This window comes from Mytilus edulis, unplaced genomic scaffold, assembly GCF_963676685.1.
Source record: "Mytilus edulis unplaced genomic scaffold, xbMytEdul2.2 SCAFFOLD_109, whole genome shotgun sequence".
Classification (NCBI taxonomy): Eukaryota; Metazoa; Mollusca; class Bivalvia; order Mytilida; family Mytilidae; genus Mytilus; species Mytilus edulis.
In genome coordinates, this window is record NW_027267952.1 from 4,261 (window position 1) to 76,349 (window position 72,089).

At 33.1% G+C, this 72,089-nt stretch overlaps 6 protein-coding genes across 7 annotated transcripts in view; 3 read left to right on the top strand and 3 right to left on the bottom strand.

Moving 5' to 3' along the window:
- Nucleotides 1-3,433: 3,433 nt before the first annotated feature.
- Nucleotides 3,434-15,553, bottom strand: LOC139506297 (uncharacterized). The gene is made up of 6 exons (XM_071295439.1): nt 15,424-15,553; nt 12,735-13,106; nt 11,472-11,855; nt 9,676-10,629; nt 4,473-4,566; nt 3,434-3,741 (listed from the first exon to the last, which is right to left on the bottom strand). The coding sequence occupies exons 1-6, from the start codon at nt 15,470-15,472 to the stop codon at nt 3,645-3,647; spliced, it is 1,950 nt and encodes a 649-aa protein (XP_071151540.1). The 5' UTR covers nt 15,473-15,553; the 3' UTR covers nt 3,434-3,644.
- Nucleotides 15,554-19,243: 3,690 nt separating this feature from the next.
- LOC139506293 (uncharacterized) lies at nt 19,244-38,040 on the top strand. The gene is made up of 12 exons (XM_071295434.1): nt 19,244-19,324; nt 20,853-20,993; nt 22,381-22,460; nt 22,862-22,933; nt 23,759-23,900; nt 25,334-25,480; nt 26,765-26,838; nt 28,119-28,190; nt 28,958-29,099; nt 32,472-32,575; nt 36,088-36,193; nt 37,786-38,040. The coding sequence occupies exons 1-12, from the start codon at nt 19,294-19,296 to the stop codon at nt 38,010-38,012; spliced, it is 1,338 nt and encodes a 445-aa protein (XP_071151535.1). The 5' UTR covers nt 19,244-19,293; the 3' UTR covers nt 38,013-38,040.
- A 16,632-nt stretch (nt 38,041-54,672) lies between these two features.
- Nucleotides 54,673-55,857, bottom strand: LOC139506298 (uncharacterized). The gene has a single exon (XM_071295440.1). The coding sequence runs from the start codon at nt 55,855-55,857 to the stop codon at nt 54,673-54,675; it is 1,185 nt and encodes a 394-aa protein (XP_071151541.1).
- A 225-nt stretch (nt 55,858-56,082) lies between these two features.
- On the bottom strand, nt 56,083-62,544 carry LOC139506299 (uncharacterized). Its single transcript, XM_071295441.1, has 2 exons — nt 62,498-62,544; nt 56,083-58,910 (listed from the first exon to the last, which is right to left on the bottom strand). Exon 2 carries the CDS (start codon nt 58,873-58,875, stop codon nt 56,083-56,085), a length of 2,793 nt encoding a protein of 930 aa, XP_071151542.1. The 5' UTR covers nt 58,876-58,910; nt 62,498-62,544.
- Nucleotides 59,378-60,703, top strand: LOC139506300 (uncharacterized). The gene has a single exon (XM_071295442.1). The coding sequence runs from the start codon at nt 59,378-59,380 to the stop codon at nt 60,701-60,703; it is 1,326 nt and encodes a 441-aa protein (XP_071151543.1).
- Nucleotides 62,545-70,277: 7,733 nt separating the features above from the next.
- Nucleotides 70,278-72,089, top strand: part of LOC139506296 (organic anion transporter 3-like) — a 6,101-nt gene continuing 4,289 nt past the window's right edge. Inside the window, exons 1-2 of one of the 2 annotated variants that reach the window (XM_071295436.1) lie at nt 70,278-70,533; nt 71,126-71,257. In XM_071295436.1, coding sequence (XP_071151537.1) covers nt 70,523-70,533; nt 71,126-71,257 — 143 coding nt within the window. In that variant the 5' untranslated portion in view covers nt 70,278-70,522. Of the gene's footprint in view, nt 70,534-71,125; nt 71,258-72,089 lie in introns of those variants that run through there. The other variant, XM_071295437.1, reaches the window with a different exon arrangement.

The window sequence follows — 72,089 nt, forward strand, 5'->3', positions numbered from 1 at the left end:
CAATACTTATAATTACATTTTTTAGCTATGATTATGAAAACACGAATTTTATATATTTTATTCTTTAATTCACCTGTGCACTTTATTGTTGGAGCACGTGTTATCATGAATGAAAAGTTGTGTTGTACGGAATAACACGTGATGTACTGTTAGCCAATCAGAATAAAATATTATAATGAAACATACATCTAATGTAGTTATATGTGTCACAAATTTAACCATGTCCATTTCAGCATGCATGTTAAGTGAATGTCAAGTTCAGCTCAAAATTCTGAAGCGTAGGAAAACTCGTACACTTCTGATTCAAATTGGATAATGTTTTGTTATTTGTTTTAACTGTTGAAATTAGCTGCCATGTTAAAATAGATAATTATTCACCATGAGCGATGTATTGTTGTTGACCATTAGAAATTCTTTTTTTTGCGAACCCGTCTTCAGCTGAATGTGTGATTTTAATATTAATACGTGGGCTCAAGGGATTTAAAAATGCGAGTTTTTCAAAGCACTAACAATCTACAGAACTATATGCAGGATAAAGACAATAACCGTTTAGTGTCTTTAAATATCAGTTGTATTTGTACTCGACTCGAAACAGGAGTCATAGCTTGCTAAAGCTTGCATTTCACCTGTTTCTTAGCCTCGTACAAGTACAGTAGATATTTAAAGACACTAAACAGTAACTGTTATTGTCTATTTCTTAGTCTAAAGACACTAAACTCTTATTGTCTATTTATACTGCAACTAGTTGTGTTTATTTCCTAATATAGTAACACAGCTATATTTTGTGCGATGTCAATTTCATCATGCATCACTTTTTCAACAATCAGAGGTTCATTAAGGGATGATTATAAGTTTGAAATTAAAGTTACAATTTAAAATAACGATCAAGTATTATTTTTTAATGTGAGTTGCAGTATAAAAACAATATAAGGTCAATGTCAGAAATTTTTTTTTTTTTTGTATCTCGGTAAAACCTAGCACTTCCCTAGTTTCTCAGCTAGCCTCATACAAAACAGTTTATATTTTTCTGGCATTAACCTAATATTGTATATTTATGTCAAATTGCTTTGAATCTACTGAAAATTGTTGCACTTGTTTAAACACGAGTAGATTTCCCTCTTGAAGAAGTGTTTTTATATTGTATGGTAACGGAACTGTTTCTATCGTACGTATTCGGACAAGGGATATATTGTTACAATCGAAAAGAAAATGCTTACTACTCTCGATTCTTCCGCAAGTACAGTTTTTACTTTCTACAAGATTTCGTTTAGATTTCTACAGTCCATCCGAAGTCTGGCATGAAGTATTTGTCCTTTCCTGTCCCCATAAAAAAAATTTAGTATTTTACTTACACTTTGATTAAAGGTGACGTTTAAGTGTAAACTTTGATGGACTTAATCTGATATCGCCCGGAATAGCATTCCAGGATCGAATAACTGAAGGAAGAAACATTTCTGATAAAATGCTGTTCTACACTTTATATGTTGTGTGTCAGTAGTTCGTCTTGTGTCATAGTTATGAATATTTAACAGTTGTTTTCGGATAAAACAGCTTTTAAAAATAAATGGACTGGGTTGCACAAACGTTGTACAAAGGTTTATTAAAGGTAAGTAACACTTAAAGGTTACTTTAATTTAAAAGTGGCAAAGGGGTAATTTTAAATATTTAAATATCAATTAAATATGGAAGATATGCTGCTTTTCGGCAACCTTGCTGGTAATATAAGGCCACCATTGGCACCAAGAAAGTATAGAGAATGGCTACCCACCCTAAATAATTTGACAGACGAGCAGCTTCGTTCCAGATATAGATTTGGGAGACAATCTATCCAAAGGATAACTGATAATGTTCGTGATGATATTACACACCCGATCCAGAGAAGTCACGCACTTAGCGTAGAAATGCAGGTACTATAAATGTAGATTTGAAAGTTCTTGTAAAAATGGTTTTGCAAAACAAAAACATTCCCTAATGTTTGTTTTTATTTTTGTGTGTTTTACGAATATAGGCACCATATGCATGGGATTTTGTGTTTTTTACGTCCTTTTGATAGTAACTCCTATACTGTTTCGTCGTATAATTTATTTTTGGATGATAACTAAGTACCACCATGAGTTCATGACTATCCTAGCCGCTTCTAATTGCATATTTTCTAGTTTATTACTTAAATAGTCTGGAATATTGTCCCAAATAATATCTGTATATTCAAATTAAGGTCGGTTAAAACTTAAATATATAGTTTGTAAATACTTTCTTTTCAATTTGAATTTTAAAGCACGAAATAAATTTAATCTGGGTGTTATCGTTTCAATTATTTATTAACATGAGAATGCCACGAGCCATCCTCATGAAAAATTAAACCAAGCTGTTTTTGACTTTCTACTTCTGAAATTATATTATCATTCACATAAAGAGGTGGCTGATTAGGTTTTACTGATTTCTTTTTGCATTAAAGTTAACTAGCCATTGGACTGACAGATTGTTGATAGTCTCTATATCAGAATTAAGCTTGTTTTTTTGCATATTCATCTTCAACTACTATGAAAAGGGAAGTATCGTCAGCATATAGCTTTATATTACAGTCTATGTCGCTTATCATGTCATTTATATATTATACTAAAAAAAAGAGGTTTGATAAAAAAAAACACTTTTTGTTACCGATTTGGTAAATAGCTCATAAACCTCTTTAATAGGTTTCCTCTTATACCAATATTTCTAAGCTTATGAATTAGACCTTCATGATTCTATCGAAAGCACGACAGTCGACTTATATATATAATAAAAATAAGAAAAAAAAATAATATAAAAACAATTCGTGTATTATTATTTAACTTGGACAAGTTGGTCAGAAGCTGATCTCCAAAATGAAGAAATACTATCTGAAAAAAATATTTTTCTTTCTGACGATGTATGTTGATGATAAATGGATTTCGTTCCGTGTTATAGTTTACAATTTTTGAAGTCTTCTTTGATTTCCTTATACTTTAATCTTCTTTCTTCCATCTATCCTCTCATTTCTCCTTTTACCCACTTGCACATAGCCTCCCCCTGTTAGGTGTTAATGGTGACGAGAATGAGGTGGAAATTATTGGGGTGGTGGTGGTGATGGTTGACGCGAAAGCAGTGGTGTAGGCATAGGCACCGGTGGTTTCGGAGGCGGTAGGATGGTGATGGTTGACGCGAAAGCAGTGGTGTAGGCGCATGCAATGGTGGTTTCGGAGGCGGTAGAATGGTGATGGTGGACGCGAAAGCAGTGGTGGAGGCATAGGCAGTGGTGGTTTCGGAGGCGGTAGGACGTGATAGCAGAGGTAGTTGAGATTAGGGATGAAGATTTAAGAATATATATTTTAAGAAATGTAAAAGCAGATATCGTTTTGTAAAACAAATACAGGTTGTATTTTGAAATGACACATCAAAAGATGTTTTATATGAATTAAACAATAAACATGCTTTAATTTTAATAATTCAAACAAGCAAAACTTATTAATAAAAAAGTGGAATAGCAAATATTTTCTCATATTAGTCATGGCAAAAATAAACTTTAGTTTATCTCATTTATCTCATTTCTTTCGCTGTTGGGATTGTCCTATTCTTTGTTATCATCGTTCTGACATCTATTAGTACCATTTTAGTATTTGAAAGTGTTATTTGGAAGGCTGTTGGATACAGCAGTGTGTGTAGGTAGAACTAATGTAATTCTTTTCTTCATCCATTGATGTTTCATTGTGACTAGCGTTATTCCTGCAATAAACATATAGTTGGTTTAAATACAAATAAATGAAAAGTAAAACACTGTAAATGCACTTTTATTATTATGCATGAACGAAAAAAGATTATTCTTTTCAAATAATTTTTGTTTTAGAATTCAACGTCGCCGTCTAAAACTGAAATGTTAAATACTATCAGCATGTAACTTATACACAAATATAATTTTCCTCATAAACAAAGGATCAACGATTTTATATCTATTCATCTTCTAAATAAACTCATCATAGATACCAGGACTAAATTTTGTACATACGCCAGACGCGCGTTTCGTGTACAAAAAACTCATCAGTGACGCTCGAATCCAAAAAAGTTAAAAAGGCCAAATAAAGTACGAAGTTGAAGAGCATTGAGGACCAAAATTCCTAAAAGTTTTGCCAAATCCAGCTAAGGTAATTTATTGCTGAGGTAGAAAAGCCTTAGTATTTCAAAAAATTAAAAATTTGTAAACAGTTAATTTATAAATATAACCATATCAATGATAATTCATGTCAGCACAAAAGTGCTGACTACTGGGCTGGTGATACCCTCGAGGAAATAAATATCCACCAGCAGTGGCATCGACCCAGTGGTTGTAAATAAACTCATCATACTAAATTTTGTACATACGCCAGACGCGCGTTTCGTCTACAAAAGTGGTTTAACTTTAGATTTCATACACGGCTTGGTTGAATGTAAGGGTTTTTAAATATTAACCTAACTCTTACCGTCGTTTGCAGTAAATGAAACCTATCAAGCAAGCTAAAGCTACTGCGACAAACCCAACAACAGCGACTATATACACCAATAACCTCTCTGAATCTACAAAATAAAAATAAATTATGTTCTAAATATTAAAAGTGTTAGGCTATTTGCCGTTCGAAGTCACATTTTTATGTGTGTTCATAAATCTGTATCAAAACTTTCAATTATTGTAAATCTTGTTGATATCATGGTCATAATTTTGGTACTGAATCCTTTTATGTCAAAGATGAGGAAATAAGGTAAGTAGTTGGAATAGTAGCAGCTGCACTTTACTTGAATAAAATGTGACTGCATGGCATACAATAATTTCAAAACGATTATCATAGGAAACATTAATAGAAAATATATTCCCTATTAGAATAACATATACAGAAGTGGCAAGAATTTAATTTATGTATTTAAAATACAGACCAGATTATCTATAAGACTGGCTAAGCTTCTGAAAATTGTTAAAGCAGAGTAAAGCAAATACTAACATTGATATCAGTGTATTGTGTTTATACAAACAGTCTAAATTGTAATTAGCGCAAAGTTACCTATGCAGAAACGGAGTAGTCTAGTAAAGGCTAAAAATTGCAAATTCATACATTCATAATTTTTTTGATTGAGTTAAGCCTTCCAATTGATATTTTATAGTGTGTTTTTCTATGTTGTGATGTTATACTATTGTTTCAGAAAAGGGAGAAGGTTTGGTACCATTAAAACGTTTAATCCCGCTGGAAATGTTTGCATCTGTCCTAAGTCAATAATCTGATGTACAGTAGTTGTCGTTTGTTTATGTAGTTCATACGTGTTTCTCGTTTCTCGTTTTTATATAGATAAGACCGTTGTTTTTTTTCGTTTGAATGGTTTTACATTGCTATTTTTTGGGGCCCTTTATAGCTTGCTGTTCGGTGTGAGCCAAGGCTCCGTGTTGAAGGCCGTACTTTGACCTATTATGGTTTACTTTTATAAATTGTTTTTTGGATGGAGAGTTGTCTCACTGGCACTCATACCACATCTTCCTATATTTATGTGCATTAAATGCCATGACATTAACAGTTTGTTTTCGACTAATGAGTTTGAATATTGTTTGGTTTCTTTAGCCCTCCATTTACTCGTTATTCATGTTTGTGCATTATCACGGTGGGTATGGTTGTCCTGCGAGAGAACGTACTGTGCTGGTGATTCGGTCCTGACGGGTGCTGGTGATCAATGAAAAAATGTAAACAAAGACGAAAATGATGATTTTTGACATTTTCACTCATAAAAAATGGAAGAAAACAGTTGAGATTTTTCAATTTCGTTTCTTATGGGTTCATATATAAACCATTAAAAAATTGACCCTCTAAACTGTTTCAGTAAGCGTAACACAAAAATGCTCATTTTCAGAAAATCTCGAACTGAAAAAATAAAACAAAAATGCTCATAGAGTCTGCTTTTTATACCGCAATCCACACGACAAAACAATTTTGTGAAAAAACATTGCAATTTCTTAAAATTTAGCATTTTCTCAATTTATGCATGTCCTGATACTGTGTTGGTGGGTCCTGTCATTGTGCTGGTGGGTCCTGATACGGTGCTGGTGATTTTGGATAAGAAGTTGGTCATATTTGAAACAAATGTTACAAAATCAATAAAATTGGGCAGATAATTGTTGCCAACAGGATCTATGACTCCTATTTTAGCTCTTGTGCATCCATTTGGCTGTTTAATATGTGTTTTCAAATGATCTTAACTTGTATTACATAATAACATAAAAGGGCAACAACTTTCGTCCAATATCAGATAACAATATATAGTATCTAAAATAAGTTAAAAATTCCACAATACTATATAATTCATTTTATGTGTCAATTTGTTCGAAAAAAGTCGAAAAGAAGAGAGTTTAAGTTAATGTCATGATTATCTGTCGCTTTCTAGATCTATGCTTAGCATTTATTTCAGATGACATGGACTCCTCACCCTGATGACCCTGCTGCCTTTCATAACTTCATCCGTATACATATATTAATAGATAAACGAAAGGCTGCAACTGGTATTTTTGTATTTAAAATGATTCGTTGTAACGAGAATATTTGTGGTGAATGGAAACTGTGAGGGTCAAAATCTTAAATTGCTTATAAATGTTGCTGGACCTAGTTTCGTTATCTGATCCGAATTTTCTGAAATGTGCAAGGTAGATAGACATTTTGATTTGTTTACTCGGTAATGAACCCTTGTGTTGATCCCATGGTAAACATAACAAAAATCTCACTACAAAGGTCTGTGAATTTTCTACAAAAATAGTGATTTTATTTTCACTAAATTCTCTTTTTTCTACTAAATACAATAATGAACTATAATAAATAATAATGCTTTGCAAGAAGTTTCCCCTTGATATATGCACATTTCGTAATTGACAATGTCATAAACCGTACACGAAAAGATAAAATATTGATATAAGTACTTAATTTGCATCTTTGAACCCCCACCCCGGCTTGTTTTTTAGGAGCCTGGGGTGTCTAAAAATGGTCGATTACAGACAGCCGAGTACGCATTTTACTTTCCAGGCGTGTTTATGTTTTTTAAATATAAATTAAGGCTACATTTTAATATAATAATTCTATGAATTCACAATATAAAAAAATGCAGAAAAAAAAATGAATGAAGTGAAATATCTTAGTAAGGAGCCATAACTACAGAGATGGTGTGTTTGACACACAAAACTTAAGAGCTTAGTGATATTACCAATATTAAAATAAAAGTGTATTTTAGTTGGGTATTTTTTCCATTTACTCATTTTCAATTATAATCAAGACACATTTGATTTTTATTCATGAAAAATATTTAAATATAGAAAAGTAGGACACATTGTTCACTTCCTCCCCCGTAATTCTTTATCAAAAATATTTATTTTGAAATGAAAAAGCTAAGAAATCTTAGGTTTTTTAGTGTTTTCTAGGTTATCTCGTCTTCATTCTCTGACATATTCTAGCTTGCCCTTTCATAAAATAGTGATTTTTTAGTGTTTTATCGAATTTTCGAAAAACAAATACCTGATAACCGCTTAGAAAAAAAAAATATGTTGGAAAAATCTTACAGCAAGTGATTCTTAATAGCTATAGCCTCGGTCACACCTTACCGGATAGCTCGAACGGACGCCTAACGGATAAAAAAAAAGTTATCCGTTGACAAAATTTGTATCTGTTGGGAGTCCGTTGGTGTACTAACGAACATGTAACGAATGCCAAACGGACACACAACGGACACTGAACGTACGTGAAACGGATACGTACCGGACAGAATGGACGTCGAACGTACATCCAACGGATGAGTACCGGATAAAACAGACACCGCTATGGAAGCGTAACGGATAAAACGGATGAACAAAATAATCTGAAAATTAAAGGCAATAAACCATCTAAAAATTAAAGGCAATAAACCATGAGAAATTTCAATTGGCATTTGTCCATTTTACATCCGGTAGTCATCCGTTTTATCCGTTATCCTTCCGTTAATATCCGTTTTACATCCGTTTTATCCGTTAGGCGTCCGGTAGACATCCGTTGGTGAATTGGTCAACCGGATCTTCAACGGATGCATAACGGATACGTAACGGATACAAAACGGACGAGTACCGTACAAAACGGATGCCTAACGGACGTTCAACGGACATTTTATCCGTTGGACGTCCGTTCAAAGTTTGAACATGCTCAAAATTTTCCACCGGACAGAACGGACGTCAACGGATAAAACGGACGCTTAACGGACATGCAACGGATATGGACGGACGCCTAACGGATAAGAACGGACGTCCAACGGACATGAACGGATTGAGAAGAAGTTATCCGTTAGGCGTCCGTTCGAGCTATCCGGTAAGGTGTGACCAAGGCTAATATAAGATACATTTTTCTTTTACAATCCACCTTTAAAATTTTACGGGAAACTATTCCAAGCTTTCACTGTAACCTCGCTCTAACTTATCCCCCTCCCTCCCCCACCCTCCCCCCCAAAAAACACCAAACAAACAAACCCGCAATACTATTGTCATTCTTATAGTCAACACTCAATGGTTCACAAACAAATGTGTTTTAAGCTGCTAAAGACATGATTCAAACGCTCAGAAAGTCCTTTGTTCTATATTTATGCAAAACCTTTCACATTTTTATTTTATGGGTTATTGTTGAAGGTCGTACGATGACGGATGGTTGTTTACACATACTTCCTTTGGTTTCTTATGGAAATTTGTCCATTGACAACAAACATACCACATCATCTACATTATATTAAGTATTGTATAAATTACAACGTATTTTGGTGATCTTGCAAAATGATCGTAATCCCGAAAATCGTAAACATATTTTCTTATCTTAAAAGGGGGCAAGAAGGGTTCCATTAACAGGCCAATAAATAAGATTACAGTTAATTTCATTTTTTTTTTAAATAGGGGTATTTTTTCTCTCATAATAACAGTAAACAGATTCACAACAATGTCAATTTCAAGAAAGCAGACAACAGCTAATTAGTCAACAACAGTACAGCATCAATGCTCTTGAATATATGCCACTTTTAACTAAAATATAAAAGCACAGAACCAGGACATAGGAGCACAGAACCAGGACCGTTTTTCTTATCACCAGCACAGCGTCAGGACAATTCCGTTTAACGAACTTGCACGACTTTTGCAATATAATATTGTTGTAATATACTTTGCATGGTACTTATGACACATCAGAGAAAAATTAAGCAACAAAACAGTCGTTTTATTGCCGTTCTGATACAATGTAAACAAACCCACCAGCACAGAATCAGGACCCACCAGCACCCGTCAGGACCAAATCACCAGCACAGTACGTTCTCTCGCAGGACAACCATACCCACCGTGATTATACATATTCATTGAAAAAATATAATGTTTATGAATAAACGCCGACAGCAAATATCCCTTAAATGTACGCATTGTGATATTTCCCCCTCAAAACAACAGCAAATTAGGGATTACTATGTAATTATTTTACGAAAAAAGCTAGGAAAAAATGGCCGATTGAAATTGTCAATCATGAAACTGTAGTCCTCTTTGCATTTTTTCGTCAAAATATTTTACGAATACGTAGGTTTTCTATTCACACTGGATAAGGAGTGATAATGGCAAAGATTCTGTAAAAAAGTTAAGAGAAGAAAATTATGAAATTAATTATTGCATACCTTGTAGTAAGATAGTATCACCAAGTTCATTGTCTTTTTTGAATTGTCTTTGTCCTGTTTGAGGAAGAGTCCTTGGGTTTTGCATGATTAATTCTGATTTATTTTTTTTGCCTTGTGATATAAAGGACTCTTTTGTTTTAGTGGTCATTGGTAAGGTATCGTCATCTTCAAGCAACTTTTGTGTTCTTCCTGTTTGTAGGGAGCTGTCTTTGCTATTATTTACATTTATAAGCTTTCTCACGGTCTCAGCTACAATATTCTCATTTGAAGATGATGAAAGCGTTAGTTTCTTGAGAAAAACAAGTTTCCCACTCGGATTCATCTTCTTGGTTGTATTAGAACTAAGGCGGTTGCTGTTTAATACCCTTGGGTCAACACCTAAAAGTCGCAAGGGAGGCGCAGTTTTATTGGATTGAAATAAATCACTAGGTGAAGTAGAAACTAAGATATGCTGTGGATTTGTCAATGAGAATTTTCTTGGATCCCTGGGGAACGGAATAAATGATTGGTTAACGGTTTTGTCAAAATCTACTGGTTGATTAGAACCGCTAGATGTAGATTGTATCCTTTCGTTCCGTTGGAAACCCGATTCATTTGAGATAGATGAGGGATTCAATTGAGTTCTTTGATCACCTGTTCTGACTGGTTGACTGTTGGTAAATCTGTCCTGATTATTATAGATTGTAGAGGTTAATGGTTGACTGATGGGAAATCCGCCCTGATAATTATAGCCTGTAAATGGGTAATTGAAAGGATGATACATATCCTCCGACGGATACCAGAACGGCCGATTATATGGAAAGAAGTTTGGATATGTTGTCGGAAGGGCATCTCTCCATACTGATGATCGATGGATGTTTCCATTCGGGGAATTGTTACGGGGAATACCCCGTCCTGCTGATGTAACAGGACCACATTGCATTTTTATTTCAGGTCCACCCATTGACTGAGTCACTGGAAATATATATTTGAATACATCTTAAAACTAAAAATATTTTAAATACTATATTTCATTACCTAGCTCATACGAGGGATTAAGAGAAGAAGAGAATTATATTGGTCATATACATCGATGGTTTGTTGTTATGTTTTTCTTTACAAATAAAGCGTAATGGATTTTAATTTAGAGTCCAATGTGAACCCAAGAAAACAATAATGAAATGCAAAAAAAAAAAAATAAAAAAAAAAAAGATAAATCATATATCATCCAAATAAAAAATTCTATATTTCCAATTCGTTTTTACTGTTTTCATGTGTTATCCATATTTGAACTAGAAGAGGGTCATACATGTAAATTGAATGTCCTCTTGCAGATCTTTGGATAAAAAACACATCAAGTATCCCTTTGTTCTTTGATAAACATAAATATATAGTGCTAAACAGTAACTAAACTTTGGTTGTGTTTCATTTAAAACAAATTATTTCAATACGTCTTTACTTTAAAAATATTAAGAAAACCTATGGATTTTTTACCATAACTATTTCAAGACAAGTAGTAGTAAACACCAACTTGTGTGCATTTTATAATATGGCATATGTGTGTGTTAACGTGTTTAGTATACGTTAGATGTTGAGTATACGTTAGACATTAATACCTGCAAGAAAAATCCATTCTTTATTGATAAATTTAGTTTTCCTTGATTAGCGATTTTTAACGGATTAATTTGTTTACTAGTTTATTTTTTTTATAATTCAGATGGTTAATGTCAAAAACAAGTGTTTACTACTGTCCTATGTTTCGTTTGATGTGCCTAAATGAAGCAAGGAAACACACGCAATTTAACAAAATCACTTACCTCTAAATTTGGTCAGAAAGCCATCATCTGTTTGAAAATTTTTGTTGTAATATGTAAGTCGAACAGACCCTTGGAACAAATGGTTGGTGATTGACCGACGTCCACACAATTCAACCATCTTATCAACAGATGCTTGACTTGGAGATTTTTTGCTCTCTATTAATATGTAACTTTCTGAACAATTATATCCACTTACGTGAATATCCGAATGAATGTAGTCAGCCATGATGTCATAGTTATTTCTGGAAAGTATAATACATTCGCATATTTTCCATGGATTGGATTCAGATGAATGGCCTCGGAAAACATTTGGAGATACGACAAAAAATGACGTATCAGAGACAGTCGTCGTTATTTCCCGACAAACATCAAAGACTGAATTATCTGAAGAAAAAAAAGAAATATTTAAGCACAAGTTTTATTGATAAACGGTTAACGACTGCAAACAAAATTTGCAAGAAAACAAATAAAAAAAGTATAAATAGAAACAAAAGAGGTTGACCATTAGAACATTTTGTTTAAATCGTTTTTGAAAACAGGTTTAATATGTTGAGGTACTCAGTACTTTCCAACTGACACATATTGTCTAGCAATGGAGATTGAATACGTCCATTAATCGGTTTAGAACCCATACATTTATGAACGGACAAACAATCACTTTACATCTTGATCTTTTAAGGGCATACGATACATCTATGATCCCGTATTTACATTATGATAAAAATTTCCATACAGCCTATTTTTTACCTGATTAAATCAAATATGTAACAAAAAATATACCTTCATGTGCTACTTTTTGAGTAAAATGAGGTAGAAATTTGGTTATTTGCTCAAAATTCGGATTTGTGGCCGTATTTTTTCTTTCGACAGAAAGACAGAATTTTTTTGTTTTAAAAGATAAACACAAATTGTTATTTGTTAAATAATTTATAAGTTCTGTATTTTATAAGTATCCTTAAGATTTATACTTTTTTTTTATTCAGAAATAACTCATATTTAGCAAATGTCATTTTAAAAAAGAGGGGTTCATGAACTCGTTTTCAAATTAAATCAGTTTTAATGATAAAAATATGTCAAACAATGCATCTTTTCCCCATAAGTCATAGTTTGACGTCGCGAAAATAACACTTGACCTTGACCTCGACCAACACGACAAAACAAACAACAATCCACAAATCTTTTACACAGGTATTAATTAAAGATCAAGCAATATAAATATACCTAAACAATGAGAATGGACAACTGTGTCATTGATTATCTTACCAGCAACACATTCATATTCCACATGCACAAAATCACTCGTGAAGCTGCACTTTTCCAATCTTTTTGGAAGTACATCTAAAGTACAAGTGATTCTCCCATCGCAGAAAGAAGCTATAGCAGGATCGCTGAAAAGTTCCATATCACAAGACTCATCCGGATTAGCACAGGATCTAGAATTTCCGTACCCATGGACAATCCGTGCAACTAAAATTTTAGAATTCGGTTTAGACAAACATGACAACGATCCTGTCATTGAACTACCACCTCCGAATGCCATTGCTGCCCCGATAACTTCCTCGGAAGAACCAAGACCACCGAGAGGTAACGGACCGTCATCAAATAACATCAAGCAAGCATACCGTGTTTGTGACTCTGAAAAAGAATAAACAGAAAACAGAATTCATTAATATCATAAACAATTGAGTATCAAAGTTCCCTTTTCCTTTGTATATGTTATGGTGAATTTGTATAATCAGGGATTATGTAGAATCCCTGATTGATTTTTCAAGGAATATGTAGAATCACTAAAATCATTAGTAAATATACATAATCCCCGAAAATGACCAGTGTTTTTACATAATCACTGAACATTTTAATAATTATTCTACAAATTCCCTAATATAATTTCAGGGATAATAAATATTTTAAGGATCCTTTGTTTGATATTTTTTTAAAAATAAATATAGACATATTATCATTTTTTGCTTTTATATTCCTTGCCAGATGAAATACTTTTGCTTTTAAACACAGATGATGATCTTAAAGATAAAACTGACACAGTGTTTCGAGATAAAGTTTGGGATTTCAAAATTAATAATATCCAGATTCCCTTTATAGCGATAACTTTTTAAAATGTATCGTTTATTTATCAAATACCAGCATCAAATGTATGTTCATGTTCTATTTGTAAATCCACAGAGCATGTTATTTGTGTTACATGTAAAACAAATGGTGAAGAATTTTTTTTTTTGTTTTGTTTTTGTTCAAATGAACAAGAAATTCAAACAGCGAGAACTTACACATCTAAATGTATAGAAAAACTAAGGATTGACAATTAGAACAAAATTTTAGAGGAAGCTGGCATTTGGTGTAATGTTCTCATAGCAATTCCACAAGGTAAAAAAGGAAAGAGAATCCCAAAAAAACATAATGGTAATTGTTCACCAAAAGTTTGTAAAAGGATATCGCCTGGCCAAAAACACTGTATCTTGCTCGAACCAGTTCGAGGTTGCTAATTCCCTTTTTTCAGATGTTTTTACTGAACAATTTATTTGTCTTAGGCGGCTCATAAAATCTGATTCGATATGTGAAGGAAAATGTTTTCTAAAACATTTACTGAATATATGATGTTTTATATAAAATGATATCTGATTCTTATAAATATAGAATACTTTTAGAAAGAAAAACTATATGAAAGCTTAGTTTGGACAATTTAATAGCAATTCAAAATAAACAGTTCCCCTTCAGCATGGAAATGAATATAATATAACTATACAAACTGATAAACTAATTTTGTCACAACATCATTAAAGTGGAGTTAAAGTCTTATAGGATTGTAAGTATGTTTTATTTTATCACCTTGCACTTTCATGACTTGGCTGTGGTTTTCTACAGCAGTTGGTTCAAATATCTGACCAGTTGAACAATTTGATTTTATAAAACAAATTGCAATTTGGTCAAAATTTGGAATGAGTTGCAATTGGTGGAGAGCAACACTGACAGTCAAGTCACTGTAACTGGATTTCTAACTTACATTAACTGTTAACACAGGTTTCCTTTTACTAGTATTTGATACTGACTTTAGATTAAAAACAACAATACAAGCGTTAGTCCTTAGCTTTTTATGTTAAATGCTAGGCATGATTTTGTGTCATGGATGAATATCCCGTATCCTATTTTGCTGAAACGGCGTATATATGCTTTCATAAAATATAAAAGATTTGTTTGCGCATAAAGACGCAAAGCTGTATCGTGCTTCTTTATTTGTACCACCTTGGATAAAAGGATTCATAACGTCGTGGACAAATATTATATCAACGTCAGGAATAAAGACACTAATTGATAGCCTATTGCTTACTATGTTAAAATTTAGAATTTCAAGCATCAATGTCCACATTTTCTACAGTTAAAATAAAGTAGCAGTAATTTCTTAAAAAGTCATTTCAAAACTATGCCTTATCTGGACTTTTTAAATATATTTTTAAAAATTTTAATATACCTTTATTTCATATAAGAGCGTACTGGTTCCCGGAAGTTTGGTTGTTACTACTAGTCTGAACAGCAGTTAATAAATGAATAATATATTTCTAGACAGCTTTCGGATATAGAATTAAACTACTAGTTTGCGATTTCTAATTTTCCCTCATAATACCTATCTGTAGTGTTTTGTATACTTGTTTGTTTTCTCATACGAGTTTTTTTTTAAAATTTTTGGTATCATCTTTGTCTTTTATATGTATATATTTATAACATATAATAACTTCCAATATCCGATTATCTACAGAGATTAGTTTCATTACAAATACTTGTATTTCGAAATCGATGTTGTTCGGTAATGATATCAAAATAAGTAATAAAGAACGAAATGTAAAAGATACTTATTATGAATAATTACTATTTACAGATTATTCCTTTCCTTTTTATATTTTTTTTATCTATATCCTTACGTAAAAGTTTTAAAATACCTTACCCACCAAAGCCAGATAGGTCCATACTAAAACTGTCACTAGTGTTAACATTATGTGTAAAGACAATACTTCTTTAAATTATAAACAACATAAACGAATCTTATGTCCTAACAAGATAAAACGTTAAACGCCTCATTAGTTGTTATTTTGACGAATCTATAACATGTGTGTCTGTTCTAACTTTCTATCACGTATTTTATTTTTTTGATAGATCAAACACATATTTTAATGTATTTCTAATCAAATGGTGGTCAAATCTGTTTACATGATAGAAAATAAAAAAAATATCTTTTAAATTTTACAGACTTAATTTGTCTGAAAACACTATTGAAACAGTAGAACGTAACGGAGAGTCTTAATAAGGAGTCCCTTATTTCTGTGATTATTTGTCGGCCGTTTTTCTCTGTTTGGCCCTTATTCTTTTCTTTTTTATATATATACATGTATGTGGTCTATTATTCATCCCTACTTTTTATATTATATATAATGTATTTGGTCTATTAATGTTTTCAATTCTTTCTGTTGTTGTACTTTATGCTGCACTTTAACAATGCCCATTATTCTGTACTCTGTAAACCCTATTCCTTTCAACAATATTTATTTGGCAGAGAAGAGATAAAAAAAGTTTATCTTTCTTTAATTTTTCCCGACTTTAAACAACATTGTGCATTTTGTGGGTATCCAAAGTCGACATGTTTGCCAAGAAAGGGATAGAACATTGTATCATATTAAAATAATTGAATCTAGTGGACAATTCTTATAGCGCGAACTACTACAAAACGTACATTATAGTCGAAGAAAAATAAACAGAACCATGTTTAAGAAACAAACGACAAGAAGACACAGATGAGTCACCAAAACCGCTACACAGACAAAAGAAGATGGAGCAACACGAAGCACAATATATAATTTGGTAAAAACGAAAATGATTGTTTTACTAGATACACATGTATATTTTACACACACATAATCGCCCATGAAATTGCATTTCCCAGTCTTTTTGTAAATACATACATTCAAATTGATATTCCCTCATTGCAGTTAAAAAAGTACGAAAAAGATTAAAATGTCAAAGGCAATGATGCCCGAGTCGAAAGCAATTTTCGGTACATATACTAACAATCGGGACTTTCAATCTATCTGTCAGGCTGTTATTTGGACAGCATATAGCCGACCCTATTACGTTGCGTTTTCATGTACATGTACTTCAATGGTTCTATCTGAAGGACTGAATGACGTATAGATCTTATGTACACACAAGAAAATTATTATTGATAACATATATAAAGAAAAAATTGAGTGCAATTAGAAAATTAATGATCCTTTGTTGGGAAAAACAACATTAAAGGGCTCATCAACTAAGTTTGACGAATCCATTACATGTGTGTCTAACATACATTATTTCTACATGTATCATGTATGTTTTGATTGATGAAACTCATTTGCGGTTTTTAATCAGATGGTATCAAAACATGTGAGCAGAATGTTCAGAATGATACAAAAACTGAAACACTTTTGATTTGGCATAATAATAGATAACAAAAAAACTTTGATCCATAGTCTATTATTTGACAACCAGCTTCAGCAAATAATGATACGATGAAAACATTTTTCTCGTGTGACTGTCATCATTCTATTGGTGGTCGATTGATTGATTGGTATTTAACGCAACTTTCAGCACCGTTGGGATATTTCGTGGCAGTCAGTTTTGGTGCAGAAAACCGGAGTACCTGGATAGAAAAGTCTAGGGTTTCTGTAGAAAAACTAACAATCCAAGTCTAATTAGATTCGACCACACTGGATACGTGCGGCATTCGAACTTACCACCTCGGTGTTGACAGGCGAGTGATACAGTACTTCTGTCACTGTATTGAATATTCCTTTGTTTGGTCGTATTATTTTGTTTAAGGTATGAGGTTGCTAAAACTCAATTTGATGATTTGATGGACTACTTGTCACTGATTTATAAAGTTTAAGAAACGGAGACCAAGAAGTCCAAAGGAAGTTCAGAATTTTATTGTAGATTATAGTACATTTTGTTGTAAATACATGCAATGCTGTTTAGTCACTGTTCTTTTGAGAAGAGGATGTATTAGCCACAAACATGTGAATTCAATCTTTATGACCCAATTCCAAGCAAGGAGCTTGATGTTGTCGTCGTCGGATGTTGTCTATCATAGGATGAAAAGCTATTAAACTAGAAAAATAATCTGGCCGTTATTTATTCCTTTCAAGTTGTAACCACAGAGCCTTTTGTCTTCTTTTATGTGTACCAGACTTCACCAGAACATGACACCACCGAATAAGAGTTATCTCAAAACTTGTACTTAGATGACCAACACGACGGTGTCACATTTGGAGCAAGCCCTCTTTACCTTCCGAGAGCACTTGGTCTGAAATCAACTCCGGTATTAAGTGGTCTGCGATCAACTCCGGTATTAAGTGGTGTGCGATCATTATATTTTATAAACATCGTTTTGTCACACATGATTGTTTTCGACGATTACGGTTTTAAAAGATAATTGAAGCAATAAAAAAATTCAAGCGTTTTAGTCAATACCAACATCGTCTCAGTTGATATATGCATATTCAATAAGCTTTTAAATATTCAACTATCAATAGGTCCTGACATACTTATAAAAAAATGCATTCGATATAAATCATCGAAATATTAAGAGCTATTCATAGAGAAACCATTGTTTTATAAACGGTTCATTGATGATGGTTTTGGAAATTGGACTCATGGTGAACAAAAACTTAAAAAAAACAATTTTTTATTTTCTTTGATAAAGAGTTGTTTGGATCAAAGTCAATTGTGTCTTCAAGAGCTTTATTGTTTGTTTCTGGTAACAAAATCACAAGGAACACCGATAAGAACATGAGACCGGCAATTATTAGATAAAGCAATCAGGAATCTTCTGGCTCTGAAAAATAACAAAAATGCCATAATTATTTGATGAGGTGATAATTGCTCGTTTAATTTAAAAAACCCATTGCTATACTATATAAACTAAATGTTGAAATGAAATGCATCTAATTTTATAAACAACCAAATATTCGTCGCATGTTTATGGTAAATATTATTCTAAATAGAACTGTTTAAGGCTGACGATGTACTACTTAATGGCTTTGTTTTTAAAGGAATTTTCCTTTTTGTTTTTAGAAAAAAGTGTGTTTTACACTTTACTATATAATGTTGATGTTGTTAGTCTTGTTGTGGTTTGCCCTCTGACTTCACAAATCTATTTTAGTTTTTAGTCAGAAGTTATCGTTACGACATTTTGATGTGGTTAAAATGAAAACGGTCTCTATTACAGATGTATTTCCACAGCAATATTGTCAGATTGCACGGTGTCATATTATAATATTTAGAGAGGCACTACCTAGATATATTAATAAGATGATACATGTGAAGTAACTACATAATATATTTCAATTAAAATTATGTATGCTTATTTTGAATAAGATAGAAATTATCAGACATAGACGAAAAAACGGTCGAGGATGGGATTGGACAAACCAGACGAATAGATTCTGAACGTGTTTTTTCTACTTAAGCCAAAATTTAACTTTTTGAGAAATGTTGACTGAATGTACATAAATATACATAGATGAGTTGGAAAAAAAAACCGCAAACTTTCCGAATGGCATCCATCTATTTTGATCAGAAATGACCTATGTTCATACTTTGACCATGTAAACAAACTGACTTATATGATATTTTCGCTTTAAATTTAGTTGATATAGATATGAACAAGTATACACGATACAATAGTAAATCATTAAGATAAAGACATATTAACCCAATTCTAACAGAGAAATAATGTAGATAAGAATCTACAAGCTTATAATTCCCTATCAAAGGCCATAAAATGTTTGAAGCAAATCAAGTTTTAATTTTTGGTAAGCATAAATTCAACTGTATGTTAATATGGATTCATATGTAAAATCGTTTAGTTTTGCAGATTAATAATTTGAACATGTAATTGCCTTATCATTTAGTGCACATATTGTACAATAATTTTATGAACTGCATTTATAGAGGGTTGCTTCTATCAAGCATTTCTGGTTCATGTTAGCACCATTTCTATAAAGTGCTTAATTATTTGCTTAAAAGGTGTGATAATAATGTCACAGATACAGAATCTGTGTCAATTAAGGGCATACGATACAGTTTTTAACCTGTATTTACAAGTTGATGAAAATTTGCATATAGGCTATTTTTTACCTGATTAAATCAAATATGTAATAAAAAATATACCTTCATGTGCTACTTTTTGAGTAAAATAAGGTCGAAATTTTGTATATTTGCTTAAAATTCAGATTTGTGTCCGTATTTTCTTTTTCGAAAGAAAGACATAACTTTTTTGTTTTAAAAGATAAACACAAAATGGTTTTTGTTAAATAATCGGTAATTTCTGCATTTTATAAGTATCATTAAAAATTATGCAATTTTTATTCCGAAATAACTCTATATTTGTCAAAATTTAATGTTCATGAATAGAGGAAAAAACGTCATTTTTTGCTGCATGTTTATCAAAATTAAAAAAATTGCGCTATTTACAGTTTTATAAAATTTGGGTCACATAACCTCCTTGCAAAATGAAACAAATTGCTGTTTTAAAAAATAGGGGTCCATGCACTCGTTTTCAAATTAAATCAGTTTGAATGATAAAAATCAGTCGAAAAATGCATCTTTTCCCGATATGTCAGAGTTTGACGTCGCGAAAAAAACATTTTACGTTAGCAACGTCATTACCTTCACTGTAACTGTATCGTATGCCCTTAAGGTTAAGATTAATCTTTGTTTGCTAAAGATGTTGTTTCATTTATCGATTGTATCTGCCGCTAGTGAAACAGTATCTGCTTACTCTCCGGAGCTTTTGACATCACCCTCATTTTTCGTTTGGGTTTGTGTTGATCAGTCTATAGTTTTCTTTGTTGTATTTTGTGTAATCTTTAGAGTTTTGATTCTCTTGAATGTCAACTCGACATCTTCCTTCTCTTTTTTATTCCATTGATCTTATGTTGATGATTGATACGAAAGAGAGGTTTATTTACTCAATAACAGCTAAACGTATGCTAGTGTGCATGGCCAAGTCAGGGATTGTCGTTTTATATATCACAGTGATGTTTGTTCACTTAAATCTATAATTTAATCATAGCTTGCTAATTATTAAAATTTGATGTTTAAAAAATTCCGAAATTATTTAGAAGACTTATGAACGTATCCACATCATGCAAAGCTCTGATGACTTCTCCGAGTTTGGCTTAACTGTTGATTCTTTTTGGTTTTATTATCTTTTCAACGTTTGTATTTTTGTATTTTGAATATTTTTGATGTGAACATTACCGAGGAGACACTATCGAAATATATTTGAAGTTTGAGGACTGAGTGGTTATAAAAAAATATACACTTATCGCATTGTAGCCAGTTTCGTTCTTGGATCCTTGGCAGCTGTTTGTGAAGATGTAGATACGAAAGCATGCGAACTATTAGCCATTAAACGACCTGATTTATGTAGTGACTCAGATCTGTCTGCCGTTTGTACAAGGTTCTGCGGAAGATGCCGTAAGTAGTTACAGAATCTTATGTTTGTAGATCTTCTCTGAAAATAACGACTACCATGCGGTCACTTTATGATAAGTATGAATATTGTGTAATCACTTCTGTACTGTACGCAAACTTCTGTACTCAAATATATATTTCTGTGTCTCTACTATAATTATATATAATGTACCCACTTTTCTGCTATATTGTATGATATGTATAGTGTACGTTATGTGGTAACGTCTCCACTTACACGTGTATGACCCCTAGTTATTTTGGGAGTTCATGTTGTTTATTCTTTAGTTTTCTATGTTGTGTCATGTGTGCTGTTTTTGTTTGTCTTTTTCATTTTTAGCCATGGCGTTGTCAGTTTGTTTCAGATTTATGAGTTTGACTGTCCCTTTGGTATCTTTCGATCCTCTCTTGTATACTACGTATGTATGTGGGCATTTTTCTGCTTATATGTTTATTATGAGGTCACTTCGTAGTTTCTGTGATAAAATGAATGAATTTAGATCAACGAGATACCATGAACATAGCCATAGTCCTCTGTGACACAGATAATCCATTAACTTCTAACAATTCAAAACGGTGTTCATAACTCTTCTAAATGACAAAGAAATGATTTAAAGTTCACCACAAATCACATTTGATTCAGTACGTTCATCTTTACTGTATAGTATCAACAAGTGAACATTAAATTGAATGTCCTCGTGCATGTACCTTACTTTATGTTTATTTGTTTAAAACACGTAATATGTTTTCCTCTAAATGCTATTTGGTTTGTCGTTCATTGTATTGTTAGATTGCTGTCACATTGATACTTTCCATTCTTTCCACATTCGTTCTTGTTTGTCTAGACAATTGTTTCATATGTTGATGTTCTTTTCTTAATTATTATATTGAGTAGGCTCATGTCTCGATCACTATGTATGCTCTATTCTGTTTTCAACTCTTGTATAATAAATAGTACTGTGACACTGCTTGTTTTTCGTAATAGTATATGATAATTTCCATTCTGTGATGTATTGGATGTGATCTTTTCATTGTTCATGGTGTCACATTGATATTGTTAATTGTTCCGCGCATGCTTTGAATAATTGAAATACAAAACATAATACACAGTCACATTACTTTCAGCAAAAGTAAAATCTACAACTGAAAATAGAATTAATAAATCAAATTAAAATGAAATGAAATATAAGTTTTCTAAATTAAAACCCTATTTACCTCCGAAAAATCTTCTAAACATGTATTTTCTAGAATAATACTACATTGTATTTTATTATAGCGCATTAACAGTAAACAATGTATGGTTGTAGTGCTACCATATATCTAACATCCTCCTTGATGAATATTCTTCTTATTTTTCGAACAATAACTTATACGTTATGATTGCTTTACATAGCCGTAAAATGTTACCAGTGTCCTGCAGTTGACGACCCATCAAACTGTACACATCTTGTTGCCTGTCCAACCATGGATCATGTATGTATCCTTTTAGGAGGTCAAAATTCGAGTTATAAAACTGTTATATCATTTCAAATGCCAAATGTTGAAAAGTCTTAGACTCTAATACAGACAAACTACTTGAATAACAAACATTTACTTGGTACGTTCATAGGAAAATATTTTGATGATAAATAGACATAAAACGTTAGATAGGTGATATCCGTAAAAGAACAATGATCAAAGTTCTGTTTCAACATACATGTGTCTGGAGTTCTGCAATTGTCAGTTGTGAACAAACAAAAATGTCTTTATTGCACCTTTAATATTTGTGTGAATTTAAAAAAATTATCAAACTTTCAGCACGATTGCCAAATATTAAAGTACAAATCTTAATAGTTTAGCTGTAGATATTGTTTAATTTAGCTTTTCTCTTCTAGTATTGTTTTACTACACAAACATTTACTAATGATTTCTCAGAAGTCTATAAAATGGGATGTGCTGAAAAAAGTGTAAGTATTGTTTTGTGTTCTTGGTTGTTTATACGGACAAGAGAGTTTATAGATATCTTTTAAGTTAAACAAATAATGTCGTTGGGTTGGGTTGCTGCCTCATTGACGTGTTTTCATATATTTCTTATTTGTTTTAACACTGAATATATGAAACAGTTGTAGACAGGTGATTCTAGTAGATTGTGTGATCGATTGTATTTTCATAGTCCTTAGCCCGCAATAATAAGAATGAGAATGGAAAGGAAGAATTGACATATACCCGACAAAAGAGCATACAACAGCTAAAGGCCACCAATAGGTCTTCAACACAGCAAAAAAAAAACCAACATCCAAATGTTGGGTTCAGCTGGCCCCTAAACAATAATATATACGTCTAAAGAAAAAGCTAGTATAAAGAACCCTCTTCTTTTGTGAAAGCAGGGTAAGAAAAAACAGATTAGATGACGTGTATCCCGAACAATTTAGTAATGCAATCGAGCTCTCTTCTTAACATATCGACTAAATTTTTTAGTTAAGATGACGTTGAGCATAATTTGCACAATATTGTCGATTTAATCATTCATGTTAAAAAATGTAGACTGCATTCAAAAACAAAAATGGCAATACCGTCTGTGTGTATGGGCCTTCAGTTTATTTTACTGTCTTTTTGAAGTAAGCGTGTATGATTTAGTAAACTTTTTTTTTCTTCAATTTGACATTTTATCTTGATTATTATGTTAAAAAAGAAACCTTTATGGAGCAGGATGTTTGTTTTACACTAATATAATCAGAAAATTCGAATCATATCAACTGCATTTAAAATTTATATTAAAATACCTTACACAGAAATGCCAGCAATATTTTGGTCCAGAGAACAGAAAAAGAAATGTAGATGTTAACGGCGCATGTTGCACAACTGACAATTGTAATAACCAGCTACCATTGGTAATTTTATCTCAAGAAATACCACCAACACCTTCACCATCAAGTACGTTAAATAACTTCAAGTCTGAGAATGAATCTATTTAGTATATTTCAAGAGCCTTAAAGTAATGTTTGTGCATGTAAAAAGTAAAATCACAAAAATACTGAACTCCGAGGAAAATCCAAAACGGAAAGTCCCTAATCAAATGGAAAATTCAAATGATAAAACACATCAAACGAATGGACAACAAATGTCATATTCCTGACTTGGTACAGTCATTTCCTGAAAATGGTGGATTGAACCTGGTTTTATAGCGCTAAACCTCTCACTTGTATGACAGTCGCATCATATTTCGTTTTCTTGATACTACTAGTATAATCAAATTACAAACAATAATTTATATGAAAATGAAAAGAATGGATGATTCGCTCGTCGATCTAGACATGATAAAAAGAAAGGAATAGTTCATATTACAATTTTTTTAATTGTTTTTTAATATGAGATATGTCAATAGCCCATTATGTACGTTTATTGGTACGTACATTGACAATAAAACATTTGAATTAACTTTTTAGACTTTCAGTGTTGAAGTTTTATGGACATAATATTTTTATATTGTGCTATCTAGATACTATTGAAATTTCTGCCGAAAAAATCGGCATTGATAGTTTTATTTTTCCTTAAAAATTGGTAAAAAAAAAAAACTGACGCTTACATGGGCTATACTATACTTTGAGGCTAAAACGGTCATTGTTCTTGCTAAAATGACCTATCGTTTCGGCTTTCAAACTTTTGTATCTGTGCGTCACACATAGGTCTTGTGTGGACAAAATACACTTCTGGCGTATGAAAATTTTGAACTTGTTGCCTTTTGTTGGCTGTTGTTCGTGTGATTCTTTGTCAATTGTGTTCTCCAATTTATTTATATTGTAGTCCTGTGTTGTCATTTTGATGTTATATTTCACATGGCCATAAAAGTGCGAGGTTTGGCATGCCACAAAACCAGGTTCAACCCACCATTTTTTCCTTTAAAAATGCCCTGTACCAAGTCAGGAATATGGTCATTGTTATATTATAGTTCGTTTCTGTGTGTATTACATTATAACGTTGTGTCGTTTGTTTTCTCTTATTTTTGAGTGTAAATTCACATTGCGATAAGACGTGTCACGGTACTTGTCTATCTCAAATTCATGTATTTGGTTTTGATGTTATATATATATGTTATATTTGTTATTCTCGTGGGATTTTGTCTATATGTGTTACATTTTAGTGTTATGTCGTTGTTCTCCTCTTATATTTAATGCGTTTCCCTCGGTTTTAGTTTGTTATCCCGATTTTGTTTTTTGTCCATGGATTTATGAGTTTTGAACAGCGGTATACTACTGTTGCCTTTATCTATCAATGCGTTAAAATGTCCCCGGTGATAATTAATAAGCTAAGAAGTTGACAACTACAATTTTACAAAATTGTAGTTAGGACAACACATTTTATTGTAGATATGTCCGTAAATACCACTGCTGATCCAAATGCTTGCGAAAATCTAGACGATGTTGCCTGTCACAGACTAAAATCCAGCAGTAACCTTATATGCAGTAAAGACGGTCTTTCGTCGAATATTTGTCCACGTATGTGTGGAAAATGCTGTAAGTAACCTTTCAAATGTCACATCTGTCTTGGAAAAACAAATGAGAATTTGATACAATAGAGATTAGTTTTAGAATTGCCCTTTGTGTTAATATGTAGTTTGGTATACGTTAGTCATTTATTGTACGTACGTTATCGTATCGAACGGTTAATTTACTTTGCAATTGTAAAAAAGAGTCTAACGTACGTTAAGCCTAACTTAAAATCCTTAATCTCTTAATCTTACCTTGGAAGTATAATATTGACGTCCATATAATTCATCCATTATCTACTCATACATGACTTTTTTTAAAGTCATTCCGTTGTGTCGTTTGTTTTCTCTTATATTTTAGTGTGAATTCACATTACTATAGGACGTGTCACGGTACTTTTCTATCCCAAATTCATGTATTTGGTTTTGATGTTATATTTGTTATTCTCATCGGATTTTGTCTAATGCTTAGTCCGTTTCTGTTGTGTCGTCGTTCTCCTCTTGTATTTAATGCGTTTCCCTCAGTTTAGGTTTGTTATTCCGATTTTGTTTTTTGTCCATAGATTTACGAGTTTTGAACAGCGATATACTACTGTTGCCTTTATTGCTACAAGTTATCAATGAACTTTTTTTTTATAGTTATTATTTCATAGGATGGTATACATTGATGGTCATCAATGACTTTGAGTGTAAAAGTATCTTTGTTTTTCAGTTAGAAATTGATATCATACTAGAATAAAATATAGTTTTATTTCCAAAGACACTCATCCTTATCGCAAAGTTATCTTATTATGTGGTGATGTTAACTATGCTTATTTGAGTTTGCGTTTAATTGATTATAAAACAGCATTATTTAAAAAAAAAACATAACTTTCAAGATTTGAAAAAAAAAGAATTTCTTCAGAAATTGACAAACATCAAACCTCACGGTCATAAAACTTTCGAGCATGATTTTCGTACTCAGACTCGAAAATCAACCAATCAAATTGCTGAATTTCATGTTTCGAGCATGAGTTTTGTGCTCCAAGCACTGAGTAAAGTTTTATGCCTTCAAGACCTGCTCTTGTCAATTAAACCTGTTTGGAGCACGGGATGAATAAAAAACGCAACAATGCCCTTTCTTATTGATGATTTTAAATTGAATATATTTAAAAGTATCCCATTTCTATGGAAACAAGACACTAGGTTACATTTCTTACTGAGTTTCTGTGAAGTTATTCAGGATGTATACATGCATAGTAACGTCTATTTTGAACGTTGATTGAATAATTCGTAATCGAAGCTCTATTCCTATGCTGTCCTTTATTTGCAGTTAACTGTTACACCTGCAATGATATTAATAATGTCGACGACTGTAACTCTACAAATGTCTGCCATTCCGGACATGTAAGTTAATTTTAAACTTTCCAAACAGGGTTTTCTTGATAAGAACAATCTTAACCATCAATTACATTATACAACATGTATTTTTGACTATAAAGAGAGACCAATAACGTTATGTAAACGGTAGGATAAATATGAAATCAGTATTGATATTGTTCACAATGGTAAGTCCTTCTATCCATTCAAATTAGAGAAAAAAAAAACATATTTAAGCAGTCTGTTTTGTATATTAATAATAGTAGTTTAATATTCATCAGCAAACTTAATTTTTAAGAACGATGTACCTACTCAAAACTTATAACTGTAATACTGGAATACGATTCGAATATTGCTAAGTTTAATCAGTATATGTTAGCATTAGCAAGTAGTGTTTTACTTTACAAATAAGTCATGTAGGGTAAAATTGATTTATTTAATCAATATGCCTACCCTTCCGGAGGACCTGAGATCCCCCAAGTTTTGGAGGAGTTCTTGTTGCTCTAGTTTTCGTAGACTATAATTGTCGTTTGGTCGTTAGTCGGTTTTGCCATTGCATTGTCATTTCGTTTTCGACTTATGAGGTTAAATATGCTTTGGTATCATCCGCAAATTTTACATAGTTGTTTATTCTTTAGTTTTCTATGTTGTGTCATGTGTGCTGTTGTTTGTTTGTCTTTATCATTTTTAGCCATGGCGTTGTCAGTTTATATTAGATTTATGAGTTTGACTGTCCCCTTGGTAGCTTTCGTGTCCCTCTTTTTTAACTTGAGAATAATATTGAATTCAATATTGTCGACGAAGTGTTAAGCTCTTTCACGAGTTTAAGATATTTTATTGTTTCTCAAAAAAAGATGTGGAATACAAATATTCCATCTTTTGTATTCAATTAGTTTCAATTTTATTTTATTGTGATAAAAAAAATATCAAAGAAATGAGAAAAGTTTCGTTGAAAAACGACGATAACATAGTCTTCTACATACACACACAGGAACGTAAATTAAAAGATATCCAAGCATGAATAAGTGACGCAATTTACAGTCTTAGTAGCACGTGTATCAACTTTTGATTGGAGAATGAAATTCGGAGCACACAAATTATATTCAAGTGACCCCTAGCGATCTTCCATTGTTTGCAGGTGTCAATTTTCAAAACAACTGATTGACCTCTCACTGATTTTCTTTGGGGTGCATGTTTTTGTCTTTTAACTTTTTTAATTACCAATGACTTTTTCTTTTTTTATTCAACATCTCATTAATTTTCTTTTAACGATTTAATATCTGACTATTACACATTTATACCAATAGGAATGTTTTACATTGGAGACTCTGAGCGCTGACCTGAAACCAGTTTATAGAGTAGGCTGTATTGAAGAACAGGTAGAAAGAAATTATTAACTAAGTACATCTTGAAATAATGATCAAGAATACAAATAAAAGAGCTAACTTGAATCATAAAATTTTACCCCCGTTTTTTGTTCATGTCTTTGATGGAGTTTTAATGATTATAGTAAAGGTCATAATGGTATGGATTTTATTGGAACGTTTACAGCATATTAGATTAACAATTCGCAACACAAAATCAGCCTATATGCTGCCATAAAAAATCTTAAATGTGGGTTGACAACCAGAATTCGCCACATACTTAGCGATATAAATGCATAAACATCAATAGACTTTTTTCATATTTCCAACTTTTGACTCCGGAATTTATTTTTTATCGACAGGCGACCTACTCTGTTTTAAGACATCCTGGTATTTAGTCAGGTAAGAACAACTTAAACAAGTAAAATCAAGCTTACAAATAGTACAGTTTTGGGGAAAATTATTTTTTTGGATTTTGCGCAGTATCAGGATGTCCTTCAACAGAGTCGGTACCTGTCGAAAAATTATGTAATCCGGAGTCAAAAGTCGATAATATTTAAAATAGTCATTCTAAAATTTGACACCTGGCCAACGTCGAAGCTAAGATTAAACCTTGCATGAATGAAGAGTTGCAATGTTCTTATTATGCATTAATTTTATTAGTACATGTATAGTGAACCTGTGTTTTCAAAAATTCTGTTTTCGAATTAAACACGCATATAGTTGGAATAATACATTATCAACCTGTAAAACTATCCTATTTTTCTTTCGTCCTTTACAAGTTGTGTGCAAGGTTCAAAGCAAGTACTGCAAATATCTTTGGAAGACGAGATGGATTTGCTTTAAAAGGAGGATGTTGTAAAACAGACCTGTGTAACGACCATTTTGACAAATACCACCCAACGACAACACATAAACCTACTAGTAAGACATCATCAATATTTAATACGTAGTATTATCTTGGAAATCGCAATATTTCGTTGCATGCAATCGATTTAATATTATTGCAATAAAAAAACATTCATTGTATGATAATCATCATAAACAACTTTCATATTGACATAGTATATTTGTCAATAAATAACCAGATGTATACTAAAGAGGGAACATTCTTTAAACCTCTCTTAATATTTGATTAAATTATCATTATCACATTGCCAAGGATGTTCTATGAAGTTCTAACAATAGTTTGGCCTAATTTCTTTACAGACTACCGACTTAAAAGTCTGACAAAAGCTCAAAACCACACATTTGACACATTATGAAAAATCTTGTGCTTCCAAAAGACTCGCTGTTTACAGAGTGAAAAGTGGTATGTTGCCTGCTCAAAACTAATATAAAAATAAGGAGATGTGGTATGATTGCCAATAAGACAACTATCCACCAAAGTTCGAATGAAGTGGAAGTTAGCAATTATAGGCAACCGTACGGCATTTAACAATGAGATAAACCCATACCGTATGGTTGGCTATAAAAAATATGAAACAATTCAATTAAAAAAAAATAATTGCATAATTTTTGACAAAATAATTTACGAAAAACAAATATGACAGACATAAACGAAGTCCATTATTGGTAAAATATTCCAGAAATGAAAAAGAAAAACATATATCCAAATTCTGCTCTGTGTGGTATTGCATTTTTATTTCGATTTACATATATAAACTTTAATAAATTTTGTCATATCATAGATATCTCACAAGCTTATAAATCGTTAACCACTAATTGAGTTGAAATGCATGTTAACTGCCAAAAAAATAAAAACATAAATAAATATTCCTATCAGTAAAAGATGCAAATCAGAAAAAAAATAATTAACAATATTTCCCCAGATAACTTCTCTTGATCTAAAGAAGCTTCATTTCAAGTTTAATTCAATTCCTTTCAATTATTTTGCGCTTAATTAAGATAAAACCGCAAAAAACATAACCTATCAAAGACAAAAATATAACATAACAAACAGGTCAACCATAGAAATGGAAAAAACCAAACCCATACAACTTTACAGTACAACCTGATAGTTTGGAAAGTTTTGTAATATTGTTCAAAAATATGTAAGTAAGGCCACACCAATTTGATTCCTTGTTCGACGGACCCGCCCGCACCTATTTATTTCAAAACAGAATTTTTTTATTTTTTTTATATTCCCGCTTCCCGCATCCGGAAATGTAATCATGTCCATTTCCCGCACCGTTTTTTTTGTAAACATTATAAAAAGATATCAACATTTGTTTTTAAAATCACAGTCTAACCTGTATATAACGATTTTAAACATAAAAGCACCCCAGCACACTTTGTAAATATCTGTGAGAATATTTGTTTCAGCATGAAACCTACTTATCCAAAGCGGGAGTGCTCCGATCAAGGATTTGTATCTCCGATATAAATCTATATCAGCGGAAATACCGGAGTTAAGAACAAACATTGGTTACTTTCCCCCTTACTTATATTCCCTATCAAAACATGGCGTTGTTAGAATAAAGTACAAAGAACTTCTGAAGGATTTGCCTTCAACTGCAATTATATTGTATGTTGGCGAAACAAAACTATCCATAGCCTCTGCATGTTTATGCACCTGTCCTGATTGATTGAGGGGCCTGTCGTTCAGCAGTTATCGTTTGGTAATGTTGTTCATTGGTATAATTTTTCCCGTTTGGATGTACATGATATATAAATTAGATCGTTGGTTTTCCTGTTCGAATTGTGTACGCTAATAATTTTGGGTCCTTTATAGCCTGCTGTTTGGTCTGTATCAAAGCCCTGCGTAAAAGGCCGTACTTTGACCTGTGTTTGTTATTTATATCAGGTTGAGAACAACCCTCCCTCAGACAACATGGACAAGGGGTCATTTTACTGATGTAGAAAAGAAAATAGAAATACCAAGGATTTGTATAGTTCTTCTATACAAAACCTTTGAAAACTTAGAATTTTGTACCCAAAAAGAGGAGAGTTACATCATATTTTAAACAACTTTTTCTAAAAGAGTGGTCCACTTATTTTGAATAATATTAAACTGTTAAAGTAAATGTGTTAACATGGTTAAAGTCCAGAAATATTACAAAATTCTTGGACATGTTTTGACCATTTAATACCAGATAGATATATAGTTCTTTGAGAAAATATGAGCCCTTTTGTACAAACAAATATATTATAACTTATATTGATCCCTCATAAAACATGTAAAAGGGATATTTATAACATTAAGGGGTTCTCCCCAAACTGATTATTACTTGGATGGAGAATTGTCTCATTGTCAGTCACACATACATGTCATACATAGACCAGATTTAATTATTTCTTGGTGAACAGGGAAAAAATACTTCAGAAATTAAAGAAATGTCAAAGTACAAGTGATAAATCAAGCTTTAATATTGTCAAAACCTACTATTTTATGTTTACAAAAAAAAAATTATAATCGCTCGCCTCTACTTTTCAAGCTTCGCCTCAAAAATTTGCAAATTAAATATTTTTTTTATTTAAATTTTCAAATCGCTCGCTCGCCCCAAAAATCCGTAGAACAAGAAATTAAATTGGTGTGGCCTAAGTTCCTAATAAAGAATTTCAGATATTCATATTACCGTAGAATTTTACATCTTTTAGATTTTGTCCTGAGTGTTTCTATAGAAATGCCTAAATTATAATTGTTATTATAATAGTTTCAGTTTCATCATTATCCAAACGAAATATCTGGGTTTTAATAAGCACCATTAATGTTTCGTAGAAAGTTCCTTACTTGGTTATTTGAGAGGGAATTACTAACAGTATCTTTTTCAATCTATTGTCACAATTAGTACTATACTAAAACTGTTTTGTCGGTGACGTGAATAGCAGATTGGACATATAAAGAATGTTCCGTATATTTGTAAATATAATAAATATAAGGTTCATACGGAGTGTAAAGATATTCATACAATATACATATACTAATATATATAGGAAATAAGTGTGTAGCGGATAAGGACACACAACAAATTTAGGTTTTCGCCTTTGTGTCACTGACTGAGTGTTTTATAGACGATTCGTACGTAATGCGTACACACTTTTAATCATGATATCTATAATGAGTGTAATGTCATCTCGATGAATTTTGAAACTGTTGTTTCTATTTTTTAAAATTTAATGTTTTTCGTGTTAACCTTACTTTGTTCTTGACCGTACCTTTTAACTTCTTTTAAATGAACTCATCATGAATACCAGGATTGAAATTTTGAACGTCAGACTCGCGTTTCGTCTAAAAAAGAAGTGATTCTAACAATTTGTTTTACAAAATAACTGCATTTTCCATATCTTACTAAGATCCATGTGTTCATAATCACAGACACTGTCCAACCGGATATACGACATCTTCATCAACATGTGTAATGATTGGTCAACACAAAATGACTTGGTATGAATCAAAGGTAATCTATGAAATGATTAAAACTAAGATTATAATTGCTATAGTTTTATTTAAAAAAAAAGAGAGGCGTAAGATAACAAAGGGACATTGCAACTCATAAGTCGAAAACAAACTGACAACGCAATGGCTTTAAAAGAACATAACCGACAAAAAACAACAGTACACAATACACAAAATAGAAAACTAAAGAATGAGCAACACGAAACCCACCAAAAACTGGGGGTGATCTTAGGTGCTTCGGAAGAGTGAGCAAATCCTGCTCCACATGTGGCACTCGCCGTATTATTAGTACAAACCTGGTGATAAGTCTAGCAACATTCCAGCAGCACCTGCATACGGGGTATATATCTCCCAATTGATACGATATTCCCGTGCTTGCGTTTCCTATCATGATTTTCTTGATAGAGGTTTGCTGCTCACAAGGAAGCTATTAAACCAAGAGTTCCAAATGGTGAAGTTGAAATCATCCCTTCGTAAATTTTACGGACGCCATCACGAGTTGGTTGACCGTTATGGAATAACCGTTTCACAAATGATATCGGATATGTTCCTTACGTCGTAACTACAATCCCCTTCCCTTTCAGGAATATGACCTACCGAATTAGACTATTTACCGGATTTGTAATCACATAAGCAACACGACGGGTGCCACATGTGGAGCAGGATCTGCTTACCCTTCCGGAGCACCTGAGATCACCCCTAGTTTTTGGTGGGGTTCGTGTTGTTTATTCTTTAGTTTTCTATGTTGTGTCGTGTGTACTATTGTTTTTCTGTTTGTCTTTTTCATTTTTAGCCATGGAGTTGTCAGTTTGTTTTAGATTTATGAGTTTGACTGTCCCTTTGGTATCTTTCGTCCCTCTTTCGATACGTCACATTCGAGGAAACAGTAATGGGATTGTAGTCACGACAATTAGAACATATCTGTTGTCAACTGCGAAAAAGATATTCCATTAAAAGTTCCGTCGTTATGGAGGAAAGCACTAATTCGACCAATTCCGAAAGGTTCTGCTATTGACACGAGAATTCCACTGAATTACAGAGGGATTAGTTTACTCTCGGTAATTGCGAAATGTTACAGTTCTACTTTAAATAACCGAGTGCAAAATTTTTTAGAAGACAACGGATTAATTGTTGATGAACAAAATGGTTTCAGAAGAGATAGGTCATGTGAGGATCATGTGTTTTCTTTGAATTGCCTTATTCAGGATAGGAAATCAACATTTGCTACCTTTGTGGACCTGCAAAAAGCATTTGATTATGTAGATAGGGATTTATTACAATACAAACTGCAATTAAACGGTATTGACGGAAACATGTATAATGCTATTTCTAGCTTATACATTGACACAGAATCATGTGTCTGCGTAAATGATCATCGTACAAATTGGTTCCAGTGTTCAAACGGGGTACGCCAAGGGGATAATTTATCGCCTACATTGTTCGCTTTATTTGTCAACGATTTAGCTACTGAAATAAAAGATCTAGAAACTGGAATACCTTTTGATAATGAGAAAATCAGTCTTCTATTATATGCTGACGACATTGTTATTCTAACAGAGAACGAAAATGATATGCAACGTTGCTTAGATGTGTTATACAGTTGGTGCCAACGATGGAGACTTAGTGTTATTAATAACTGTTCAAAATCAAATGTCATGCATTTTAGAAAACAGCGTGTCCCACGAAGCAACTTTAATTTCAAGATTGGACCAAACAGTTTGCAATATGTAAGTCACTACAAATATCTTGGCATTATTTTCAATGATAAAATGGATTTTAGTATTGCCACCGAAACATTAGGTAAAGCTGGAGGACGGGCACTAGGAGGGATGATATCAAAGATTCACAATTTTAAGGACGTTGCATTTAAAACATTTGAAACCCTTTTCGAGTCGTGTGTTGTACCAGTCATTGATTATTGCGCAGGTGTTTGGGGATATAAAACATACCACTCCATTGAATCTGTACAAAACCGTGCTATTAGATATTTTTTGGGATTACACAGATTTGCACCAGTAGTTTCTCTAAACAGTGAACTAGGATGGTTACAGCCAACTTTAAGACGGTGGATTTCTATGGTTAGAAGATGGAATCGGCTTGTTAAAATGGACAATGATAGACTAACGAAAGAGCTTTTTCTTTGGAACTATAATAAATCGGGCCAGTGGAGCTCTCAGATGAAGGAAATTTTTCACAAAGTGGACATGGACAGTTGCTATGAATATGTAAATTTATGCAACATTGAAATTTTTAAAACAAAGATTATGGAATACTGTGAAAACGATTGGACTGGTAAAATCACTTCTCTACCCAAATTAAGGACTTACATTACTATTAAACAGAAGTACGAGACTGAACTTTACGTCAAAATGAACATTAAGAAACAAGAACGATCAGTTATGGCACAATTTCGCTGTGGTATTCTACCCTTACGCATTGAAACTGGACGATTTAAAAATGAGGCTCCTGATGAACGATTTTGCACTCTCTGCGATGACGGATCTGTTGAAGATGAAAAACATTTCTTGTTGTACTGTAAAGCTTACCATAATTTAAGACAATTATTATTTGAATCAGTGAACCTTGATAGACATTTTATTGATAATAGAACATTTGCTAATTTAATGACACTTCATCAAAGACAAACTGCTAAATATTTATATTTATTTTTCTGTAAAAGAAAGGAACTTCTTTATAAGTAACAATCACATTGCGTAATGCAAATTTGAACATTAGGTTTAAAGTGACTTATAGGTCCAACGGGCCGGGTGTAAATTTATTTAACTATTGTATTCTTATTATGTAATATTATATATACTAGACATGTCACTATAATAAATGATATACTTACTTACTTACTTACTTACATTACGATCAACCAACTCGTGATGGCATTAATAAAATTTATTAAGGAATGAATTCAACGTCACCACTTGGAACTCTTGGTTCATAGCCTCCTTGCAAGCAGCAACCCTCCATCAAGGAAATCTTGATGGGAAATAAAAGCCCTGGAATATCTTTTCAAATGGAAGATATGTAACTCCGTACACAGGCGCTGCTGGAATGTTGATACATAGAAATGGAACGTTCATAATAGGGAAAGCTGAAATCATCTCTTTTGTCGTAAAGTTTTGGTTTCATCCGACCCACATTGTCGATTTCTAGATGTAAGTCCAGATATGAGGCAAACTTACACGTATATGTCGTATCCATTATCTCAAGTTCGATGAGATATATACGTTCATCATAGTCACCAAATGTTGAATCATTAGTGAAAGAACATTATCTAAGTAGCAGAAAGTGAAGTTCATTTCTTTCTTCGTAAAAAGGTTCATATATGAAGTCAGTCTCATATTAATAAAGGACAAAGTCAGCATGAAGAGCTTGTTCTCAAAGTTAAGTAACAAAAAGTTGTTGAATCAACCAAAAATTTGGATTTACATGTTCTAAAATTTATAAGCTAACTTTTTCCCAGAGAATACCATATCAATTGAGTGCTTATTTACATTTCAGCAATTCTGTGCATCTCATTGTGGAAGACTGGTAGACTTCTCATCATTTCACGACATGCAACATATATTTGCATCACTAGTTCCCCATAGTCATGGCCATTACACAGGCGAGTACAATGCATATTATTACTGAAAATAAACTCATCATAGATACCGGGATTACAATTTTATTGAAAGTTCTCTAAAGATCTAAATCTGCAAGTTGTAATTCAATAGAGGCTGTAATTAATTTTTATTTAAATTCAAAAACTAACGATTATCTGAGAAATATTTTGTACAAAAACTAATTAAACGCGTTTTGTCAATTGATTTTTGTTTGATATCTTTCAAGTCGGGGCATTCTATAGCCGATTATTTGTATGGGTTTTTCTTCTTGTTGCCCATACTTGCTTACATTCTCTTTATTCGAACTGTGGTGGATTGCTGTCTCATTGGCAATCATACTACAATTCCTTTTTTTTTTTTTTATATATATGAGAAATTACTGGTTCCTTACTATATATGTTTCTATAATGCTTGAAATGAACATTTCAAATTTGATCAATAAATGAATACGAAACTTGTACTGTATCCAATTCAATACACAAATAACAGGAAAATGTCAAAATGACGTCATTGAACGCTATATGATTTTCATATATGACCAATAATCATTTAATGCAAACATAAATGAGAATATAAAACTGACTTACATATAACATCTTAAAATCAGATCAATATCTCGAGGAACGTCATCCTGTTATTGATTTAAAGGTTATTATGTAAGGTACACTGAAGCTTGCATCTATCCACATATATCCGGAAAGTTTTAGCCAGTAGAAGGTATCATATTATTTGCTATCCTTGTCTGATCGACATTCATGAATTCATATTCTAATGAATACATATAAATCGACGAAATTCTAGTATTTTGTATTAATCCAAAGTTTGATGCATCTGACAGTTGAAAGAAGAAAAAATATATAAACAGTATCAATTATATATTTCTGACTATTCTCGTACGTTCATCTGAAATGTGGTTATTATCAAAGTAATCCGCTCACGGTTGGGGCCTTATATTTATTTTTTACATGAACAGATGCATCTCATATCACACTGCACGGAGTGTGATACGAAAAAGTGATACGAAAACTGCGTTAATTTGAATGGCTTATCCAGCATTGTGTGACGATGTTACGACATTTTCATTGGCTATTCGTTAGGTCATGGATGTACATTTCGTCCATGGCAACGGACACATGTGATTTTATTAATAATTTACAATCAATCACACTTTTCACATAGAAATCTTCTTTTTGACAAAGATTTATTACTTTTTGAAGTGTACGAAAAAGTTTTAAAATGTCTTATGTTAAAGTTTAACGCCAGAACCGGACATATGATGTCACACTGATGTGTGCAAAAGACTAGATCTACAATTCGTGGAATATTTTATTTAACAAAATGAGAGTGCTGACCATAAGAGAAACATATTCCACAGGTGAGAATTGGATATCGCTTGACATAAACTGATTTAAAAATGCTCGTTTATTATTACATTGAAATTGAGAAACTCGCTTTGATATCAAGCGTTATTCTATTCTAACTAGCCATGAAACCAATAATTATTACAATAGGTCGACATTCCAGTATACGATGTAGTCATATATCATATACAAATGCATTGCTGTAATATGACTGCATTTAATTGATTTAACAGATACCAGAGTTTGGACCGATGCACATTATGTACACCACAAATGGATTTGGAACCACAATGGTCAGTCTATTGATCGGAGCCAGTTTAGACACCTTTCAACTACACACACTAATAACCATGGTTGTGGTTTTGCTGTGGTTCACACCAATAAGACAACTACAGAGGACTTAATTCCTACTGATTGTACCAAAGATCACCTACCACTGTGTGAAGCCATACGAACCTAATAGGTTATAATAAAATATATATTGTGCACTGTTGTCTCATTCATTTCATATTCTTTTTAATAATCTTTTACTTTTATATGTGAACAAAATATGTGATTCACTTTTCTACTTATAAGTTTACCCTGTTAGTCCATCAGCTGGTAAGGTAAAATTTCAGTTCTGTGTTACACCCCAGGGTATCGCAATTTTTTTGCATAAATCTAAAGAGTAATGTCTGAAGAATATTTTAAGAGGTGTTAGACTTTTGAAAAAGTGTCCAAAAGGGGTTAAAAAAAGATAAAATAACCAAGTAATTGTAATTTTTACTTAATTTTTAAATCGTATAGGACCAAGAAAATAGGGGGAGGGTTATATCTAAAATCCATAATTTTGAATGAAACAAAGCATACATACTAGTTTTCTTGATAAAAAAGGTATATTTTTTACATTGAAACATAGAGCATCAAGAAACTAAAGGCAGTTGAACAAAATTCAAAGGTAAGATAGGGAAAAAAACATGGAATCAATGACAAACACAAACATAAGCAATGTACATCACAGTCATTAAAAAACACACATAGTACTAAAATAATAAAAGAACTGTCAGGGTTTCAAGATCTATATTAAAGTTCTTTTAACAACAGAATCACCACATTTTAAGGTCATGAAGAAGGTCAATCCATAGAATAATCAATCATCTTCAATTTCGTCAACGCCATCTACCGAATTATCATCACCATCATCTTCGTCGTCATCGTCAGCCATATCAACGATTTGATTATTCTTGTTGCTACAAGCATTCGTACATTTGCAGCCTTCTGTACAGGATAAACCTTTTCGAACACATGAACATCTTTTGGTGGCACAACCAGTTTTTCATGAACAGCTTATCAGTATCAATATAGCATCTAACGCTGGCGGTTGGTCTAGCCAATGGATGCTGATAAAATCGTTCTTAACAATCCAACCATGGTTATTTGGCGATGGAACCGTGTTGTTTTGAAGAGCAGATTTCCAAATCTTTGCCTGAAAGTTGGCTCGTTTGATGTGCTTTAACATTGCATCTTTTGTTGGGAGCAATAAATGACAATGAATGTTTTTTGCATCGCAAAAAATTCTGAATCTTAATTCATTGATGTTATTATTCTTGTAGCCATATATAGCACACAAAAACCTCTCGAGTGTTTTTGACAGTTCTTCGCCTATCTCTTCAAAAGTTTCACCAAGACGGGATAGACCTTCTGAAAACTCCACAGAACGTGTCAAAACGCCGAATGCTTTTCTTTTTCCTTTACCGGACAAAGCACTAACTGAATCACAACCATTAAAAGCGTGAAATTCAGGCAGTGCTCTACAAACATTTTCCCCAAATTTTGTGTCGGCTTTTTCCTGTTTGCTTAAAAGCTCAGTGCATTTTACACTTGTCACTATTTCATTTTCAACAGAAATTTTGTGGCACATACTTCCATGTGATACAAATAAATCAATTCCTTCAAGTGTAAATCTATAGGATTGTTTACTCAATTCTGACACAAAGAATTCAAAAAGAGCAACTTTGTTTCTACCAACTGACACAAAGTTCTTCCATTGCCGAGGACACGATTGTGATGGTCTCGAAATTATTGTTATGATTTGCCCTCCCAAGGACCTGCGATCCCGTTTTAATTTTTTTATGAATAATGTGGGATACTGACCAGTGACAAAATCAATGCGGGGAGCTCTTTTTGAAACTGAAAGGATGGTTTCAAAAACAACATTTGCCAAATCAGAAAAAAGTACTTGGTATCCTTGTGATGGATTGAATGACTGCCATGCCATCAAATATCCACATGCTTTCATTAGGAATAGCTTGCATTTGTTCAACGCCCTTTTCTAAAAGACCAGCCAGGACAGATTTATTTTTCTTTACAGGTGTACCATCAACGTTTGCAAGAGACCATGTAAGAGGACCTAATTCAAACTGGAGGACCTCTCGCGTATCCAACTGTCTTGACTGGGCTATTACAAGCAGGCGACCAAAAATATTTCTATCTGCTTTCAATGTGTTATTCTCCTTATCAGCCATTTACTGCTTACCTTTTATTTCCTTTGTTGAAAATGTAAGCAATGATTGTCTTTTGATTGGTTTGAAAATGTCGATTGACTTTTGAACAAGCCGTCCACTGATGAAATTGTCTGATGCTAACTTTTCCCTTTCATACGCGTTCAGAAGGTCGCACATTATTTCAGAAGAAGCAACAGTACCCGAGGACAAGCCTGATAACTGCTCATATGTCTCAAATGGATTTGTCAAGCTTTGCAGTGTTTGAACCAATTTCAAAACGTCAGTTTTATCTCGCTTCATTTGAGTTTTGCCAAGTTCTTTTTGTGTGGATGTTTCAGGGTTAACTATTCCTGCCAAATCTCGACATTTTGATGATATGGAAGCTCTTTCGTGTGCATTTTACAACCAACAATTAACAAAACTTTTATTTAAACTGAAACCAACAATGCCCCTCTTGTTTTTGTATCTCTGTTCAATTGTTACTCGATCATTTGGTCAACTGGAGATCTAGAAAATTCATGAGAGCTTCTCTGAACACAAAAAGCAACTAGATGAAAGATATTGATGCGCATCAAGATGGGTATTTGACAGATTTTGCATATGAAGCAAATAGACTGACATGTAACGCAAATAGTTTTAACGGTCATAAGCAAAAAACTGAATGCAAACAAAGAAACAAAATCAGTTGACAATATGTGCAAAATTTATAAAACAAGACTAAATTCATTGAATAGTGAAGCAATAAATCGAAGTAAGAAGGAAAGAAAATGAGAAAAAAAACCACTATCAAATGAGGAACAATGTAAACATTACGAAAAGCAAATAAATAGTAACCAGATGGTATGTCAAATCGACATATTTTTGTACCAAAGAAAGTAAAAAGTCTGAACAAATTCCCCAACTGACTATTAGACCTTCGTTCAAAGCAATGTTTGTTGATTGAATGACAAACAAATCAAGCACACCTTTGAGTTCGATAGAGTGCACCCTTTCAGAACGCAAAAACTTAACCTTAATTTGTCATTTTTTCATAAAAAATTTGGTATACATTTACTTTATAAAATAATTTGTCTCACAAAAACAACATAATCGGCAATTTAATGTGTGTTTTCAGTTGCAAATTGATAAGCTTGAAGTGCTGATGTGTGCACTCAGGTATGAATATATTGTCGACTGAATCGAAGACGGTAATGTGATGATTTCCGGTATTTTACGAGTATTTGCACGTACATATGTTTTATTGAATAATTCATATCTTAGACGATATATAAATACTGCAAGTAGTTTAAACATTGAATACTGGTCAATTCTAAAGTTTTATTCACGAATACGGGTAATTGTATTACGAATTTCGTTATGAAATGAGAAATTATGCATTAATTTTAACCCAAAAAAATCGGATTGTTTGTAATGTAAATAAACATTTTTTTTAAACAAAAAATCTTTAGTGTTACATTAAATAGGATAGTTTTATATCTATTTTAGTTGTTTATACCTATACTTTATTTTTTTTTAATCGCTTTATATTAAAAATTTTAAACCAAAATTACTTAGTCGTGATAGCTAAATGAGGGGACCATTGAAAGGGACGTTTTTAAACCTCTTTTGGACACTTTTGTTTTAGTCTAACACCTTGTATTTTATCAATAAGATAAGGAAGTTGAATTCTATCAAAAAGAATCGCGGTACCCTGAGGTGTAACACAAACTCCTTAACTAGAGCGCTTTTGAAAACTAGCTGATGGACTATTTGATAATAACTCGGTGTTAATGAGGGGTTATTAATACAGTATTTTAGTTGTTCTATTCAATCACTATGCCTACATATACTAAAGTTATGACGAAGAAAAGTGCACAGTAAGGAAATTTATCTTTATAAAATGTTAATTTCAAGGAAGTGCGAAACAACTGATTAACAACAATATAAAGAAAAGAAATATTCATTTGACCAAATAGGTCAAATTTTAGAAATTTTCCATCCAGGTAGAATATTTGACAGTTGCAGACGACACAAATTTAGAAAATTTTCCATCATTTGACTGTTGCAGGCGACTCTTTACAAATACCCCTTCACCTCTGCATATTATGTGACAATCTGGCCGATCGAAGGTGTTAGAGGTCACACTGTGTAAAGCATGTACTAACGGGACAGCTAGGGTAATTGCAAAGTGTGTATTACATAATTATACTTAAGTATATTCCTTTTGCATATTATGTGACAATCAGGCCGACCGAAGGCATAAGCATAATGCAATATGAAATTCATGTTCCAACGGGACAGCGTTATTACAAGGTGTGTATTACATATTGGTCAAACAACATAACTGTTACTGTTAGCTGTTATAATGGTAATTAATAAATTATGGTCATCATACCGCTTGACTGCGGAAGACAGTGTCTTTGATACAGAAGATTTCGTTTAGCTACTGTTTCTCTTTGACTCAATTATTAAATTCTAATTCAATTATCATTTTTTTTTCCAAAATTAGAACCCTATTCAGCCAATTAGACCCCCCCAAATTATAACCCTAGTGTATTGTACATATATCAATTATGATTACAAATACGAGGGGTGCAGGGCAGATCAAGTCATTTTCAAAGGTGGTTCTCAACCCTGGAGAAGAGGGGGTCAAACCCTCGCACCTTCCCTGAGGTGGACAGGATTCTTGAAACTAAGTATGGGAATGAGTGGGAGTTAGGTTGGATGGAATTGGGAGTCGAGCGGGAACCAGGTGACGACCGGGGGTAGTATAATAGAAGTATTAAGTGCTTCACAAAATAGTGTATTAAGTCACCAAATAAATTGATGAATTAAGTCACTCAATTAATTGAAGAATTTTTATTTTTTTATTTTTTCATTCCAATTAAACAATTTTATTGATAGCAGTACTTTTTAACTCTCAACCAAACATCAGACAAACTCAAAAAAATGAGTAAATTGATATGCTTCACAAAAAAATAGTAAAGGGGATGAAAGTAGGAACTACATGTACCCCATACTCACTCCCTCAATTACAGGGGCGGGACCAGGTGAAGAGGATAGGAAACCAGCGGCGGGGATAATTTATGCCTCACTGACAAAAAAATTGTGAGAGAGGGAAGTGGGAATCATTCCATGTTCACCTCTTCAATAACAGGGGTCAGTGTATCAAGTCACCAAAATGAATTGATGACTTAAGTCACTAATTATAACTTAATTAAAGAATTTCTTTTTTTTTATTTAATTAATTTACCCCAATTTAACAATGTTTATTGATAGTGGTACTTTTTAACTCTCAACTAAACATCAGATAAACCTATAGTTGTTAATTTCTGTGTCATTTTGGTCTCTTGTGGAGAGTTGTCTCGTTGGCAATCATACTACATCTTCTTTTTTATATTCAAAAATTCAATTAAGTAAATTAAATGAAGATTTAAGCTTTATCTCTTTTATATGCCTGTGTTTTAAGACGGAACAATTATGGTATACCGTTGTCTGATTGTCTGTCTGTCGTCAACATGTCGTACAATAACTACAAGCTGCTGTCACCATTTCACACGACACTTTTGTGAATTGTTTATAAATAAATATCTATTGATGCAAGCTTGATTTTTAGAAAATTCAAATTTAATGGTTTTGATCCAAAAAGGGGTGTGCAGTTTCAGACTATAGCACAAAAACACTTTCCCCAATGTCTATGAAACTTTAGTTTAAATCTAATGATGCAGGGTCCAATTTTTATAAACATCAGATATTGCGTCTGGATCATTTATTGGACTTTATATGGGGGTTTATCACGTATTCGACGTATGCTCTAAATGTGCTTGATATATTTGCGACTGTACATCAAGCAATCAACCACCAAGATTTGATGTATGTGTTGCAAATGATTATATTTATATAAAAACTGACATTGACCACACACCAATGCTTATAAATACCGGTGCCGGACCACTTAATCAATAGTTAGAGCACCGAGAAACTAGTCTAGTAAAAACTGACAAGATAAAACTTAGTGTATAATATTTGTGAAATACCTTCATCTAAAATTTAAACTTTAATAATCGTAGTAAAATTCTAGTAAAACCTTTGATATTATAGACGTTCCAAAAAATAAACTATCATAAGTAAAGCAGACGAGACATTACAGCATTTGCGCTCTGGTATTCTATAGTCTGTAGTATATAGTTAAATCAATCCACATCTGCGTTGTATATACAGAACTTGAGAAAGTACTGTGGCACAAAATGTTTGTTCTCGTTCAATCTCAAATTACTCATGAAAAATGCTGATTTGCTGTAATTTTTTGTTTTGTTGCATATCCATTTTATTGGCTAAATAGTGTCGGTCTGCCTGAATTGCACTTGACCGATTCTCAGAGCTGAACCTTCCAAACTTATTTAGAGACGTTTTTAGTTGTTGTTTTTTTAACTTTCGAGGTAAAGTGTTGAATAAAAAAAATGGCTTTAATGTTCATCCTTATCAAAATAGTTACAGGATTCAACCAGTTGCAGGTTTATCAAATGGCAAAAGAAAAACTGATTTCTGATTACTAGTAATAAGTCTGGTCACGCATTATCTTTCACGATCAATATAATGCGTTGCCTGATCTTTCATGATCAAGTTTGATGGATATTCAACACATTCAGGGTTTTCATATACAAATTAATGCTTTTAAGAGAAGACCATATTACCTTCATTTTACTGTACTATCAGATACACCAAAGATTAAATTTCAAATACATCGTAATAAACTGAAATATAACCATTATGTTCTAATTCGAAACCTCAACCGAACATAAAGCATTTATCAAAATAATACAAAACTCTCAATTGGGAGTAACCACTTGCAAAAGTCAAGTGCATTTTATTCAGATAATAAATACACGTAATATATTTAATACCAATGAGTATTGGGATAAATTAATTGTCTGTCTCTGACTAGCACACCGATGTTTGCGACCCATCCTGGACTATCAACCTGTACATAAATAATTTTTTATAATTATTTATTTAGAAAAAAGCCTCTGGAACACTTGACTGCAATGACTCGAATGACTTGAACTACCTTAAAACCACCCGTGCATGAAATGTTACCCGCATTCCTTATATATCCAATCAAACAGACCTATCTATAAATAGCATACACACGTGTACCTTACCAAACAAACCAAACTTGCATCGATATATGTACAACTTTGATAAATATAATTATAGGTACAAAAAGCGTGTTATTTGTAATTAATTTCATAGACATGCATTGTGCCTTTAGTGTTTTTTTCATAAAGTACTGCATATTTTCTCTATCTTATTTCACAGTTATGTTGAGGAAGTTGATCCATTTTGACAGACATATTTTTTTGTTCTGATTTGTTCCGCGTTTTGAAAATTAAGCGATTTTTTCAAAGATTCTGACCTAGAATTTTCATTAAATGTCTTCCACGATCCGTTACCAGAACTTTTACGATCGTCTCTCAATACTTGACCGCCGTTAGATATTCTTTCACGACCATTTCTCTCGTTAAACCGAATGACACCCGTGAAAGTGGTATTCTCATGTCTTCGGTCAAGCATGGTTAAAACTTGTTTTTCTATTTTATCATTTATCTTTGCAATAAATGAATATCAACAGAAACACTTTATATTGCAACGGAAATTTTCACTGCGGTCAAAAGAGGGACAAAACGCCCCAATTGATTTTAGGTAATTAAATGATTAGATCGACAACAACTGTCAAGTTATTTTCCGGAGGTAACATTGACATCGATATGAACTGTCACAAAATCTTCGTCATGAATATGAATTTGTGTTAGTTCAAATATTCTTTAAATAAAAATGCATAACCAAAATCCGATACACCATGGTCATTGTATACCAAAGTTGTTGGAACCGGGTGATATATATAAAATTGATTAGGGTTGACTTTCGTCGAAACATACTAATTTCGTCTTAATTTGTATTTTTCATGTTTTATATATTTTTTTGTCATTTATATTCTAGCATTCAAGTAGTAATCAGTATTACTTTTTGTACTATCAAAGTCTTGTCTATTGTAATTTTCTCAGTTTTAATCATGTGGGTCCATAAATTTTAAAAACAATACATTCTATGTTATTCTCTTTTATTTTAAGATACATACTAGTGGCGGTCGGTTTTTATTGTTGGAGGAAGCCACTCGCCCGGAGAGAACCACCGACCTTCGGTTGGAAAACTGGCAATCCTAGTCAATTAACATTGGAGTCTAACGCACCTGCCGCATACATGATTCAAAATCACAACCTCAGTGTTGACTTGATAGTGATTTGATTACTTAGACCACTCGGCCATCGATGTCCCTAGTATACAGAGGAGAAATATCACAAAGCAAAAGCAAAATATGTATCAAACATGTAAATAAATTGAGTGGTCCATAACCAAAGATCATATCACATGCAGCGTAATTATAGATTTTTTAAAAACTAAAGCATATATCAGATCAAGCGGTATTCATATGAAATTGAAAAGTAAAAAAATAAATGTATGTTAAGGATTAATTATCGTTTTGTTGTTTCAATGTTAAACTAAACATATTAAAATTTCATAGAAAATTTACAGACTTGTACTCTAATATTTGACAATTCGGTGCTTAATAGATGGAGGATTATTGCATGCAGTGTTAGTAAAATACATTTCCTAAAAACAAGTACATAAATTAAGACATTGGTTCAAACAAATATTAAAATAGACCAATTCAAGTGTACACCTTCTAGTGTGCACTCGACTTTAATGACTCAGCGCGAAGTTTTTCGAATGTAAATAGATATGTAGGACTCAAATCTATGGCGGGTTCCAAATCTATGGCAGATTCCTAATCTATGGTAAATGTGACGTTACAAACGCCAAACCACTCAAATCTATGGCAGATTTTTGTTTTCTACAAATCTATGACAGATCTGTGGAAGAGAGTAACATATAACGTCACAATTAAACAACACCATATTACATCTTCGCCGCCGCTAACGATGGCGGAACCCATAGATTTGAACATATTCAAATTGAAGTTATTTTCCTGACAACAATTTGCCGGTGGTTTAAAGGAAGACATGACCTACTATTCCGAAGAGGGACAAGGTGTGCTGTACCGGTCAATACCCGTGATAAGGGCACCGCTATTTTCAGTTTCGCATATTTTTGAAAAGGAGTTTTGGTAGTAGTCGTATACGGTCTACGGCTGGCAAAGTTTATAAATTAAAAGATCAAATTACAGGATACAAATTTGATTTAAATCCACATCAAATAAAAAGATGAATTAACGATATCGCTGAAATAAATATTATTTGAAAATTCAAACTGTTGATTTTTATTTGTTACTTTTTTATGTATTTTTTAAATAAAAAGCGGTCTTCTTGTTTGTTAAAGGACTTATTAGTTGGTTTAATGAATGGGTTAAACAGATATCATGCACAGATTAAAAAATGTTTATTTTTTACAGAGCACATCATTTCATCTTGAATTAAATTGAGAATGGAAATGGGGAATGTGCCAAAGAGACAACAACCCGTCCATAGAGCAGACAACAGCAGAAGGTCACCAACCGGTCTTGAAGTCTGTATTAAGGCTATGAATTTATAATTTATGGATTTTTTTTATTGACCATTATAGAATGTTTATCTCACAAATGTTTATAGACAGGTTCCCGCTGTCGTATATTTCCTCTTTCTTTAGACAAGGCATTGGTCGAAAATGTATTGCATTAATTTTTTTTCCATTTGGAAAAAATTGCCATAGATTTTGAAACAATAAAAATCCGCCATAGATTAGGAAACTACAAAACTTGCCATTTTCTTGTGTTTCACAGTGTATATTTTCAATTTTTGGTATAGTACATACATATTGTATTTTTGTATAGTATTTTTGTATTTTATATGTCATTTATGTACAACGCCATTGAATACATATTGTATATGTAGAAATAGGCGTTTAATTAAGTTTTCATGTTTCATTTTTCATGTTTCATAGATTAGGATCGTAAAAAACCTGCCATAGATTTGGGATGGCATGACGTCACATTTACCATAGATTAGGAATCTGCCATAGATTTTGAACCCACCATAGATTTGAGTCCTACAGATATAAGATGTGGTATGAGTGCCAATGAGCCAACTCTCAATCCAAGTCACAATTTGTAAAAATAAACCATTATAGGTCAAAGTACGGTCTTCAACACGGCGCCTTGGCTCACACCTAACAGCAAGCTATAAAGGGCCCCAAAAATGACTAGTGTACAACCATTCAAACGGGAAAACCAACGGTCTAATATTTATAAAAAAAAAAAGAGAAACGAGAAACACTTATGAACCACATCAACAAACGACAACTACTGAACATCAGATTCCTGACTTAGGACAGGTGCAAACAAATGAAGCTGTTTAGGACTATGTGTAAACAATAAACGATAGCATATCATTGGAAAACAAGGGAGTAATCCGTGTTTAAAATTTTATAACGAAAATCTCTGTCTGTGGATTTTCTGCAAAATCAATGGCTTTATTTGCCACAAATCCACATTTTATCAGTCAGGATTCTACTTCGTCAAAATTATCTCCCATTTACGCCACCGAATTTTTAAAATTAAAAATTCAACTCGAAACTATTGTCTGATCGGTTGTCAGGGGGAATTTTCGAAAGTTCCAAAATAAAATAAAAAATCTGATTAAATATTTCGTAGAAGGGAAAATTTTCAGAGGTTGAAGACTAATTATCCTAGATACATGTAACACACAAACAAAATGAAGGTTTTTTGAAGTTATGCATTTTTAAGATCCACCAGAAATTTTTATCGTCAAGTACTTTTAGTACAAAATTTGTTATTCGAACACGCCTACTCTGCTGTTGACCCAATAGAAGGAAGGTATTTCACTTGACCCAGATATTTCATTTTGTAGTTATGTGGAGTTTTAATGTTATTATATCAATCTGTATCCTAAATATATATGAAAAAATGATAGAATCCGAAGCAAGATGATGCATCCAATATGTTTGCTTTATCCAATTTCAAGATAATATAGTCAACTTAAACACGCGTGAACATATAAAGGTGTACTCGACTGTTCTTTTCAATGAAATTATTGTCGATTTTAAGGGTTTTTTCCAATAAAATGCAACTTAATTCTTTAAAAAGATCAATCATTTATCTGTCTCTGGATTTTTTTCTCAGGGAATTTATGCTTATGCACAAAGAAAGACCCACATGTTTTTGAACCTACCACAATCAATTGTTTTGTTAAAAATACACGATATAAACATAATTAAAAACCAATTCTTCAGAGAACAATTGAAGGTCTTTCCACCTCGATAATAAGAATGAAATTTAAAATACGATGTAAGAAAATGTCACTCCGTGTTGATGTAATGTGGTAAATCAAACTGATATAAAAAATAAAGATTGATAGGTTTATGCATAAGACTTAATTGTTTTATAATAAACCAGAAAGAATTTTTAGCAAAGGTCAAAATCTAGAACGTCAAATTGACCTTTTACCTTGACCTCAATTTTGAGGTCATAGTTCAGTGATCTCAAATCAAAAGACCCCAGGTCAATCACTTGTATGGTTGTGGAGAAATACTGATTTCAAATACAAAAGGGGGGAAAACACCTATAAGGGTTAACCAAAACTCTTCGACTTAAATAGGTTGAAGTTGTGCCTTTTTGTAAACAGTTATTTGGCAAACACATCATATCATTTACTGTCACAGTTTCTTTGGTATAACAATAACAAGCAAAATTCAAAATTTATTACATGACCTTGACCTTTGACCTTGACCTCAATTTCCTTCAAATGGACCAAGGACTTCATATCAAAAGACTGTAGGCCTCTAAGACTTATAACGTATGAATTTATCCGACAAATCGCCTATCTTAAATTTTCAATGAAATAACTCCCATAAGATGTCTTCTGATCACTCAAGTCAAAATTAACCAAATCATTCTCAAAAAGAGACAAACAATTTGGTGAAAACAGTTGGCTAAAATCTTTTACGGTTTTAAAGATATAGCGATAACAAGAAAAGGGGACGTGGGGAGATAACTCCTATAAGATTAAGTTCGGTCATACAGGGTGAGTTTTGAAACCCCCATTACGGTACAACATCATTGGCCAAAAATCCATTCGATATGTTGTAAGACAAAAAAGCATCTCAGACGGCAGAAAAAAATAATCAGAAGAAAAACAAAAGGCCTTTAAAGGGGCACTAGCTGTCAAATTCATGGTCACCGATTTGACTCAAATTCTCATATTTGATTTATAACAATGTAAAACATTTATCCAAACTATCAAAAGTCTAACATAAACAGTTTACAGAGCATGAGGTAGATAATATTATAATAGGTTCGTTTCGTCTGCATTTTAGTCTAGACGCCATCTAATTACCTATCGATTTGACCTCAGATGACCATATAAGCGATGTAAACATAAATAAAGATATGAATAGATTAAACCAACACGTGCAGTTGGATTTTTATAGTTCTGTTTGATTTTATTTTATAGATTAAAAATAAATGTTTCTCATTGTTTTAAACCGTATAAGAATGATTTTATGTGCATCGACTTAGTAATCAAATGATTTACCGTAGTTTCACTTTCATTGTTGACATTCTTTTTCTTTAAATAACCAGTACACGTACAATGCATGCGTTGTGAATCTCTTGCTAGGGTTAAATTGAAGTTCACATGAATACGGATTTAAAGAGGTCGACTCATTCACTTGCAAGTGAATAACTAATTATCAATGTTTCTTAGCGTAATTTGACAAAATTGAACCTTTTTGGCTGCAAAAAGCGAATTGCTATTTCACTATTTCACTTTCATTATTGATTGAACAAAAAAAAATCAAACTTAAGATTTTTTATGTATCTCGTAGCTAGTGCCCCTTTAAGTGGAAAGACCTAAATATGAATATGGAGAGACAAACATGCAAAGTAGGATGACGATTTGTTTTGGTCTGTTAGATTTCGTTTCTAAGATTCGATATATTCGTGTTGGTTATCTACACATATCAATGTTGATAGTCTTTACTTATTAATAACTGAATATGCTTAAACGATTTGTACTGATTGATATTCAAGTCTTATACACATGATTTTTATTAGTTCTTATTGGCTTTGAACTAATTTTCAGTAACTACGATAACTCTCAGATCTGTACTTTGCGTCTTTGGTATTTTTGTTACATTACATTTTGGTGCCAATCTGATATATCAATCTGATGAGTTAGTCCTTTTTCAACCGATTTTTATACTTTGTTTTGCAACTGTTTCACCACTGTCCAACGTTAGGGGGAGTGTTTGGCGCCAGAAAACATGTTTAACCCTGTCACATTCTGTATGTGTCTGTCCAAAGTGGTTTTCGTTTGTTGCTATACCCTAGGTCATGGTTCAGTGATTTTCAATGAATTACCAATTTTCAATGTTATGTATTCTGCTCAAGTTAATTTTTAAACAGGAACTAATTATGATAAATACTGATATTTTCTATGAAGTTGTATTAATGTCAGAACATCTCAGTTTGACGTTCATTTTAACGCGCTGACCTCTATGTCATAGTCGAACAACCTTGAATTAATAAGCTATTTTGCGGTCCATCAGGTTGTGACGTCTTTTACTGAATTGTCTACCGACAGGCGAGACATATATCCGTGTCAACATTTATTAATGTATTATTTAATTTTAATGTATTTTTAGTATTTGCAGTAGATCAGATTTCAAATGACAGACTTAAATGAATATTTAGAAGAGACTATAGATAAAATTGGAGGATTTGGACCCTTTCAATGGATACTTGTATTACTGATTTTTGGAAGCAAAATAACGGATAACTGGAGCACTTTGATGATGACCTTTGGAGGTGCTGTTCCGAATTGGCGTTGTAACTTGACTACATTATACGGTCTTGAATATAAAGCGTATAATATATCGGAAGTGTGTGTGCTGACTGCAAGTAATATTTCTGTAAAGTGTAACAACAGGCTTTTTGACCCTGAGATGTCTACTGTTGTCTCTGAGGTATGTTAGGAGAATAAAGATTTCTGGTAAATATTTTACCTTACGACTTCTAGTTAATATTTAACGTTATGGTACAATAAACGTAACCAATGTTGCCTACTGCAGTGTTTTTATATGATATACATATTTGGTAATACGTTAATATGATTTGCCGAGAAGGCTTCAGGTAGCAGTTTTTGAAGTGAATTACTTTTAGATAAACGATGTCGACGTTACTACTTTTATATTTTCACACGCCAGGTAAATCAAATGAACAAAACACAATAAAATGTGATAGACGAACAAATTCTTGGTCTGCGATTTAAAAGAACTATAAGGGTTTAATTTATTGGTGTATAAACTGGACCAAGTTACACACAAACATATACTGTGAGTGAATTGGTCTATGCATATTTCGTATTGTGTTCCTCGTCCAATCAAAGTTAAAAAAGAAAAACATGTACCAAACATTTACAAAAGAAAATCATTTATTGAAGAAAAACAATCATCCACAATTAAGCGTGTGTGTTTTTAATATAAGTTTTATTTTATATATGTAAATACCAATTGTAAATTATCTATTTAAGTGGGACCTGGTATGTGAGAGGAGTTGGATTCCATCCACAATTACATCTTTACAAATGGGTGGTGTAATAGCTGGTGGATTTGTTTCTGGACAAATGGCAGATACTATAGGGCGTAAATTAACATACGTTTCAGCATTGTCGGCATTGTTAGTATTCAACACCGCGGCTGCCTTCTCAACATCCTGGCAAATGTTCGCAGCACTCAGATTTTTTATCGGCATGGGATGTGGGTTTGTCTCGTCTGTAAATTTTACATTTGTTCTGGAGTTCACAACACGAGAATCCAGATCAATGCTAAGATTTCTGCCGTGTAGAGAAGTGTTTGGAATATTGTATGCATGTCTTTGCTGGTGGCTCCATGATTGGCGGTACATCCAAATAGGTACTGCAACGTTAGTTGTTCCATTTTTGCTGTTAATCATTTGGTGAGTAAACATAACAGGGTCAGTATAAAATTCTAGTCTTGATAATATTACAATGATATATAAAACAAATCAGAGAAAAAAGAAAAACTATGTAGTTTAATTTGTCCATTGTGATGAGATATTCATAAATTTTGCAGTTTAAATATGTAGGTAAGATAACACAACTTCGTAATGACGAGGGTATGGTGATAAAAGATAACTTATTCCCTTGATGCCTACAATTATTTCAGTTCCAATTTATTTTGTATGTTTTAAGTCATTATTCCCAATGGAGAGCGACTAAGACAAGGTATCCATCAACACTGCCAGTCAATGAATTTCAAACGTCCTTGATAAGTAAAACGAACATTTTTATGACGCTACAAGTCGAGGAAGAAAAATAATCACGTTGGATAAGAATAAAACCCGGAATGTGCACTACTGATTACAAGTCACGTCTTTACACTGAATCCATTGGAAGTTGAATGCAAACTGATTGATGTTTAAATTTAGATACATGATTTTTTTTATTAGTTTTTATTGTTGTTGAACTAGCTTTTAGTCACTGCAAGTACTTTAATTTCTTTACTTTGTGTCTTGTGATTTTGTTAGTTGTTTTTGTGCATTGTATGGAATACAACTGATTTTTTAAATAGTTTGTGTGTACATGTATGTTGTGCTGTCCCAGGTAAGAGGAAGGGTTGGCGCACACATCTTTCAACCATCCGCTTTTTGTATGATCCTATCCCGAGTCCGAAGCCTGCAGTTCAATGGTTGTCGTTTGTTGCAGTATATATATTTGTTTTCAAATTATTGTCTTGTACATAAATCCGGTCGTTAGTTTTCTCGTTTGCAGTAGTCATCCCTATGAGACTAGACCACTTTTCCCCCATAGACCCAATGTTAAAGCCGCCATTTTGTTTGGAGGAGGGAATTTTCGACAAGGGTCAAGTGGTCATTTTTTTTTTATTAGTAATATAATTAAGGAAATGTTGTGTTTCCTTAATTAATAATTAGTTATGACAAGTAATAATATTACTAAGTCTATTAATTAAATTGCTAATTACTATGTAGCGTCGACATTGGTCAAATGGTCATATTGATTGATTATAGTTTTAGACCATGGTTGTTTGGTCAGTTAAATGGCGTATCAGAATTTTAAGTGATGGTTTAATCGACCAAACATACAAATATATGACATTGTCATTACAATGAAACAAAATAATTTAATTAAGTTATTTGATCATCAAATTAATTAAATAGATAGATATCCATTCGTTTGTGTGTTTGATTTTTCTTTATTTTCCCAATTGATTAGAGACTTTTCTTTTTGAATTTCTTGAAGTTCAATATTTTTGTGATTTTATTTTTTTGGTGGTCAGTTATAGATGATTAAAGATGATTGCATCTGTTAATTAAGTCGAATCTAAATAGTAAAAATGTGATCCTCGCTTCTTGTGTGTATAATCTTAAAGATTTGAAGATAAATGTGTTTCATTTTGTGCTTTCATTGTTGTTTGAATATTTTTTCGGTATATGTTATATATACGCAGTAAATAAATAAACAAAATAGCAAACAGTTTGTTTAAATCATATTTTAATTGAAAAGCAATTACATTCATCTATAAAAGATTAAGAAGCTACACATTCTAGTATCCATAAGGTTTTGTAATGAACTTTTCAGTGATAACTCTTTTGTCAAATACAATTTTATAATCTTTACTCTCTCTACTTGTTATGATTCTAGTGTTCTGTTTGTCTCTTGTAATCTTGTTCTCGTCCCAAACAGTTATTTTGTCATCTTGGCTGCCATTAGTAACCATTTCACGCACTGTTTCAAAGTTGATACTTAAAGCATTTTTATAGTTTAGCGTTACACCCCGAACTTTACAAATTGTTTGATTTCCTCTATCATCAGGTTTATGCAATTTGTATGCGTAGTTTTTTGGACCACCTGTTACAAAATGTGTAATCTTGTTCTCGGGAACCTCATCCGTAAGATCTCCGAGGTAGTCCCCTAAAGACGGCTCCCATTCCCCTTCCTTTACAGTGAAAACAATAGAATCAGTATCAGCGTAAAGCACCCGCTGTCCTAATTGTTCCAAATAACTGTATAATTTGAGTCTAGCTTGAGAAGTTGTATAAGCCGCTAACACGACGTTAGTTCTTCCTGATGACTCAACAAATTCCGCTTTATTCCTCCAACGCATTTCCACCATTTCATCCGTTACAAAGTTCACACCTGTAACTTCTTGTTGATCACTGGTCAGCATATCGAAAAATATAGAAGGATCCGATACATAATCGACCTGTGGTAAATTTGTCCGCTGTCCAAACTTACCCCAAAAACTATTTAGCATTAGTTTTGCCAGTGCGCGTAACCCAGGATTTTTTTCTATCTTATTGTAATCGAGTAGAATGCCTTCTTTCTCATAGTAATCCTGAATGTAATGTTGCCTATGTTCCTTGGTTATACACCAACTAGGCCAGCCACTTGCCTCTTGCTTCATCTTCAGAAAAGTGTTTATGTACTCTGTGAAAATGCCTCCTGTTTTTGAAACGGGGTCATATTGCGCAACTTCATCGAAATGCCAGACTTCATATATTGTACTTAGTATGTATCCCTTATTTACTGCCATCTTTAGCTCATCTGTCACCCATGTTCCGGTAAAAGACCTTTCTTCATTGCCATGACGGCACGTTGTTTGCTGTTTTATCTCAGTACATGTTCTGCACAAGGAGAACATCAGTTTGTTGTTAATTTTAGCGGGTAACACTGGAATATGTAGGCCTCTAGGTGGATAAACTTTACATTTGATTAGTCCTTCATACATCGTTAGATCATCAAAGTTTTCTGTTACTATTCTAGGATGCCCTATTACAGCTTTGCCCGTTTTGTTTATGTACGGGTAAAGCGAGGTTACATCGTAGTATTTGATAGACTCATCAAAGGACGATTCGTGATATAAATTAAAGGCTTCTGTCCTCCCTCCTGCAAAGGCATCTCTTGGCTCTAATGGAGTAACAATATCCAAGGAGTCGATGAACTTTTTAATGTTTTAGTCTTCTCTGATATGTTTGTCAAACTCACATTCCCAAATGCATGTATATATGTAACCCTGTTTTTCAATGTAGGTTTTCTTTTCCATAGTTTGATGATACAAATCCTCCATTGATAACTTATTGACAGTGTTGATGGTATGCTGTGTGTAACAGGTTGGACATCCATGCCAAAAACACCCATGATATTCCAATACTATCTTTTCACCCTCGCTGTTCTCATAAAACCCATCTACTCTGTATTGGTCAATTATCTTCTCTCTACCGTTTCGAGCGTGTTGAATATCCACCCCCTTTGTTTGTGATATATATTTAATCCATTGTATGGCTTTTACAGAGTGTTTCTCTTCAGGACGATATCCTTGTGCTGGTATGATGCCGATAGTATCAGCACGTAAGAATTTAGTGCGAAACACCAAATTACATGCAGAAGCTATAGTAATACAAGTTTCAAACGGATCAATACCTCCATCTCCAGTAGCTGATTTAGTCATAGACATAAACAATTCTCGAAACCTTAAACAACATCGTCTTAATATATCTACATCAGATCGGCAGTATTTCAAAAGTTCCTTTTGGAAATCAAACATGACTTTCACGTTAGTTTGATACCATTCAAGAAAGTTTTCTCTGTCCTCTGATTTCATTGAGTCTGGGTTATAGAACTTGACATCTGGCAGCTGATTAAGAACGCTTGTCTGGTTTTCTTTTCTGTTATACAGATGTGGAAAGTATCCTTTCTGTAGTTCTTTGATACCAAACATTTTAGGCAGTTTTGAAAGCGCCATGGGTAGAAAATTAAGTGAGTCAATCATACGTATGTTGCATGACGGGACTTCGATAGACATGTTTTTTGCCCCACTCGGAACAATCTTTGGGAGAACACCGTTCTGGTACAGGTATTGTAGAATGTGAAAAGAATCATATCCTTTGAAATTGTGACAGATCACTGTGGCGCCATTATTTTCTCCAGAAAAAAGCCATTGACAAAAATCATATGTCGTATTCATTCCGCTGAAAATAAGTTCATTCTTTCCACAATTTTCACATACACTAAGTGGTGTCAGATCCTCTTTTAAACACTCTAAGCATACTTGTTGTACAACGCATAAGTTTGGTTTGTGTTCATAAGTTCCACATTTAGATTTTTTACAATTCTTGCATTTCGAGGTGCCTCGTTCTGGTTTAAACCCGTCCTCACATTCAACTAAATCGTCTTGAGTGCATTCGAAATCAAAGAAAATATAAACTTGGTTTTTGGTGTCATCCTCATCTACAGTGTCCATATCGTCATTTAGAGTGTTTTCTGTAAATTTGTCACCTTCAACCGGCAACATGAAACAGAGATGTCCAACTTCGTAGAAATCTTTACAAGTCTTGCAATATATCTCACCACATATATGTTCTTTTTTGTGCATTTTCTTATTAATAGTTTGACTGCAAATCTTGCATCTAATGTATGATTTGCATGTAGAGTTTCCTTTCCTGGTAGTCTGTGCATGTAGTCTATAGCATTCTTCACCATTGAAATGACGGTTACAGTCGTTACAGTATATCCAGTCGTCATCTTTTTTTTCGTGAATTTTATGGCATGATGTACAGATGTTATTGCAACGGTGTTCCTCTTTATGCTGGTATCCCTTTTTGCATGTGTGGCAATAATAATTACGGGATAAGAAAGCAGGCATACTAGTAATCACATCAAAGTGTTCGTCGTGAAAATACAAATAAATCTTTTTTTCTGCCTCTGGTCCTTGGAATATGATTCCATTGAAGTGTTCCTTTGAAACAACGTGTATTTGATATTCTGGCATCACTGCTTGAAACTTTTTGATTTCTTCAATTCCACATTTATGCAGAGGAACATGTGCAAGAGTATGTAAATCAGTTGCTAGATGTTCTTGAATTTTTCTACCTTGACGAATACTGTTCCATTTCTCATGTTTGTCCAGATTTGCTTTTGCGGTAACTAATGCCCTGGCACAACATAGATCATCTTTATTTCTTATGGTAAGAATACATTGCTTAGTTTTCATAAATCGCTCAAGATCAACGTATTTTCCTTGATTTCTTGTTCCACCAACAGGGAGTTCAACGTGTGTCATCTCTATTTCAAGTGAATCATCCAAAACAAATTGTTCATACGACTGCAATACCCTCTCTATTTCACGTAGTAATGTTTCAACGGACAATTGAGATACTTTCATAAACGGTATTGTTATAGGAAAGTCCAGCTCAGGACATTGAACTGACAATCGAATAAGATCTGTTGATTGCATAAACTCTGTTATGTTATTGATAATGGATCCAAACAAAAGTCGTAAAGTTTTCAAAATCTGTGGTAAATCCTGCACTTCTAATTCTTTGAATGATACTTTGTAACGAGTCGTTGTGGTGTTGAATTTAGGTATAGGCTGAGTTGACAATACACGTAGGTCATAAAACTGTTCCGGGTTGTCTTTCCTTGTGATGTGTCGCTTTAAGACTGGGTTTTCATCATTCGTGGCTTTTCTTTTTAATCCTCCTCCTGTCTGGGTATGTTTTTCTTCTGTGTGACGCTGTAGATTATCAATTCTTGAAAACAATAGACCGCATGTTTTACATTGGAATAAAGACCCATCCCGATGTCGCAGCATGTGACGATCCAGATTATCCCTACGGCCAAACGTTTTCTGACAAATTGTACATGGAAAAGTATCCTTATGTCCAAATTGTCGACGATGATTGATTAACATCCCAACTTTGGAAAATGATGTACCACATTGTTGACATTCAAATCTATTAGGCATCATTCTTTCCTTGTTGTTTAAATGTAAATGAATGGATTCTGAAAAAACAAATTATCTTAAATAGTAGTATATTTACCCATAATGCCGTATTATCAAATATAAATATATAAATTGAAACACTGGATAGATATATCAGTATACAGCTGCCTTCGTGTGAGAACAGATGGACGATAAAACGTGTCCCGTATGTAAACTTCAATTTTCTAGAAAAGACGTTATGATTCGACATCATAGAAACAAACATGGAATCACTGAACCATATCCGCAGAGCAGTCATGAAGACCCGCCGCCGCCGCAGAGGGAAGGAACATCACCGCCGCCGCCGCCGCCGCAGAGGGAAGGAACATCACCGCCGCCGCCGCCGCCGCAGAGGGAAGGAACATCACTTCCGCCGCCGCCGCCGCCGCCGCAAAGGGGGGATCAGCAGCTACCGCGTAATGAGGATATGCCTCCGCCGCCTCGGAAGGAGGAAACAGAACACTTTGTTTTTAAACATCCATTCACGATGACGGTGAGCGGACCAACATCATGTGGCAAAACATTTTTTGTGAAACAACTTCTTCAAAATTTAAGATTGATTCAGCCCACTATTCACAGAATACTATGGCTATACAGACGTTGGCAACCACTCTACGACGAAATACAAAAGACGGTTAGACCATATGTTGAATTTATACAAGGAATACCAGTTGATTTAGAGAAGAATAGTTATATAGACCCAAGTGTAAGAAATATGATAATTTTGGACGATTTAATGTCAACATCAGCAAAAGATCCTAGAATCACAGACTTGTTTACGGAAGGTAGCCATCATAGAAATCTATCAGTTGTAGTATTAAATCAAAATCTTTACTTCAGTAAAGATCCTACACAGAGAAGAAATTGTCACTACTTGGTATTATTTAACAACCCTGTCGATAAACAACAGATAATGACTTTAGGCAGACAAATGTATCCTGGAAAAGGACCATACTTTTTAGAAAAATTTGAAGAATCAACTAGTCAACCATTTGGCTATCTTCTTCTGGATTTAAAACCAACGACACCCGAAACGAACCGACTGCTTGGAAACGTTTTACAGCAACAATCAGCAAAGACCAAAAAAGTCATTCCTACTTCAAATGATATAAGAACAGTCCAACATTCACCCGTTCCTTATTCTTACGAAGACGGTCCTGGTGAACAGACGTATGAAAAAATGCCCTCCTGTGACGATTGTGGAGTAGTGCTTGACAGCATGCACGATTTACAAAGACATATCAAACATTGGTGTCCAGAAAACGAATATTTGAAAAGGAAAAGAGACAACGAAGACCTAGGAAATGAAAGTCCTTCAAAAAAATCAACCTCAGAATGGATTAAATATGATAGTGTTTCAGACGATGGTAGTGAAGATGTTAATATGGACGATAATGAAGGATATAAAAGCCTATTACATGAAGCCATTGATACAGCGAAAGATACTTGGGATACAAAATATGACAAGTACGTGAAAGAAGGTATGAATGAGGAAGATGCAATTCAACGAAGCAATGAAAAAATAAGCCATATTGTTCAACGTCAATTTTTTAAACGCTATACTGAATTGTTGAAACTGATAGTTCCCCTAGATGAAAGCAAAGTGCACTCTGACATTGTACAACAAATTCAGGATATTGCTGAAAACGATACAGATTACGAAACTCAAATTCGGCGTATTCTCATGAAAAAGCGTCATCAATTTGATGAATTATTTGATGATGATTACTTTGAAATAAATACTGACACTGAGGATAATGACGATGAGGATGATGAAGAGGACACTGACGAAGATATACAAGAGGAAGACTAGTCCTTTATAACGTACTGTATAACACGCGTTTCATTATATCCATTTTGATATTTGTGTTGACAACATGTCTGCATGGGAGAAATATCTAAAGGAAATTTACTTCATTCCGTCAAATCCTGCCAGTTTTTCTGGACCAGACAAACTTTATAATTATGTACAAAAAGAAGGGAAGTACAAAATTAGTAAATATAAGATACGAAAATGGTTACAAAGCCAAGAACCATACAGTTTACAACGACCATTAAGGAGACCACAGAATAGAACGGAAATTGTTGTTGCTGGCATAGATGACCAATGGTCTGCTGACCTTATGGATATGGTGAAGTTTTCAAAATACAACAAAGAATATAAATACGTATTGGTAGTCATCGATGTGTTTTCAAAGTATTTATGGTTACGAAAACTTAAAGATAAAAAAGGCGAGTCCGTGGCAACTGCATTTCAAGACATATTTAAAACAGGAAGAGTTCCAAATAGAATAAGAACGGATATGGGACATGAGTTCAAGGCAAAGAGAGTTCAGACAGTTTTTAAAAAGGAAGAGATTAATCATTTTTATGCGTTGAATGAGGTCAAAGCATCAGTGTCCGAGCGTGTTATAAAAACAATAAAAGCGAAAATATATCGCTACTTTTCGTACAATCAGTCTTACAGCTACATAGATAAGCTTCAAAGCTTTGCAGATGGATACAACCACACTATTCATAGCACTATCGACATGGCACCCATAGAAGTAAAAAAAGAAAATGCTGAAACGGTCCGCTTATCGAAATATTTTTCAAGACCACATTCTGGAAAGTTAAAGAAAATTTACCACTTCAGGTTTAAACTTGGCGATCGGGTTAGACTTACATATTTGAGAAATATTTTTTCTCGGGAATATGACGAAAAATGGACGGGTGAGGTATTCACGATATCCGGACGATTCTGGAGAAGCATGACACCGTTATATCGCATCAAAGATTACCATGGAGATGAAATTTCTGGATCCTACTACCAATCTGAACTCCAACAAATAAACGTCAAAAACAATTCCTTGTGGAAAATTGAGAAAGTGTTAAAAACAAAAGGAAGAGGACCCTATAAACAATATTATATCAAATGGTTAAATTGGCCAACCAAGTTTAATTCATGGGTGAAAGCCAGTGATGTTAAAGACTTTTAATCTAATTGTTTTCTTTTATAATTGTATTACAAATAAAAAATATCAAATTCACAGTGTATATTATTTTTTTTTTGTTTATTGATAGTATATGTATTTTCTCGAAAATATTAACTAATAATCATAAAAAAGATAAATATACATGAAAATCTAAACATTTCTGATGCCCTTTACGAGAAACGTTCAGAAGATTTCACGCTGACTCCTAAAAGGGCGGAGTCTCCCCTCGATAAACGAGACCATGCATGTGTAGGATCGGATGAATAGTCAGACTCATAACAGTGGACAGGTCATGTCAAGCACCAAACATCCGCTATTGGCTAAATGACCTCAACTAGAGCCTCATTCACATACATGCACGTGGAAATCTACTCTAGATGTTCATGTATATTAACCTTGAAATATAATTATTACTTATTAAAATACGTATGTTCATTAATTAAGTTAAGAATTTAATAACCTTTAAGAAGCACCCTTATATCAACAGAGGTGGCGTGTTGATATCTATTCCAAGGCAATTGCGAGCATAAAGGACCACACTCTCTGCCATTGGAACGGAGTTACTCTTTCTAGTTAAAGAAAATTAGTTTATCTCCATATATCAGAATATTTTACGGTGTTTAAATACTTACAACTATTTTCAGTTCGAAATGACGTGGTGGTTCCTTGGAACTTTAACTCAAGAGACATGAACTCACCTGAGTTTTGTCGTATTTATAGTGGTTCGTGGACCGGTTCACCAATAGGGAAAACAACTCTGATGTTCACAAATTAAAAATCCATTTAAATACGGAATTACATAACAAACAATATAAATAATGACATTTTATTACACTTATGTAGAAAACAATCACGAAAAAATCGTTTTAACACAGATCTTAATAAGAAATCAACATTCATATCCTCCTTAATCCCCCTTAAATTGGACTGATCCATTTTCCCCTAAATTTTACCTGTTCAGTTAAATATGTCCGCCATGTTGATAAGTCGTGTTTTTATTGCTGCTACCAGAAAATCACATTTTAACATGATTAAAATTGATGGATGTGCCCAAATTATCGGATAACGTTAAATATTTATTCATGGAATTGATTAGCGTTAATAATTATCATTTATTTCACATGGATTAATTTTAGTGAACAGTTATTATCGTAACGGGGGATCTCTCTGTAAAAACAACAACAAATCGTATCGGTTTTGGTCAGGTCTACCGATTTCTTTTATACTTCTTTATAAATTACATTATACGGTGTTTTGTGTGTGTGTGTGTGTGTGAGGGTCTATTGTGTGTGTGTGTGTGAGGGTCTATTGTGTGTATTTTCTTTGTTTATTAAGTCTTAATTAAAAAAAAAAAGATACATTGCGAGAATCGGTCTGAAATTTGTTAATCTATGTATTGGTATAAACCGGTATAATCCAGTTATTGATAGCGTCAGTTTAACATGGTCAAAATGTAAACATGACCCAAGTTATCACTTTTTGATTATATTCATTTGAAACAAATGTCTCTAATTTACAATAATCGATATCACCCGACTTTCACAAACAAAACAAAAAAAAAACAAAAAATAAATAAACGTTCACTGTCAATGAAAATAACATTTACACAAACATCTATTTATACTCATGTAAACATTGAATGTACGGTTCACTTAGTAGGTCATATAAAATACGGCAAAGTTGAAGAAAATATTTTGGAATACGTTGTACATGTTTTGAAATACAAAGGATGGCATACTGTTTATTCTTTAACTGGTCATCAACAACAACAAAAAAAGGTTTTGTCTGGATTAATTAATTGGGTCAAACCCTATTTACCCGAGTAGAAATTAATCAATTTAATATGAATTAGACTTTGTCATCATGGAATATTTGATTAAAAATTAATCATTATACTTAATTACATTATTATTTGTCATAATTAATTATTAATTAATTATTAATTAAGACATAATTAATTATCAATTAAGAAAACACAACATTTCCTTAATTATATTACTAATAAAAAAAAAATGACCACTTGACCCTTGTCGAAAATTCCCTCCTCCAAACAAAATGGCGGCTTTAACATTGGGTCTATGGGGAAAAAGTGGTCTAGTCTCATAGGGATGACTACTGTTTGCATTGTGTTACATTTTGAATTTCGGGGCCTTTTATATGTGTTGTGGGTTTTGCTCATTGTTGAAGGCCGTACGGTTACCTATTGCAGTTGCTAACCTGTTACGACGTTTGAACTCTGGTGGAGAGTTGTCTCATTAGCAATTATGCCACACTTCTTTTTTTAATTATTCATCAAGCAAAGGGATCGAGCAACCTGTCATAAATGAGAATGACGATCGGATTGTGGCTTCGATAAATTGAACGCAAAACCATCCTACATAATTATCCAATAACGGCCAAGCAAACAGTGACGGCATCTATCAATCCTCCGCTATTGACGATTTTACATATATCGCAATGAGCTCGTACCACAGTTATACTCGTGGTCAGCTCTTATACTTCTTAAAGGACACCCTGCCAGGCTGTCTGGCTCAGGAATTCGATCACCTTAAAAGCGTTTGAAAGCATTATTCAAATTCTAAAACATTTTTCATAAACAATGTTTATATGAAAGGCAAATAAAAAATGAGATATGATAAGATAAATAAACTAGGAATAAAGGAAGGGGTTAACAATGGTTAAGAAAGTAGAATGATACGTGGTCTTAAGTACGTACGTGCATTTCTTTGTTGAGATTAACATATAGCATAGTTAGAGAGAAAATTTAATTTTATTTGGTTATTACTGATGAACACGAAAATATTACTTTTGTCATTACCATAGACCAATTTAATTTTCCATTTTAAAAGCTTATCAAGAAATGAGGATGACTGTATATAATATCATTTACTTGATCCGTGTAATTTGGATTCTTTTGGATAGATATGTCATTGACAATCATATCTCATCTCGTCATAAACACTCAACGTCTTCTCAGCGGTTGCAAAGTACTTTTTCTAAATCAATTAAGTTTTAAATCAGGATAACACAGTCACAAAAGTATAGTAAATAGTTTTCGATATCACAAACTAGTTAAAACATTTACTAAATGTTATCATCGGTATAAGGACATCATTCGAAAATATAGCTCAACATGCAGACTTCTTATACGTTCAGGTATTTCACATCCAATTTTTTATGGAAATATTCTTTATAAAGCACAAAGGTGTCAGTATTCACCTCAAAAACTAACAAAACCTTTGAATAGACTTATTAAGAAGGGATATAGTTACGATACTGTTTTCAGGTCATTAAAGATTGCATATTTTGGCGTGAATATTGATTCCCTTATAGGGTCTTTACATCGGAACTAAACACATTTATTCAAAAACCAGTTGTTGGCATGACACGGGTTATGTTCTTCTCATATATGTTATGATGGTATGATACTAAACCCCTAACGGGAAGGATTGTGCCTGATGTTCATATGATGAAATCATAATCTTTCGGTCAGTTTAATTGAAGTCTGGAGCTGGCATGTCAGTTAACTGCTAGTAGTCTGTTGTTATTTATGTATTATTGTCATTTTGTTTATTTTCTTTGGTTACATCTCCTGACATCAGACTCGGACTTCTCATGGACTGAATTTTAATGTGCGTATTGTTATGCGTTTACTTTTCTACATTGGCTAGAGGTATTAGGGGGGGGGTTGAGATCTCACAAACATGTTTTACCCCGCCGCATTTTTGCGCCTGTCCCAAGTCAGGAGCCTCTGGCCTTTGTTAGTTTTGTATTATTTTAATTTTAGTTTCTTGTGTACAATTTGGAAATTAGTATGGCGTTCATTATCACTGAACTAGTATATATTTGTTTAGGGGCCAGCTGAAGGACGCCTCCGGGTGCAGGAATGTCTCGCTACATTGAAGACCTGTTGGTGATCTTCTGCTGTTGTTTTTTTCTATGGTCGGGTTGTTGTCTCTTTGGCACATTCCCCATTTCCATTCTCAATTTTATTTCATATTAAAAGACAATTTCATAGTTTTATAACATTGTCATTTACACTGTTCAAATGTCAAACTTTGTACAGCAGAAAAGCTGATTGCACATTAGTGACAATTTGTCACGCCCTCATGAATGGGCGTACGTCCTATCAAATACTTACCGAAAGCTTCCATTAAAATTATTTTACAGTATTTTCTAAAAAAAATAAAAAAAAGTAATTCAATTTATTTTGCGTTAAATTTGCAATGGAGCCACGGATTCGTAATCTTCAAAAATAGTTCACTAACGGTTGATAAAATGTGGAAAGCTCTATTTTGACATTTTGAGATACGAAGTACTTGTTTTATGTGTAAAGAATTTTAGACTTTTAATCAGTTGGATTTTCAATTTTAATAAAATTTGTGTTGGGTGTTCTTCTTTTCTTTAAATTTATATCACGATTCTTTAATATTTCCCATTATCTTCTGATATTTTTTTTAAAATGAATAATTTAAAATTGTTATACGATATGCAAACATTTAAAATTTTATTCTGCGTTTATATATTGCATTGAAAGTAAAACATCTAACAAACGATAAACATTACTAGAAGAAAATGAGCCACTCTTCCTCAGATTGAGTAGGAATATGTTCGTTATTTGATTTTATGAGTTTAACAATCGAAACCCCTTAAATATCGTCTCATGACAAGCACGAAACGTGGCGAAACTGAACTTGCAACAGCGGGCGATGATTTCTAATCATACAATATTCTTGCAATGGATTTTTAAATGCAATGTAGAACTTATCAATTTAGACATTTCTTATACCGAATTACTTCTTTGTTTAAACTATAATACACTATTTCATGGTACACCGACCCGAGCCTTGAAGTCAAAATATGGTAATTGTTTCATGATGCATTTTAGCCATCATTTGTGACTTTCAGCAAGTGACATTCCCTGTTGATCGCATTAAACACTGCACAATAATAAATTAACATAAAAAAATATACGTTTATACGTGAGCTTAAGAACGATTGAATGGAGTCGGGACTAATTTAATTATTTTCTACTGTTCCCCTTTATCAATCGATGGGCATTCCATCCCCTTTTGAAATTACTTTATCGAATATGAAGTCACTTGCACGAAGAAGTTTGTCTGATTTGAAAATACGTATCCCATATCTCACGGCTACATGGACACACACAGTATACTTATTCTTCATAATATTTTTATGCTTGAAACTTCGTTTTTAGATGAAAGAACTTTATAACTATACATTGCAATAAGCATATCTAAAGTACGTCGACACGCAGCTCATTTTATGAAGGAATGTCAAGCTGTCACTACTGCTAGTATCCAATCAACTGTTCTATCGCACAGAGAAGCTCGAAACAATGAAATCTATAAAATGATATTCTCCTAGTTTAAGGACACTGTTGTATCTGTATCTAAGCGTATTGTACTTTATTGTCGGGGTTGTGGAAAACTGATTCAAAATTAAGTTGATTTCGACAACGAGCTTTGTAACCGCAGAGAAAAGTCAAGTGTAAGTCGGTGCGACTTTATCCACCAGCAACACATGTCCACAAGCTATGACAAAATTTCGGGTACGTGAGGAGACTTTCTTGCTCTAAGACCGTTGATATTTTCTTCATTATGAGCTAGAACTATTTTCGACCTTGGCGTCTTTTTTTTAAGATTTCGTCAGTGATGATCTAATCACTTCAACGTTTTTACAAAATATTCGTTCCCGTGAAAATTAAGAGTTGTTTAACTTTCAAATTTCATCAAGGTCTCTCCTAAGGACATAAGCCATATGTCTGGCTGGCTTTCAAGTCGACAAGATAACAGGTCAATGTATTCAAGTGAATTTAAGATGTGTGGTAATTCTATACTACAATGGGTAAATTAATCTTATCTTTGATGTGCTGCATGAAAAATAAAAATAGAATCATTTTGTGTGGTAATTCTAATGACACATATACATCAACATCAAAAGGTAATGCACTTTATTGTGAAAGCTGTGGACTACTGATTCAAAATTTTTAATAATTGATTTAGAAAAAGCACTTTACAACCGCTGAGAAGACGTTGAGTGTATATAACCACGAGCAACACAAACGGTACACATAGTTAATCAGGAACTACTTATATTTCTTTGGCACTTGTATTCACCGTCGATTTTGTATGATTGATAAAAGTATATTTTGCAGACGTTTGATTGTCTTTTTGTCTCCCTATCATTTGACCAGGATGCTGATGTCTGTCCTTACCCTTAATTATGATCATTGTTTGGTTTTCCCGTTTTTCACCTGATGTAGACAAGTAACTTTCATTTAACACTTTCTACTTAATATGTTGTGCTGATATTACAGAATTGAGATGCTCAACCTATCAATGCTCCTGACCTTACTGTGTTTTGATCAGAAGTTCCTCTAATTGTTTGTTAAGGTCTTTTCTTTTTCTATAAGGAAAGACCTTACTGTATTTCTTTTGATTATTAGGTCTTTCTGATATAATTTCTGATTTAAGATCCTTGGTCTAAAAAAAATTAAAATTAGGCCAAGGTCAAAGGTCAAGGTCATATTCTAAATCTTGATTTTGGCTTATTTTCACTCATTTTCATTAACCTTATAAGATATTGACAAATCATTTTTACTAAATTGTTAGTTGTGACATGTCGTAACTTAATAATTTTAGTTGAAAGGGTGCGCAGACAATAAATGGGAGTTTTTGCCCCTATCATATCTAAAATTATGCTAAAAGTGATATAACTTATTAACCATACATATTAGAGACCTGGGGGCTTTTGATTTGAGATCCTCAGTTTGTGACCTTGAAATTGAGGTCAATGTCATAGGTTAATTTGACGTTCTAGATTTTGACCTTTGCTTTAAATTCATATCTATTCATCATAAAGCCATAGGAACTGACATTTTAGACTGATTTTTAATATTTTAATATTAAAATAGAGATTAACTGGTGGAAAGACCTTCAATTGTTCTCTGAACAATTGGTTTTTAATTAAGGTCTTTCCTTTTTCTTTAAGGAAAAACCTTACTGTATATCTTCTGATTATTATTATTATTCTTTCCGCCAAACTTTAACGACATTTCCCAAAAAAAGTATGCGTCATGTTAAAATGATATTAGGTACCTAGTATCAGTTGACCAAAAGCTATCTTGTGGTGAGGGCACGATCCTGTTACATTTCCTTTATAGGGGTTATCTCCCCTAACACCGAAAACCTTGTTATCATTCTAACTCCGTAACCATAATAGGTAGAAAAGACAAAGGGTGGAATTTGTTCAGAAACAGACCCTGGTTCTTCGTTACATATGGATCGAAAAGATTCAACGACTCATTGATAGATTTATGCTGTTTCGAAAATTCACCGATGTCGGTTGGCCACTAAAACTCAGAAACCGTAAGTTGTAGCCACCTAGGATCTTCACCAATGATCATCAATTTACGTGACTAAGAAAACTGACCTAAGGTCAAAGGTCAAGGTCATGACCTAGATTTTGACCATAGCTTGTTATCGGATTTACTCAATAACCGTGAAAGATGGCTGATAAAATATAACGGTGAAAATGTGTGTCTTGTCCAGATCTACATTTGTTATATTTGGTTTAAAATTATTGGACCAACTATTATGGACCTAGTGCACGAAAACTGTTTTTCGGGTCCGAAATGATGATTTTTCGCTTGTAACTCAAAAGAGGTTATAGATAGAAAAAAACTTTGAAAAGCAAAAAATGTTCAGCCTTATAAGATCGATAAAATTAGGTCAAGGTCAGAGGTCAAGGTCCCTAGCAACGACCTAAAACACCTTAGCAACCATATATTTTTGAACTTATAAGGCTATGAATAATATAATATGAATTTTTTAATACTGGAAATGACATTTTTGTCCCCTAACAACGATATTTTAAGTCCTTAGCAATCACTTATTCATTTTAACTTTAAATACTATGAATAGTACATATGACATTTTTAATACTGGTAGTAATATTTTTATCCTTAGGAATGATTTTTGTCCTTAGCAACCACTTGTTATGAACATAAAAGTCCTTAGGACCATACATTTTTTAACTAAGAAGGAAAGACCTTTCAATTGTTCATGAACAATTGACTTTTTAATTTTTTCCCCTATTCTCTGGTGATTTATAAAAAGCGAGATGTGATATAATTGTAAAAAAAGAACCATGCAAAAAGACAAAAGGATAAAGTTGCGAACAATTACAGGTCACCATACGTTTTCCAATACTGAACACTTATCGTATGAATAAGTAAGCTATAAATGGCCCAGGATGACAAAATCGGAAACAATTCAATTGAGATAATGAACGGCCTGATCTATATACTACAGACATGAAAAACCATTCCGACAGACAGCAATTAACGATAAACACTGGATAATAGTAGTTACTGGATTTTGTCTCTTAATGTTTTAACAATATTTTAAAGGTTTGTACCTGAAAGCTTCAGATGGTTGGTGACGCATTGGAAAATTCAGAAGGCATATCACGTCATAAAAAGATTAGCGAAAATAAATAATAAAAAACCACCAGAGTATGAAAAATTTCACGCGGAAGTAATACAAGTAGAAGATTTAGTGTCTGAAGGAAAGAAATACAGTATTCTAGATATCATAGATAATCCTAGACTTTTAAAGTTTACACTTTTACTGATGGTCGCTTGGTAAGTAAATAATGATGTAGAATGGCGTTGATGGGGATGTTATAATATCGAAAGACTGTATTACTGGTAAAATCAACACTCTACATTTATTAAATATAATTTCATACGGTTGAAAGTAGTGAATTAGAGTGAAAATATTTTCTATTGTCTTTTTCATGATGTAAAGGTGTCGCACCTATTGTATGGTCAGTTTCGGGAACGGGGGTTTCGGTCATTCAGCACGACAGCGCCAAAGCGATCGGTTCTAAATCCCTTGGTAAATTTGAATTGATTTAATAAGCCCTCCCCCCTTTTTTAATTATCAATGAGCAGCAGCGGCGTTGTCGTGTAGCTTTGCATTGTAATTATGAGTTTTGTATTCTTCATACTTTAACAGTATGATTTTCCCTTTAAATGTTTTTTCAAAGGCATTCATTATCATGGGTTGACGTACATGACATTATCATGGGTTGACGTATTGAAGCTAGTATTATGGAGTGAACTTTTTTTAATACAGAATGAAGGTTGTTATAGGGTTTTTAGTATAACTTTTTTTACCCCCTTTTTATTTGTTAATATCTATGTCTAATATTGTACATTACATATCTTGTAGGTTCAGTTGTGGTTACGGAGCATACGGAATATTTTTTGGAGTAGGACAACTTGCAGGAAATATTTACATAAATTTAATTCTACTTAATGTTGTTGGATTTGTTCAGGTTACTGGATGGTATTTTGCTAACTGGTAAGTTACGTCAAAGAGCAATTTCATTTTGATTATATGAAATATCTAATTTTGTTTCAGTTTAGGGTGTTAATCTTCCCAATTCAAACTTGACTATAATAATAGATTGTTTTTCTTCTTTTTTATGATTGTTCCATATAAATGTTAGAACATGTGTTATGCGAAAACAAATATAGGGTGACCTTCATTTCTTACTTGCGATGGGTTAGTATGACTGTAAGGATATACTGGAACTAATTCAGTTGTGCATTCTCTCTACACGAGAAATATGTTTTCACATCCCTATTCAGGTCGGAGGTGGCTTTGAAACTATAAAACCTCACAGTCAAACGGTTCACCACGTTGATTACCGGTCGAAAGAAAGACCAATGAATGACTGTAACATTCAACTCTTGGGATATTTTCAAAAATGCATTCAGACCATTATCATGCAAGTGAAAAAAACATAAAAAAAAGTGTAGAATATAGATGATTTTAATCGTGAAATCGAATGCTACCGGCTTAATTTGATGATCAAAACTTATTAGTTTGCTGTTTTCTTTACTTTACGTCCGCCGTCGTCGTCCGTTCGTTGTCGCGTCGCCGTTAACTTAAAAACAAATGGGAAAGCATTGCTATCGTAGACTCTCTTCAACAACAACAAAAAAGAAATAAAAATTACATAAAATGCTTTCAAATAATTGAAAGTGCTATATATGTGAAGTTAATTTAAATTGTTCAAGCAAATGTTTATAAGTCTTTCACATGAATATAAAAATCTAATTGGACGGCCCTGTCTGGCTTTCAATATGAACACCATAATTAATAACAGGCATATATAGAACCTTGCTTT

Coding starts and splice junctions, on each gene's coding strand:
- LOC139506293 (XM_071295434.1), top strand. CDS start 19,294: ATGTTTGAAGCAAATCAAGTTTTAATTTTTG. Junction 28,191..28,957: donor TAGGCTGTATTGAAGAACAG/GTAGAAAGAAAT, acceptor GTCCTTTACAAG/TTGTGTGCAAGGTTCAAAGC. Junction 36,194..37,785: donor TAGTCATGGCCATTACACAG/GCGAGTACAATG, acceptor TTGATTTAACAG/ATACCAGAGTTTGGACCGAT.
- LOC139506297 (XM_071295439.1), bottom strand. CDS start 15,472: ATGTTAACACTAGTGACAGTTTTAGTATGGACCTATCTGGCTTTGGTG. Junction 13,107..15,423: donor GACCTATCTGGCTTTGGTGG/GTAAGGTATTTT, acceptor ATTCTTTTTCAG/AGTCACAAACACGGTATGCT. Junction 10,630..11,471: donor CTTTCTGACCAAATTTAGAG/GTAAGTGATTTT, acceptor ATATATTTCCAG/TGACTCAGTCAATGGGTGGA.
- LOC139506298 (XM_071295440.1), bottom strand. CDS start 55,857: ATGTATGAAGGACTAATCAAATGTAAAGTTTATCCACCTAGAGGCCTA.
- LOC139506300 (XM_071295442.1), top strand. CDS start 59,378: ATGACGGTGAGCGGACCAACATCATGTGGCAAAACATTTTTTGTGAAA.
- LOC139506299 (XM_071295441.1), bottom strand. CDS start 58,875: ATGATGCCTAATAGATTTGAATGTCAACAATGTGGTACATCATTTTCC.